Genomic DNA, 72,089 nt, shown 5'->3' with positions numbered 1-72,089 from the left:
TTAATTAAAATAACTTAGATCTATGAAAGATTTCAGGTAACTGAAATACGAAATTCATTACATAGTAAGATTAAAAAAAAAAAAAAAAAAAAAAAAAACTGTGTAGTGCCACATGAAATTGTACATATCATGAGTGGTAGAGGATAATGGCTGGTCATTGAACAAGTAAACCTTGTAAGTGCTTTTAAAGGCGATTGCTAGTCTTTGTTTTAGGCAATGCATTTCATGTCCTTGGCCCTGACACAGAGAAATGTCCCTTTACTTGTTTTAGTCTGTCTTCGTATGTCGAATTTTTTACTGTTTCTAGTCATATAAGAATGAATATCTGACTGACGTGTGCAAGCATTGGTAAGATTTCATTTTCAAGATTTTATTAATAGAACAGTAATAATGCAGGTACCTTCGCTTTGACACTGTCCGATTATTGGTGTTCAGCTTGGATAAAATGTGTTCGTTTCTTATTAGATACAGCAAACCGAATACACGAGTTATGATCTTTTATATATCTACGAATATAAGATTTGCCAAAAGTGGTTGTCCAGTAGTCAAACAAAAGTGGAATAAGTATATTCGTTACTCACAGTTTTACACAAGAGGCTAAGTAACTTTCACTTTGTAAAGACGGTGTAACAGTTAACTGCTTTATTACACTGATAAGAAATATGGTTATTCCAATTCAGTTTCTCATCTAATAGCAATCCCAAAGTTTTACATTTGGTACACTGATTTTGTTCAATTGTTGTAGAGTTCGTAAGACTTCGTATATGAACATTTGAGAGGGTTAATGGCATCGTTATCATTACACTACTGAGATACAGATACTAGCTCCTTTTAGAAGCTCAACAACTTGTGTAATATGTGGCGATAAAGTAATAAACAACTGTGTGTCTTGCGTAACAATGGGCAAAGGAGTACTTAATAGCAGTTATGAGGTCAGCAGTATAAGGTAAAATAACAATGGACCTAAAATAGATCCCTGAGGAATTCCCTTGTCAACACTAAGGGGCTCAGATATTGAACACTGCGATGTTCTTAGATACACCTGACGCTGTCTATACGATAAGTAAGATTAGAACCACTCAATAATAGTATCAGATAGGTTATAGTATGAGTTAAGCGACAAATAGTTATGATTTACAACACCAAAAGCCTTAGTTTGGTCTAACAAGACCAAAGTTGTCACTTGTGAGCTATCAAAAGCATATTTTAACGAAAGCTTCAACCATTGCACTAATAGTACCATGATGTAGACAAAACCCAGACTGAACAGGAATTATTAACATCTTCCCGCAACTACTGAAAACACTACTTTTTCCGAGACTTTTAACATTACTCATAAAGTATTTATTGGACGACGATCATTTGCAGATTTTACTTGAGACTTCTTAGGCAGTGGTAATACTTTTAACGTTTTCCAAGCACTGGGAAAGCAGCACTTTAGTAAGGAAAAATTTACAAAATGAGTTGAGAGATGTAATAAAAATGTCAGTGCTAACTTGAGCATTTTTGCAGTTATTTCACTAAAAGCGGCCGTATTTAGGCTATGCTGTATAGTGCTTTCTTTACGTTTGCTTCACACACTGGAGGTAACTAGAAAGGTTCATTTGCATTTAGATGTTTTTCAGATGTAAATTGACTAGCTTGGTGGTAAACTTCTTTTTCTTTTTTAATTTGTTGAAAGTAATTCTCGAGACATTGATAGAATTATTATTTATACAATTTGGGACATTCAATTCATTATGAAGTATTAGGGATGATTTTCTGTTAATAAGGCCAAGCTCCCGTACTAATTTTCACAGTTTCCTTGACTTGTAGTTTTTAGCACGATGATATATAGACAAATTATTGTTGTTGTGAAGTTTCAAAACCTTATCAACAACGGGTACGTTTACGTTCCCTGTGTGTTCGATCACGTGTTTTTATTAGTAACTTCGTATTGCTTGAAATAAAAAAAGATACTTTAGATACTGTAATCCTAACCTTCGTAGTAGAGGCATAAATATCAAATATAGTTGTTAGTGAGTTATTAATGAAAGAAACTTTTGTTATCTATCGTTTCAGACGATTCGGTCTCTTCTCAATTAAGGAATTTGGTATAGCGATAAAAGAGGTCTTCATTGAATGAACTGTAGTTGCGTTAAATAATGATTTCGGGTGGAGTAAGGGGGAGGGGAGCATTGGCATTAGAAGTACGATATACGTGACATTATAGTCAGAAGTTTCAATGAGATCACTGTCAGTAATCATGAGATCCAATTATGATTTGCCTAACTCACACGAACCCTTCCTATTAAAAGTTTTGGAACTGGATCCAATATGACATTATACTGTATGAGCTCCCCCGTGGCTATGCAGATAGCGTACGTGTCTTTGGCGCGGGATATCTGGGTTCAATTCCAGGAGGAAGTGCACGTGGTTCGGATCCCACTTAAGCTGTAGGTCCACGTCTCATATAGACTTGTTGCTGAATGGACGCTAAACTCGAATCCATTCCATTCCATTACCCTATCCAAAATATGTCTCATTATCTCCAGCGGTTCCCAATTTGCAAAAGTATATTACAGATCTTTACCTCATATCTATATATATAAAAGAGAACGTACAATTTTTTGTCCGCTCATCACGCTAATACGGCTGAACCAATTTCTTTCATTTTTGGGGGGTTATTAGGATTTGGACCCTAGATGGTTTTTATCATATCACTTTAATTTTTAATTACCAGTGTCTTGAGATAATTGACCATTCAGGTGTCCATAACGTACAAATCCTTTGTTATTAGTTCATCATAGGTAAAAATAAACGTATTTATATGCAACCCGCATGACCGTGTCACTCGGCGGGTTAACATAAATGACAGGCGATATACAGCGGAAAATAGCTTGAATCTTCTGTTTAAAATTTTTTAATTGATTTGCTTATTTTTACAGACACTTTTACAATATGCCAGCACCGGGATGACCGCAGCGAAGCGGGGCGGGTTAACATAAATGACAGGCGATATAATGTTAAGATTTACTGCAATCTTCTATGGTTTTTATCATATCACTTGAAAGCGAAAAAGTAAAAATTATCTAAGTAACAAAGTTTATTGCGTTCCGGGGTGACCGCAGCGAAGCGGGGTGAACGCTGCTAGTTGTATACTGAAAGTGTATTCAAGACTTAAGTTGCTTGCGACACCATTGAATATTATTCAATTGAGCTGATTTTCCTTATAGGTTACTTCGGTCTATGGAACAATTTTAAAGGGTGACACAAACAACTTGGAAGTCGAATAAATACATATACATAAATCAATACGGAATTTGATTTGCTATCAGGTCATGAAGACGGAATCATTTTATAAACACGTTTTGCACTTTTGGTGCAAAGGTTCTAAAACTGAAGTAAGATCTCTTGATAAAATGACTGTTTATGCAGAAAAGATAGTTTATGGCGATTTCTTATGAAAGAACTGAAGAGTTAACAATTCTGTATTTACTAGCAATGTGAGAGACCTGTAAATACTACTACTGTAATGGTCTCTATCAGGTGCTGTTTCTTTTATTGATGTAAACTTACACAAAACTTCTGTGCAAGAACTAAATTATAATTATTGAAGTATGTAATCATAACAATATACTAAACCTCACATTCCTTTGACATTTAACGTTAACATGTATATGGCCTCTGGACAACTATGAACATTCTTATCTCATGAAATTTATACGAATATTTTCACTAATTTGCTGACCACATACAAGATGTTAACGTTAAATGTAAAAGAATTTAAGTTTTAGTATATTGTTATGGTTACATACTTAAATAATTCAATTCTTGCAAAGAAGTTTAAAATGTGTAAGTTACATCAAAGAAGAAGCAGATCCTAACAAAGATTCTCAGTGTTATTGTTTACAGGTCTCTCACATTGTTAGTAAATACAGAATTATTAACTCCTCAGTTCTTTCATAAAGAAATCGCAGTAAGCAATATTTTCTACATAAAAAAAGGCCTCAATTAAATTTTGGTAACTTTGCTCCATGCAAAACATGTCTCATGTGAGTGGCTTAACCTGGTGAACAAGGAACAGAATAAGTAGTCGAAACAATTCAGAAAAACTCTTGCAGACGGGATCACTTCTCTCTCTTTAATGATTAGATTATTGTGTGTTCAATTTCCATTCACTTATCCTGATGAAAACAGGAGGATACTAACTCTTGACATACACGCAAGAATTGTCGGAAGTCAAACCTTCAAAACTAGTTCTTGATTTCACAACACACCATTTGAATGTTTGTAAGACATTACTCTACCTGGTATGCTGGTCTATGTATCAAAATAAATCACTCGATGTAACGATTGTATTGCACGCTTTACGAAGAAAGAAAGGAAGAAAAAACTTTGGCTTACATTGTTATTAGTTGTTCTCGGGATAACCAGATGAATGTTTTGAGAACTGTACACATTGTTTTCATAATCAGGGTACAATACCAGTTTACTTTACGTCTTATGACTATGCCCTCCCCGCTAATCTAATGACTAGCGCGTGTTCGGTCTCATGTTCGACTCACGGTGGAGAACCTTGAACTTTGAAGGCATTACGTTGGTTAGTATTCCACCTAAGTCCACATCTCATATAGCGTCGGTGTTGAAAACTCCATACTAATTAACAAGTTATGCCCTTTAGGCTAAAGACAACAGAAGATTAATCAAAGAATTAGTGGAATGGGAATGTATAAAAAAACGGGAGAGCCCTGAGAAAACCGACGGACATGTTGTCCACCGCGTACTTGTATGGCCTAAGATCGCATGAGGGTGGGCGCTATACCAATGAACCACCATGTATCCTCTCAACCCCGAGCACTGAAAGTACACTACAAATATTTAACCTACCCTCATATTAGCCTATACATAGCTTCGGTGTTGAAAACTCGGAACTCCAACCAATGGCAATAATTATGCCCTTTAGTCTAAATAAGACTCCTAGAAAGTGATACGTACATAATGATACAAATTTATTGTTGAATTACGTAAAACTAAAATCATTATTTATTTACATTTATGTACGGATGCAAACTTAGTTTAACTGAACCGCAGACGGGACCACTTGTATAAAAAATCATTACGCAGCAATCAGAAATATGCCTCCGTTACTCGTCCAGTGAAAGATCAGCATCCAGGTAAACCAAAACACGTAGCTTGTGACTTAATCTTTTTCATTTTTTTAAAACTATTGGTTCCTTGATGCGTTACATCATACGACTCCTGTTATGTCAGTTAAAACTAATCCTGACAAAAGATAACGCTAGCAAACGCAATAAGCTCCTTCATCTAAATATATAATCATCTACTTTTGAAAATAGTTCCTCTATGCTGCATGCCCTGAAAAATCATATGTCAGAGTTGTTAATATATATCTAGCTAGATTTGGATCATACCTGAGATGAAAAATATATAAATGACTTGAAATACAGTTAATATGAAACATTGTATCATGCGAATATCCCCGGTACAATTTGCAGTTAGGTACAAGCAGCTCTCATGATTCATTCTTCTGCTTACATGTTACATCATTTCATCTATCATTTCCTAAACGGACTAAAAGTGAAAATCCGCAATTAATTTACCAGGAACATAAACTGTTTGCCCCTCTTTATCACTACTACCTCCCAAATTACCGTTATGATTGTTGACTCTGTACCTCTGAGTATTTATAATTTGTCAGCGAGAAAGGGGAGGGAACGTGTTCATTCCATTGTTTGCATTTAGCCTCGAAGTTAAATGAAAAAGTAAACATCAAGACAATCTGCAGGTTTTTTCCTTTGTTCAGTTTCTACGATTTCAAACCAGCTGTTTTTTTTTCAAAAAAACCAACTGGTTTAACCCCCCCCCCCCAAAAAAAAAAACGAAAAATGCTTTAAATCGTGTGAACTTAATGGTGACGTTTCCATATATCAAACTGTCCGCATTACGTTTATCTACTTTTTACCTTTTAATCAAGGGGTCCCGTGTTCAATTCTCGGTCGAACCACAACCCATCTTTCAAGTGTAAACCAAGTAGCGATTCGAGGTGTGCCTTTAAGCGAAAGTCTTCTCCGTGATAACCTTGGTATTTCATAAGGATGTTAAGCCTAAACATACGAAATGAAATCAAATTATTTATTTCTACTTGAATGAATGTCTATTGTTTTATAAAGAAGCCAAGCTTGCCTACGTAGCTTCCAACATCAACTTGGATTTGACTTTGTTTTAATTTTATTGAATGATATCTACATACCAAATTTGTAATTTAATACCTCAGCTTTAGCATAGTGATTATGATACGTTGACCTTAAAATTTTATATACAAATACACTTAAAGTAATAACAGGATGTTCCCAATGGCTAAGGCGGGAGTTTCCCGATTTATATATAATTGTATAATGCCTTTACTTGTGTAACTATTTATCTGTTTGTCCTTCTGAAATAACTCTTGACAATTATATTAACAACTATAAAGATCAGTACAACGTATTTTTATCAGGAGTTCTTCGTGAGTGAGTCGGCAATCGCATTTGTGACCAATTAGTCCCGGTTTCGTGTCGAAATGGACAATTTTTCTTGGATGAAACCGAGAAGCGGTTTGTATTCCGCTATAAGCTTATGTGACCCCTTCCAGCATAACCTTGTTGTTGCATAATAACACCAAGGCGAAACAAGCTAATTTCTGTCCATATCTAATATAAATACATAGAATAAATTATTTAAACCAAAAAAACCCTGTTTTTTTTGTTTTTTTCAATAAAAACCATGGTTTTTGCCAACCCTGATGGTAACTAATTACATTTATAGGTTAATTAATTTAATTGCAAAGGAAAATAAACCTGAATACAATAAATAAGCAGCGGAATAAATTGAAAACAAATTTGGACAAACAAAATACTACTATTTCCTTTTACTGGAGAAAGTAATGTAACCCCCTCCTATGTGCTGAAACTTCCGGTGCAGGAAATTTTGCAGCACAGAAATAACGGTAAACGAAATTTTGGTGAAACGGTATCTCCTTTTATTTTATTTTCACTATGGCTGAAAGTATCTGATATATATATATATATATATATATATATATATATATATATATATATATATATATATATATATATATATATATATATATATATATATATATATAATTTTGTTTTAGATAAACGTATGATGAGGTATTAAAATCTAGACTGACTAGTAGTAGGCCTAATTCAGTAGAAAATAGAGCTACTAATGCTATATATCAGTTGTCAGATATCAGAATAAAATAATAAGGATATTGCATGGTTTAATGTGTTAAATGCGTGCGGGCTTTCAGAAATTTGTAATAAATTGCTCCGGATACTTAAATCTGGGCTTTGTCTACTAGTAGGCCTAGTTCCTCAATAGAAAATAGGCTATATGACTAATGTCATATAGGAGTTATCAGAAATCAGAATAAACTATTAAGAATATTGCAGAGTTCAAGTCTTAAGGCTGTCGTCATACTTGCAGACCAATACTCATCAAAAGAAAAAAAGAAGCCTTGTGTTAGGAAATAAGAAAGATGTTTGTTTCAGTGTTGGTCTGCAAGCACGGCAGCAGCACTAAGAAGCAGGGCCAAAATGCATCTGAGTATGATGAATTAAAAAAAAAGCCACAAACCAGAATCTCCAATCCTGTTGGCAAGCAAATTCTAATATGTAAGTATTCATGTTTAATCATGTAATTATTTTAATGCAGTGATGAATTGTCCCGTCTATAGAAAAAATTTGGTTCCAAAATCTCCAGGGCCAATTAGGCCTACTGCCGCCTATGCTTAACACATTAAACTTGCAACATCCCTATTTTATTTTGATATTTGGTAACTGCTATACTACATTAATAGCTCTACTTTCTACTGAGTTATTAGGCCTATTTGTAATTGTAGTAAAAGGCTAGATTTTAATATCCAGGGCATCTTATTACAAGTTCCTGAAGGTCTGCCCACGTTTAATACAACACAACTCCGCAACGTCCTTATTATTTTTTTATACCTGATAAGTGATATAAGATAATAGCTCCATTTTCTGCTTAGGAAGTAGCCAAAGCCTAAATTTGAATATTCGGTGAATTTTATTACAAGTCCCTTAAGGGAACTTCTGTTTGCTATCAGTGAGCTTTTTGCCGGCGAGCTTATGTCCGACACCCGGTTTTAAAGCATGGACAAAGCGGGTTGTTCCTTATATGAGATTTCTTCAATCGTTTAGAAAATGGAATCAAGCTGTTACTTTCGCAGTGTTGTTATACTATTTGTATGACGCCGCCTTTAGCTGTCTAAAGGGATAAATATCTTAAATTCATGCAATTTGGACTTAACGCGTTTTTCCCTTGTACCCTTCAAATGTTACACAAATTTGTTAAACTCTTCCATAATCTAGATAAAACAGTGTACTTCTCTATATGGAAAACATAAGTACGGTAATAACATCGATAGAGGAAAACAGGGGAAAGAATATAGCAGGTTGCAAAATCATTACAGTCAAAGTGCGGGATGGGAAGAGACAGGAGTCTTTAATAAACAAACAGGTAGGACGTGCCACGACCGAAGGAACGAATCGTGTATCAAAGAATCGTAGATAATTCTCGTTATCATAATAATAATAATACAAACAATACTTTAAAGGGCGCAATAGCGGAAAGTGCAAGAAATTCATTGGTATAATAATGCACATAATAATAGAATAATTTGCATTCTCAAAGCTAATCTGCGGCGAACTCACATTTCAGCCAATCTGAATTTCGTATTAAGACATGAAAGATGATCACTAAGAGCTCATTATTGGAATTCACTCCTTAAAAAACCTTCGCACTGGAATGCTTCGACAGAGTTCACATATATGAATATCATAATGATTGAACTATGTCCAATTAAAGATAACGCTAACATGTTACAAAGTAATGGCTTCCAACCATGTTTGCATAGCACTCCCTTAGCAAACCCTGCATACTTTACGCCTAACTTCTTCCTGCTCATTGGTCATATGTATTCTTTGTCCGACCCCATCTGCAATTTCAGTTGCAGCATTCAATTTTCACATTTTTAATATCACTAGTTTATATATGTTAATTTTTAATTACGTAAAGTTCCTGAATATGAATAGGAAATAAAATGAACACACAGAGTCTGTGAAGTTGGATAAAGCTCAACTGTTCATAATAACAAGTAGTGCTTTACTTATAATTTCAGTTCTGTCAGTAACTTTTGCTTCCTTCGCTCACTTTTCACGCTCCCCAGGTTGGGAACCAGTTATACAGAGTGGCGCATAATATAGAAAAATGTTAAAAATGTATTTCATCAACACACATGAATTACTGCAATTAATTTGCAAATAGCTGACAACAGTGTCACTACGCACGCTCAGTAACTTATTAGTAGGCAAATTTTACTAAAAAACTTACGTGAAATGGGTTTCTTCACCTAAAATTCCGCATTCTGGAGTGTGTGGTGATTTAATTATTAGTTATATATATATATATATATATATATATATATATATATATATATATATATATATATATATATATAAAAGAAGTTCAAACTTCCAAATATGCGGAACTCCACGTTAAGTTTTGAAACCTTGATAGAGCATTCTATTCACGGCGTAGTCTCCACCATGTCTTGTTAAACCTAAGAGCCTTTAACAATCGGACAAAAAAGTCTACATTATCACAGAAGTATAGCTAACTGGTAATTGTTGATACTGTGAAATTTACATGTTAATAACCTAGATTTACTCTATGCAGTTATTTTTAATGCCTGTTTTGTACGTATTTGTAGTTTTTGCCTTCCGGCTGTTAAAGTTGTCTAGCTCCTGTCAGAATCTATGGATATTGTGTTCGATGAGCAAGTTTGTTTATATCAACCCTAAGTTTTCCTTGGAAACCGTGTAGGAACAATTATTAAGGGTGATAACAGTACAAACACACTGACTAATCAGAGTAAAGGATACTTACCTCATTATCTCCTGCAGGAATGAATGGCGATTACAATACATGCTCTATTTCATTTCTTCCCTAAACCTGTCTAAACGTACTTTTAGTTTCTCCTCCAAATTGGTAGTGACTTTGGTTCGTAACCTATAACTGTGATATAGTCATGAGTATAAAAATACTGTGTGGACGTATGGGATGAAAACTACAATGTATAAAATACGAACCAACTTGTGCTAGGAGGCCACTAAAAAAACACAAATGCTATCTAACCGAGTCAGGGCAGGGACATAATATGTGCGTCCGTAGGGAGCAGGCGCGTTAGCGACGGTAAGTATACGCATAAACGAGATAGTTTACAACGGCGCATTATAAGTCACAGAACCGGCTCCGGAGCCATCGGTGGATTTGGAGGAGATACTAAATGCCATCATTTACAGTACTATGTCTTATCATACTGCTTCTATTATAGCCCTATCACTTCAATGTATGCTTCTACCATCTTTATCCGGGCCGCAGTACCTTGAAGTTTCCAAGTTGCCTGATTTTTACATGTTTAATCTCCTAGCTCCTTCGACAAAACCAAGGAACTTAGGATCTTCACGGTACTGCAGACTGGATGAAGATGTCAGAAGATAGGCGGACATCGAAATCATAGTCCTATATATATATATATATATATATATATATATATATATATATATATATATAACAATACCATATGATGTAGTACGTAATTTTCTTATTGTGCTTAATTTTTTTTTTTATACCATTTCACAAAGCAAGCACAGCCGCATCTTTTGTTAAATTCTTATAAAACTCTTCTTAAATCTAAGACACTATGCACTTAAATATATGCCAATATACCTAAATAAAAAAAAAAAAAAAAATCTTCTCTGACGGCATGCCTTTTCCATATAATTACAATAAACCAAGGTAACCATTTAAATGAAATTTTTAAAACAAGCAGTATTTGTCTGCGCAAACACCTATGTCGATGACTGTGTTGGTAAACTGGAGATATATGTGACGGTTTCTGTCTTCCAGTGAAAAATTCCGGCGAGAAAAATTGAACAACCTCACTTCTCAAAACTGTAACGAATAGTCATATAAACTAAGACTGTTCATGTCAAACTAAGACTCAGTTATTCATTACGTATTCTATACCATCTATTAGCAATTATGGGTCCCAATTCAGGCGTATAGCAATAAAATAAAACTAATTGTGTGAAAGTTTCATGTAGGCCTTGTTTACTATTACCTTTCTTACATTCTTTAAAGACAAGACTTTGAAGCGAAACATGGGCATAATATAATACTCTTGACAATTCGAAGAAACAAAGAAACTACATGCTATACAATCAATGTTAAGACACAACTGCAAACAATTTCTGAAACTTATACAGAATTCTCATTTCGGATCACAATGGTACTTCGAAAGTGACACCTGAATAGGATACAATGCAAAAGCGGTATCTTCGCCTTTAAACACGAGGCCTCAATTCAAAAAGCAACTAACTTCTACTAGCACAGAAATCATATTTCTTTATACATAAAAAATTATGGTGGAAGGAAAAAGATACATATTTGTATAGAAGCTGTTAATTCATATGATACTTTACATACATATTTACGGTAAAAATCCTTAATCAATATTAATAATTAATACTTTCGTACCTTTCCAAACTCTGTGCAGACTGAAAATAGCTTAGCATACACATACATACAAGGACAGTTTATTTTATAAAATTCACTTCTCAATCCATAAAACTTCATATATTAAATTGAGACTTCGCACTTCATATAACACATGCGCGTATCTCCTATGACCTACCAAGGAATATTGAAGGCGACGCAAGGAGAGGTAGGCGTCTAACAGAGTTGAGGTGCCATACAGATTGGGCGCTAATTGCATCGTCACTTACAGCATATAGTTAATTTACAGTAGGTGTTGTATGCTCAGATTACAGATTTCTCCTTACATTACGACAATATTATGTTCATGCTTGCGTGTTTCAGCCAAATTGCAAGTAAAAACTGTCTTAAAATAATTTTAATGCTCACTCCTTTCATCTAAAGGAAACTAGGCCTATATCCCTGAATATTCAATAAGCTCCTCTTATTTTCTTTCGCTCGCTCAAAAGATATTAACTAATCAGTTTTATTTTGAACAGTACTAATTTGTTTCACTAGTAAATATTTACCATAAATTTTCAAGAAGCAGACGTGAGCTTTACAAACTTTTTTAGGAAGTCTTTCTCCTTTTATATCTATCGTCTGTGTGTGAATCTTGGCTATTCACAGTCGGCCCTACTCGTAAGCAGAAGTAAATCAATGATATGTTATCTTATCACACTCCTCAAAAATTTTTCAAGCGCGACCCAAACTGTTCCAGCACAGCTGTGAGATTAGAGGTAAAATTAAGTAAAGGTTCAGGTATTTCAGAAATTACACAATGTGCTTTACACGCAAAAGTAGTTCCATAAATTTACTACCGAACAGATTGAGAATACTCTAGAATATATATTATGGCTCCGTTTAAGCGAAATTTTGACCCCCCCCCCCCCAAAAAAAAAAAAAAACATTCAAGATTTCGAACTTACTAGGGGTTAAGTTTAGAGTTACCCCTCCGCTTTTTATAAAAATCAGGAAAATTTACAGGAGAAATGAGGTAAGAAATGATAATTTGAAGTTTTTATTTGATGTTTAGGAATTAAGTTCGGCATGAGAGTTATGTTTAATACGAGAAAAGATATGTGGAAGTTAGTACTATTTGCCGAATGCGGAAGCATTCACGGAAGGTTTCAGCAGCATGGTAGTTGTAAAATATGGCGAACAGGTGTAATGGATGCTAAAAAATAATGAAGAAAACCTTTTAAATTTTTGTAAAGCCAACGGAGTACTAAAGTTAAGTGAAATGTAATAATTTTTAATACTTTAAGCACTGTTTTTTGTATGTTGCAAAGTCCAAGGGCACCTAGAGACTGGAGGGGCAACTTTAAACTTAAGCCCTTACTAGATACGCTGATAAAAGAAGTGGTGTTAATTTTACAATGCCCGCTCAAGCTGGTATAGCTACTCACTCAGAAACGAGAAATTACACTCTATTAATTTCATGAAAATGGGACGTAACTTCTCTAACCTACAGCTAACCCGTTCCTACTTCTACCCTATTTATCCCTATCTTACTCTAAGTGGTCCTACTTATCGATGCGCAGCTGGAGCGTGTATTGTAAAGTTTACCCAAAAAGTGTAGAAATCTAAGCGAATGTATATAAGCGCAGGCAAATTAGTAACACAAAAGGATATGGTTCATGAAATATTTGAAGTTGCCCGGACTTTTAAAAGTTGGGAAAGCGCATCAATATTATCTTTCATATGGTGGCAGTTACCTTTATATTAATATTTCTACTTATCACTTAGTTAAAGTGTGACTGTTGTGTAAATAAGTAACTTTGTAATTCATACGCAATACCTTTCTCTTCCTATATTCTGGAATATTCTCAATCTGCATCTTTATCTTTCATACCTTGCGTTCCCTTAAATTACTACATTATAATTTCTGTACGCTATTCTCATACTGCACACAAAATTCTTGTAGAAACTTATTGTAGCAGCAGTTTCGTGTATCCTACAATTTCTTACTAATTAACAACGTCGTAATAGTTCAGAGATTTTTCTTGGTTCCCCATAGTTATGTTTTCAGTCTTGTTTCAATTGGTAATTTATCATGTAAACAGTATAAAAAATAACATTTATAATATTGTATTTTCCCAAAATATACTGCAAATTCTTTCAATGACGAAATTTTTACTTAAATTGACTATTGTACGCACCATTTTTTGTTGTGCTAATATTTAAGCTAGGCCTGCAGAAAGATGATTTAGAAAGAATATAGCAAACGGTCTGCATTATCAATTACTTCCGGTAGAACAATGATAACATCTCCAGAAACAATTGTTGCACAGTCAGCAAAACTATCACACTCAATAAAAGCCTCTTGTAATATATAAAACTAGCACTTCTTGATCTTGAACTAAGCTTCAAACATCAAGCAAATAACATGAAAGATACTTCCACACAAACACACATGTAGATGTCCTGGCACGCAGGTGTGTGAACACTTCACATACAAGCCATCAGAAACATTCGCTACAGCAATGTGCAGCTACTCTTTTCTCTAAACGGGTTGGCTTTTTGCGAGCTGAAGCCAACAAGTAAACAATCCTCCTGCTCATGCTCCGCAATAAACTTAGTAATGTCCGCTACTGCCTGGGACACAGTAATACGCTTTATTGCAGCCTCCCTTCTTAGCTGCTCTACTACTTGCCTTTGCTGTTGTAACGTGGAGATCATCATATCCATAACAGCTGTATCCGAGAGGCCTATTTTAATGGGTGTGGTTTTACAAGGATGTCGAAAAAGACCACCGTCTCCTCACTCAGCTCGCACTAACCGGATTATCTGAAGCGATACCAGCTCCAAATGCAGTGAATTTCTTAATCTGTTTTACTTATAGCGTACTCTAAATAAGGCTTATGAGGCTTACGATAACAAACTAGTACCAACTTGATAATTAACACAAATGTAGCAAATTAGCAACACAGCCTCACAGAAACGACGGTAACACTCTAGAAAATGACAGCCAATTACCCAATCAGCAACAGTTGTGCTTGATGCGTAAAATACAAAGAGGTTATAAAATAACTAGTACGTGAATCCAGTGTTGCCAGTTTCGAACACCATATTGAACTACAACATGCCTGCTCAACAGCTTTCTTGATTATCTATTTCCAGCATAAATTTAAATTTGATAACCTCACAAGGTTAAATGCACAATGTTGTATATTATTATGAAATTCTTCGGAATTATTCTAACATTTCCTAATGTGTGCGAGACATTATTACCTGTTCGGAGAGATCAAAATGAATACATTACCATATTTATGAAGTTTTATTTTATTATTATTATTATTATTATTATTTTGACAGAACCTTGATTAATATTTTAACTGACTCAAAAGTAAAAAAGGCAGATCTCTGTATGTATGTATATAAGGATATTCGTGATTATCTCAAGAACTTTTTGTCATATTCAATTTTCGTTTTCACTAATCGAATAAGCTATCCCCAAGGAAGGTTTCTACGTACAAACTATTTAAAATAATTGGATAATTAATTACTTATAAAACGAAAATGTTTAAATATTTCCTGTAGGACGTAATGAAAACTTATCCCAAAATATACAGCAACCAAATTTAAAATAAAGTGGGTTGCATATAACCAAAGGGTTAAGAACAATTTGAATTGAAATGAAGTTTAACGTTCCACAATTATGCCTTTTAGGCTAAGGGAGACTATGATTAAAGCAAGTGAATGATAATGGAATAACTGGTGGAATTGAAAAGTGGGTGGAAACGGGAGTACTCCGAAAAGAGATTGACACAAAGTTGTCCACTACAAATTTAGTTGGACGGGAAACGAACCAGAGACCCCACGCAACAGAGGTAAGCACTCTACCATTGAGCCACCGTGGCCCCTTAAGAAAATTTTATTATCGGGAAATTGTTTTCCAATATATATATATATATATATATATATATATATATATATATATATATCAGTGCGTTTTAAAGTGGTATCCCATTGCACTTTGCAGTCATAAAAATTCGATGCAAACAAAATATAGCATCACGAAACGCGTTACAATTTTTATCATAATTTATTACCAAATTCAGCTACTTTTGCAACAAAAAACAATATTTAATTATCCTTCCTTTAAGATATTACGATTCTTTCGATGTCACGTAACAAGTAAACATTCAGTAATAAATATCATTACGCTTGAAAACCCAATCTTTGCCTATTACGTTTATTTCTCAATAATTCAAACGAATCAACTACGGATTACACACCTATTACTGGAAATTGAAGACTTTGGGGCAAAAACCCATCAAGTCCAAAAAGTGAAAGTGGAAAGGAGATAGCTTTACAAGTGTTTCTCTTCATCGGATTTTCTTCAAACTTGGCACATATATGCTAGACGGTAAATAAATCAACAAGTATTTTTTCTTTCTTTCGAAAAATAGGTTAAGTGGGACAAAGGGTCCCTTTGACTAAAAGGACCACATTAAAGAAACGAAACTGCCGATGCAAAGATGACTTCAAAATAGGAAATACGTGTTTTGTCGTTTTTGCGAGAAAAGGGTTGCAGGGGCAATGCCCAATTCGAAACGACAAATGACACAATCCTTGCTTGCGGAAATTGGATTTCGGTGGAATTGGTTGAAACCGTGATATGTTGTAGATATTGTGTTCCTAAGAAAAAGTCTCAATAGGCACAACCACAAATCACTGACCGTTTGGCCACTACAATGCCACTTTTTTTTTAACAGTCGAAGATAACGACTCTGGATATCAGTAAAAATGACTAAAACAGTGATATGTTGTAGATATTGTGATCCTGAAAAAAAGTCTTAGGCTAGTTTTAGACGGAAGCATTTATCGTGGCAAAAATCGTATCATCGATATCCTACCGTGTAAAGTTACGAATGTTATAGCATTTCCCATGCCATGGCATATACTATGACACTTTTTGTCGATAGAACCTACTCTATTTCGTAGCATTTTCGCCAGCATTTCTGGTCCGATTGAAGCGCCGTGGTGTGTTAAAAGAAAGCGAAAGATTTTGTGTAAAATATCCATGCTCTTCGTTTTGTGTGGGAAATTGAATTGTAGTAGAGAAGAATGAGTTGGAGTCGGAATTCTATTATAAAGTATTATGCTGATTTAAAAATATGAGGAACATCCTTGTTTGTACAAAGTTAAAAGCGTGCAGTTTCACTATAGGAATCCACACAGAAATTCATTAAAAAAAAAACACTTTCTCGTTTCATTTATTGTATCTTCAGCAATCATTTTCGAAGTCTCTTGCATTCTCTGGTGCAGGTTCACTTTAACAGATCTTCTGCAAGACAGCTGGCAACGTGCAGTTTTGCTATATGGATTCATAGTAGTAGTAGTAGTAGTAGGAGGAGGAGGAGTAATAGTAGTAGAGTAGCAGTAGGAGTAAGAGTAGTAATAGTAGGAGGAGGAGTAAGTAGTAGTAGGAGTAGAAGTAGGAGTACTTAGTAGTAGTAAGAGTAGGAGTAGAAGTAATAGTAGTAGAGTAGCAGTAGGAGTAAGAGTAGTAGTAGTAGGAAGAGGAGTAAGTAGTAGTAGGAGTAGAAGTAGGAGTACTTAGTAAATAGTAAGAGTATTAGTAGTAATAGAAATAGGAGTAGAAGTAGGAACGGGTAGTAGTAGTTGGAATAGGAGTAGACGTAGTAGTAGTAGTAGTAGTAGTAGTAGCAGCAGCAGCAATAGTGGGAACGGGTTAGAAGCCCCGAAGGGGTTGGTTGGGTTCTGTTCTCGATTCAAAATGGGGAAATTACAGACTTGCCAAAATTTTATGGCAGCTTATTGAAGATTACGTGCATTTCAGGTTAGACTTTCATTTCTATACTTCCACGTAAATATGCATCTCAGATGTATGCATCTCACACCATATTTCCATTACGTATACGCTACTCTATTAAAATATTAGACATTTCTTCTGTAAATTTTATAAATCTATGGATCTGTATAGTAAAACTGCACCGTTAAAAGTCCTTTGTATCATAATAAGCACATGCGACAGGGCTTTAGAAGAAACAGCGACTGAAATCTCTGTTTTTAGTTTTGGAGCCATAATTGCGCTCTTCTCCAGTGATTTGTGTGCTACGTCACGACTAAATGCTTATCAAAAAGCACAATATTCTTTCGATGTCATAGAATATTATACGAGATTTTTGGCAGCACATCTGCTACGAGAAATGCTTCCGTCTAAAACTAGCCTTAATAGACATAACATCCAATCACTGATCGTTTGGCCACTTTTTTAAAAGCAGCCGAAGGTAGTGATATTCTGGATTTCGATGAAAATGACTGAAACTGTGATGTGTTGTAGATTTTGTGATTCTGAAAAAAGTGTCACTAACCACAACCACCAATAACTGACCGTTTGGCTACTACATGATTTTTTTTTTTTTTTTTTTTTTTTTTTGAAACAGAAGATAACGGTATTCTGAATTTCAGTTGAATTGTTGGAAACCGTGATATGTTATTGTAGATATTATGATCCTGAGAAAAGGTTTTAATGGACACAACTACTAATCACTGACTGTTTTGCTACTACGAGGCCACATTTTTTAAAACAGCAGAGCCGAAAATAGTGATATCCTGGATTTCAGTCAAAATGACAGAAACCGTAATATGTTATAGATATTGTCATCCTGAGATAAAGTCTCACTGGACACAACCACAAATCACTAATCGTTTGGTCACTACAGGGCTACTTTCTTGAAAACAGCCAAGATTGAGTAAGATTAAGATATGTTGAAGATCTTCTTATCATGACAAAAAGTCTTAATGGACACAACTATGAAATTATGAGCATTTGGCCACTACAGGTTCAGATTTTTTAAAACAGCTGGGTATAATGACATTTTTTTTTTGTTTCTGTATAAACGAATAAAACTGTAATACGTTGTAGATGTCGTGATCCTAGGAAAAATTGCATAGGACTTTGCAGCGTTTCCCTTTGTCCCGCAAGATGAGCATCTGAATGTTATCTATGCTTAAATGGTGTTGGCCGCTACTCTCCATATCCCTTTTCTGGGTTGTGAGATAGGACTTTTCAGGGTTTCATCCAATTTTACCGAAATTCCAGAGTATCTTTACCGTCTGCTGTTTTAAAAAATGTGAACACGTAGTTACCAAATAGTCACTGATTGGTGTTTGTGTCCATTGAGACTTTTTCTCAGGATCACAATATCTCCTACATATCATAGTTTCAAGCAATTCCACCGAAATTCAGAATACCGTTACATTCTTTTTTTTAAAAAAAAAAAAAAAAAAAAAAGAGGTGGCCCTGTAGTGGCCAAACGGTCAGTGATTGTGGTTGTGCTTATATAGACATTTTCTCAGGATCAACATATACAACATATCACAGTTTCAGTCATTTTCATCGAAATCCAGAATATCACTATCTTTGGCTGCTTTAAAAAAAAAAAGTGGCCAAAAGATCAGTGATTGTTGGTTATGCCCATTAAGACTTTTCTCAGGATCACAATATTTACAACATATCACGGTTTTAGTCATTTTTACCGAAATCCAGAATGTTATCTTCGACTGTTTTCAAAAAAGTAGCACTGTAGTGGCCAAATGGTCAGTGATTTGTGGTTGTGTCCACTGAGACTTTTTCTCAGGAGCATCATATCTACAAGATATCAATGTTTCAAGCAATTCCACCGAAATCCAATTTCCGTAAGGATTGTGTCCTATGTCATTTCGAATTGGGTATTGCCTCTGCAACCCTTTTCTCGAAAAAGCGAAAAAAACCATTTTTCCTACTTTGAAGTCATCTTTGCATCGGCAGAGTTTCGTTTCTTTAAAGTGGCCCTTTTAATCAAGGGGACCCTTTTTTGAAAAAGGGACCTTTGCCCCCTTAACCTTTCCAAAAGAAACAAAAAATACGTGTCGATTTATATTCGGTCTAGTATATATGTGCCAAGTTTGAAGAAAATCCGATGAAGAAAACTCTTGTGAAGCTATCTCCTTTACACTTTCAATTTTTGGATTTAACGGGTTTTTGCGCCAGTCTACAATTGGTTATAACACTGATGAAAGAGTTACTTAGTATACTTCGAAATTTTATTGAATATGAAAATAAAGCACCTTAATGAGATTTCGAGATGCTAAAGCCAATTTTACCTTTCGGAAACAAAACCGTGTCTTTAGCTGCACCCTCTTTCCTGCCCTTTTATCTTCTCTTAGTTTTTCAAACTCTGATGAAGGGTTCATAAATGACGCATCTAGCTGTTATATAGCATCAATCAACAAATATTCCTTTGCTAAGCCCTTTTACTTTGCAGTGGACACGAAAAAGAAAATTAATGTTTGATTTAGAAGTTTTAGAAAAGTGCAAAAATGAGCTGGATTTAAGCACAGCGCTTGGCTACAACGTCAGTAATAATATGAATATTTGAGTGAAATTAAGTTATTCCATCTCTCTATTGTAAAAATGTAGGCTGATTAGATTAAGTAATTCCAAATTGTTACACTGTTCAGATTCAGCACCCAATGGAATATTCCATATGGACGCATCCAAAACCAGGTATTATCTTAGACAAGCTATACGACACAAAAATACAACTAACACTAATTTTCGTTTGTGTTGCTTTTTATTCTTATTATTGTTTATAATATTTTATGTTTTTTATTATTTTCCATCCATCGGTAAATTCCGACTCTTTTATCTCTCTCTCTCTCTCTCTCTCTCTCTATATATATATATATATATATATATATATATATATATATATATATATATATATATATATATATATATATATATATATATATATGTAAAGGGCCGGATTTAGGGGGTGCAAAGGTGCATGTGCTGCCCCCTTTCTTGTAAAAATACACTACTTAACTTGAGAAGCTATCAGTGAAAATAGCAATACTTTCCGAAACATTCTGCCATCATGTTTCCGTTTGGTGCTTAAAAGAAAGCAGAGCTTTGCAAAAGCAATAGTTTCACCAAGTAAAACAATATAACATTTGTCAAGAAGGGAAGAAAACAGAAGCTAGGAGGAGAGAAGAACAGCTATGCACCAGTGTTGTCAGGGGTAAAGAATATTATCACATGTCACTTTGAAGAGTTTCAGTGTGATTGGTTATTTTAGTAAATATTGCTGCACCCCCTCAGACAATCCTGGATCCGGCCCTGTATATATACACACAACTCTATGGAACCCGGAGGTTAAATGCCGCGCGTTCACAAAAGCTCTCCACTGACTTCTTATATTCCTATTTCTATGATATCCATCTTAATATTGTCCTCCCATCTGCGCCTAGGTCTTCCTAATGGTCGTTTTCTGGTTGGATTTCCAATTAAAACTTTGAAAGTATATGTATGTTTTAGAATGTTTCTTATTTTTCGAATCTGTTGAGTCTCACCCCTAAAATGGTTCCTTAAGAAAAATTAGCTCAATTGAACAATGTTAAATGGTGCCCTAAGCGAACTCAAACTTCGAATGCATTTGCAGCATATAATATGAAGCACAGGTACTCTGTAAGTTTGGAATGGCTAGAGTGATTTTTATTGTTTAAAGCCTCCATATATTCCTTTGCCTTGGCCAATCACTTTTGGATATATTATAGTGCATTTGGAACTTTGCCTCTGCCTTTCTAATCTCTCTCTATTTCCGTTTCTCTCTCGCTCTCTTTTATTCGGCTGTTCATTCCTCAATAGCTTGAGGTGAGACAGCTTATATAATGTGGTAGCTTAATAACTTAATCCACACTTTTTATGGTTTATTTATTTATGTATTTATTACCAATCATGTAAAGGATGGCATTTCTTTTTACCCACAGAAGTGAATAAGCATTACCAGCCAAATCTATGATTTGCCCTGCTATATTATATGCGATAAAATGTAGGAAATCTCTTACGATTTTTCCTAGAGTCAAAATAACAATGTGTATGGCATTAGATGATAGCATATCATTTTCTATCTTCTAAACGCTCTTATGAGATTTATTTATAGCAGGTTCTATTTCGGAAAGAAAATTCATAGGCTTTCGATTTAAGTGATATCAGTTTATAGAAAGTGAAAACATGTTTTCTCCTCGCATGAGTTGGAGCAAAGATGCTATTTGATCACTTGTGAAACAGAAGTTTAATCATCAACAGCGATTGTATGTGGGTGAAAGAGCAAAAATACTCCACAAAATGAAGAGTGGTGCAGGGGTTGATGAGATATATTTTGTATTTTGGCATAATTAATAGTGTTGTTAACACCATACCCACACTACCAATTGCTTGTTCAACTGCTGGCGCAATTTTTTTTTTTACCACAATGCACTATGGATCAACATCTTGCAACGTCATTCAGTCAGACAAAAAAACTCTTCACATGTATGGCAAAAAGAATAGGATTTCCTACAAAATATGTCGTAACATTTTTCCTAAGATATTTCCTATGATTTCTCTCATAGTGTATAGTAGCGTAATATGTTTAAGTCCTTGAGAACATTTACCAAATTTTATTTTTGAATATTCCGAAATTCAAAGGGCGGTTCAATCTACCCTTCCCAAATTTTGAGAAGGGAGCATCAATGTACCCATGTCCAATGAAAGAGAATGAACCCTTATAACGGTATCAATGTTATATAACCTGTAGAACATTTTATCATTTGTATATATAGTTAAAATTCTTAGACTGATTGCTGCTAGACGAAATTCTTGAACGCAGGGGTGCCCACAAGGGAGGGCTATGACGCAAACTGCGTCATTGAAATATTTGGGGGGTTAAAAATCTATATAAATATTTTGATGGGGGGGGTAAAAATTAATCGAAAAGAAGATTTTTTTCATGGAAGAACACCTACGGATAGACAATTGGGGGGGTGCGTCATGAACATAAGGAAGGGGGGCACCACTGTTGAACGTGCAATTAGAAGCTTGAAACTAGTATGCATATAATGAAAAAACAGCTAGGGGTCTCAACTAAACATACATATATTTGTTTAGAGACTTCCATATAAGGAAAGAAAGAAAACGAAGTCTTAATTATTGAACTTCTTTTTGTTTATATCATCGCTCATTAGAACTATTGAATCAGTAGCTCTTTATCAAAGCTTGTAAAAGATAGAAAACAGTATTTCCCGAAGTCAATTTTGTTAATTTCGAAATATAATTGAATAGAAATTATATTATGATCCACACTGATAACTGCTGAATCTCAAATAGTATGGTATTTTTTCTCTGTTTGAAGAAAGCAGAGACCGATGCCTTGTCCTCTTCGTTTTTGTCCCTCACTTCCTCGTAGATGGAAAGTCAGTCGATGGTCAAGGCAAGAAGCAGCTGGGTGTGGCAATGAGACCGTTTTGAGGAAGTGATGCGCCGCAACTAGTCACCTAACCTTTACATTTTCACCGCTTAAAAATAGTTTTAATGTTCTTCTACTATTATGATGCTTAAACGTAACAATGAAGAAATACGCATAAATTTTGAAATTTTTGTCCTATAAATCTAGTGCTTACAATCGGGCAGTACAATGATTCATCCATGTACGCAGTTTACTGAGAAATGTGCGACTGAGGTATTATTCTTTCTTTCTTTCTTTCTTCTTCACTATTAATAGTGTTACAGTAAATGCCTTCAACTAATTTATAGTTTTTAATAGGCTATAAGTGCTGAGTTTGTTTCAGGCAATCTCAGTTGTTTCCAGTTAGTTTTCTATCTTCTTCGGGTGAAGGAATATTTCGGGTAATACTTTTATGCGCTTTCTTCATAGTTTGTTCTTCAGTACCAGGATGTCGTCTTTATTAATATTAATATATGTAGTATAACAAGATTTTATATATATATATATATATATATATATATATATATATATATATATATATATATATATATATATATATATATATATATTCCTTCTTACAATTTAAAGCTATAAAGGTTGTTTTCCAAGTAATTCGATTTTTAATAAATTAATACCATTAAAGAGAATCGGTATTCTTCAGGATTTGTGGAAGCATTCATGAAGCAATTTTTATTAATCATTCGCGATACGCATTAAGTTGCATGACAGGACAGAAATAGAAATAAAATAAAAATAATAATAGTAATGAGGAACCAATAATTAGATTGTGATTTTATGTGCTACTGGTTTGTATGTTTGCACTTATCGTACAGGCAAAAAAAAAATTAAAATAATTTATTTTAATGTATCATTTGTCTTAATAATACTCCCAACTTAAAATACCATATTTTAAGTATATAATTCTGTTCGCGTGCTAATATTTGATAACAATTTTTACTACAGTGCAATAATTTTTCTTTCCTTATTACAATTTTTAAAATGAAGGTAGAGTAACAATATTTCATTGTTACTTTACATGTTGCTAACTAGCAAAAGATTACATTGAGGAAAGCTGAAACATCCAAGCTGGAAACATTTGCAATGAGGTATTGGCGCAGAGTGCTATGCATATCATGAACCGAAAGGAAAAGGAATGAAGACGTACTAAAGGAAATTAATGAAGGACGACAACAGATCATGAAGATAATAGGAAAAAGAAGAAACAAGGCAGTCCGATTGGATCACCGTGCCAATAGAAGGAAAGGTAGAAGGAAATCCAAGAAAAGGAAGACCAATGATAGAATATCTGGACGCAGTTACAAAGAAGATGCCTTACCAAAGTATAAAGCAGCTCTCCCAAGCGCGAGAGAACTTTTTAAATTTCCATGTTGCCCACCACCCTATGTTTGAGTTGAACAAGAAGAACTAGCGAAATTCAATGTGGTTTATCTGACAATTTGGTTCGTCTAGGCAAATCTCTGGATTGGCCACGTCTCCTCCTTAGTTTTTCTTCCACCAGCACTTTTTGTGCCACACGTGGCCACTATACAGATGGTCAATACCAAGAATTGAACACTCGATTTCTTATGTAATTGTCTATCCCTATAAGAGACATCTGGAATTCATGTCAATTCTTATAAGTTGCTTCCTTCCCGAACAGGAACGTCCGGAATCGAACTCTCAACCCTTAAATCCTGCACTCAACCATATAATCACATAACGTGTTAAAGGCTCATCAAAGAAGATAAATTAGGCCAATAACCGATCCACCAAAGATGAAAAGCAGCCAAAAAGAACTTTCCTGGGTGTATATTTGGGTACTAGAGAACACTTACTATTTTATATATATATATAGATATATATATATATAATTTCCAAATTTAGTGCTGTGTCCATTCCCCAAAATTTAGAGGAGTGCATCAATTTATCCTTTTTGTAAAAGCAAATGAACTCTTACAGTCAACTACATAACCATATAAGGTGATAAATTAGGTCAATAACTTCAGAATTTCAAATTTTTGGCAATATTAAAGTATTAAAGGGAACAAGATGAACCGTCCAAATTTACAATAGTATATATTTGGCTCCTAAAGAACATTTGCCAAATTTTCATTTTTAACAATTTTCAAATTTAAAGAATTGTTCTATGTACCCCTCCCAAATTTTAGGATGAGTACGTTAATGTACCCATGTTTTATGGAATAAATGAGGCTCTATGCTCACCCAAATGAGCATATAAGGTAATAAACTCTCATCAAAAAAGATAAAATAGTTCAAAAACCTCCATGAAAATTAACAAATGGATTACCCAAACTTACAGAGGTACATTCTTCGGTTCTATACTGCCATATCAAATTTTTAAATTTGCCAATTTTCCAAATTTAAATATAGTAGTCCTGTATACAATCTCATAATTTGGGGTAGGTTTAGGATCCATTGCCAGAAACTTATAGGGGTTGTCCTATGTACACCTTCATCATTAACTCCATGTCATGGACCATGGTTCCTGAGGCAGGCGCCCCTAAAAACTTGTGCTGACTCAGCAGTAGGCGGGTCAGTATATCTGTAACACAAAAGCTGGAACAAGCAGTGCTAATACTATATTGCTTATCAGAAACTAAAACGCACATTTTGTGTTATGTTGACGAAAATATGCATTTTAAATTGCAATAGTCTATATTGCAAATATAATTATAAATTATTTTATTTACGTTGCGTTGCAATTCGCAAAATGGTTAGAATGTTATGGAATGAGACCCTTTCATTACATTTCGTAATATGAGTCAAGGCAACATTATTTTGCTTTTTGTTTGCATTGGGTTTCTGTATCTAGAATTTTTCGAAGATTGTCGCAGAATCATCCTTTTTGTCTTAACATTAGGGAAATCTTTCAGAACAATCTTCGCAAAATTCCATGTAAAGAAATGCGACGCAAAAAAAAAAAAAATCCAAATAGTATTTAGAACGGTTATGCTAATTATTGCCAATATTGCGTTGTGTTGACGCAAACCGTAACATAAGGAGCCAGTTGATATGAATAATGATTCAATGAAGAAGAGTAGAAGAAAAAGAGGACTGTTGTTTTGGTTGTATCGTATTGGTTCAGCTTAAGTGCAAGGATGATTGAGCAGTGGAGCGACTTCGAATAACTTCTTTTAGGTTGTAAAGTAAAATCCTGAGTTGTGTGAGGAAGTATGGATGTTGTTTGCAGTTCACTAAGATAAAGGTAAAATTTAATGTGAAAATCACTTTAATTCATCTATTAGAATATATGAGGTGGGTTTTCCTTACGACCAAAGAAAAAAATGGATATAAAATGTGTATATTCGAAAGAGCCGAATTTGTTTTTAGTGTTTAACATCTGTATGCAACCTCGCAAGTATAAGGGGCAGAATCTACTATTAACATGTACTCTGAAGCACGACAGATACGCAGACTACTATACAGGATCAACTCATAGGAGACTCCGTTTTTCACTACACTATCTAGGCTCCAAGATAGCTAGATTGGACTATTGCCAATAGTCTATTGGTTCACCTATGTTTCCTCAATGAAACTAAAGTGCTAGTACAGTTTATGGGGCATTGACATTACTCTGTATCGCCGGACCAGGCGGAAAAAAAAAATTACGGTAGTTTCTTCCCAAAATACTAAGTTGTGACCCTGGCTCACTTGGTAGTGATTATTATTCGAAATACAGAGTGGACGTATGATATAAAAACTAGTATATAAAACACGAACCAACGTGTGCCAGGTGGACACGAAAAAGTACGAATGCTATCTAACCGAGTCAGCGCAGGGGAACAGATGGGGGGCCCGTGTGGTTGCGAGGGGTGCTTCCGTAGGGAGCAGGTGCGTCAGCGGCGGTGGTTATACGCATAAACGAGAATAGATGAAAAACACCTTATATGTAATAAAATACTTAGCTTATGTGTTGCAGAGCTTTGAGGGTGGTGCTAAATGCCCTTCAAAAAGTCCAAAAATGTACTAAAGTAGGTTAGGTCAGATTAGATTTGGTTAAATGTTTCTCTTCTTTTCTGTAGTTTCAGTTCGTTTCTACATTTACGACTAACTTGTTTAGTAGACCATGCCTTTTACATAATTTCAACAATTGACGCTTCTTATTTTTGTACAAGTCCATAAAACTCAGACACGATACATAATAAAGTTGCCCTTTATGCACCGTTTTCACACTGCTTTTCCCATAAATCATAACAATTGTACCTCTCCGCCAAATAGTCCATTGCGCCGCTTACAACATCAAAACGAACTAACAACAACAAGTATTTTCTTAACTTCAGCTATTCCCTTCACCAGACTTTCACTCACTCTTTCTCTCACAAACCAAAATAAATTCTCCAATTCATCTGATAAATTTTCTAAAATTGTTCCAGCGATTCAGCAGTTAACCCGTTTATGGAACTATATATAAATTAATTATATATTTACATATTTCTTCCCGAAATATATTTTTAGTAGCTTTACACGTTGTTTCTTATGTAAAAAATTGCATTCCTCAACGGAGATATACTTTAGGAGGGCTTTTTTTTTTTTTTTTTTTTTTTTTTTTTGTATAATTCGATGCAAATACCTTAGAAATGTACTTATGCAATTTGATATATATGTCACACACCAATTGCATACAAGTTTATATAATATGCCGTAAAAATGACAATGGAAAAAAACCTAAACCAACCTTTGTTAAGTAATTATTAACTAACTTTGAGGACTGTATATCTAGCCCACGTAAAGGTAATGCAAACCTGGTGGCCTGCAGAGAGGTGAGAAGCGATGGTGGATAAGTTTATAAACAAACATAGTGAAAATAAAATTTGTAATGGTTTTATACTTCTACCTCACATTTGCAAATAAAAGTAACGGCTGGTATTTAGTTTCTCCCCCAGTTTTGCACGTATAAGATCTCCAGTGTTACTTACTTCACAAAAATAAAGCTGAGTAGCAACAGCGACCGAAGGGGGTTAAAAGCCCCACAGAGCTCGTTGTTTTCTACCTTTATCACAATTTAGACAAAAACAAGTGTACTCGGTTCTGGAGCCATAAAACGAGTTGGGGAGATACTAAGTGCCATCTAAAATAACTTTCATACATTGTCTTAAAATAGTCTGACGATGGTGATTAATCTATATATATAAAACTAGCATCAATTATCCACTTCTCTGTGTTAATTTAAGAAACAATAGTAATATGTTCTGTTAATCAGTCATTTTTTTACTATTGCTAAAGCAATCTTTGATATCGTTCATTTTCGATGATTTTTTATATATACCCTCTCCTCCCCATGTTGCAGGCCATGGCATCGGACGTGTCATTGTTCATTCCAGCCACCCCGAAAACTATGAGTTCGACACTGATTTTTTATTTCGATCATTTTTATATATTTCCCTCCTCCAAGGTGCGGGTCTGAATTTGGATTTAAACGGCATCGTCTTAGCGACCCCGGAAACTGGATTCGACACTAATATTAGTCATGTTCGATCATTTTTAAATGTCTCTCTCCTTCCCCACCTTTAAGTTACACCGTCAAAGTGATATGACAAAAACCATCTCAAGTTTAAACTTTATCTAGGTTGTAAATTTAATCGAGATCGGTCCGGTGGTTCAAGAGTTGTTGAAGTTTTATTTATTTTATATATATATCCCCCTCCTATTCTCCTCTCCTTACTTCTACCGACAAAATGAAATAATAGAAAACATCTCAGGCACGAACCTCGTCTATGTTAAAAATTTGATCGAGATTGATCGTTTCGTTCGAGAGTTATTAAGTTTCATTTTTAACTCCTCCCCCTAAGTCATATCGTCAAAGTAAATAGATAAATACCATCCCAGGCCCGAACCTCATCTATGCTAAAAACTTGATCGAGATCGGTTGAGTAGTTCAAGGGCGATGAAGTCAAAAAGACTTCACTTTCATTTTTATTTTTTGCATGTCTCTCCCTCCCCCTCCCCTACGTTGCACTGTCAAATTAGTCTAAATGACTAAAAATATTCAGGCCCAGACGTCATCTGTGTTGAAAATTTGATCAAATGGTTGGGTGGTTCAAGAGTTAAGTTTTATTTATTTCTATATATAAATCTCCTACCCCCCAGGTTCTACCATCGAAGAGAAAATTAAAAAAGAAAAAAAAATTTAGTCTCCAACCTCATCTATGTTGAAAATTTGATCGAGATCGGTCGGGAGGTTCAAGATTTATTAATTTTTATTCATCTCTCCCCTTCTCCTCCCCCTCCCCTAAGTTCTACCGTAAAAGTTATATAATAAAAACCACCCCAGATCCGAACCTCACCTGTGTTGAAAATTTGGTTAAGATCGGTCGTGTGGTTTAAACGTAATGAAGTCACAAAGACAGTCACTTTTAATTTTTAACACACACATATATATATATATATGTATGTATGTATCCCCCTCCCCTCCCCTAAGTTGCACAGTAAAAGTGAAATGACGAAAATATCCCATGCCCAAACCTTATCTATGTTGAAAGTTTGGTCGAGATCGGTCGGGTGGTTCAAGAGTTATTTAGTTTTATTTATTTTTTTTTTTTTTATAATTCCTCCTCCTCCCCTAAATTCTACTGTCAAAGTGAATAACTAAAAGCACTCCTAGGCCAGAATTGCATTTACGTCAGAAATTTGAACGAGATCGGCCGGCGGTTCCAGAGATTAAGAGTCACAAACATAGTCACTTTCAACCTATATATATAAAATTGAAAATCACTATGTTTTTGACTCTAAATCTCCTGAACCGCCCGACCGATCTCGATCAAATTTGTAACATGAATGAGGTTTGAGGCTGAACTGGTTTTAAGCTATTCATTTTCATCGTAGAACTTAGGGGTTGGAGGAGGGGGAGAGGGTATAAAATAAATAAAACTTAATAACTCCTGAACCACTCGACCGATCTTGATCAAATTTTCAACATAGATGAGGTTCAGACCTGGGATTGCTTTTATGATTTAAATTTGACGGAGCAACGTAGGGGAGGAGAACGAGGGGAAGATGTATAAAAATCAATTTATATAAGGCTGAAAGTTACTATTTTTGTAATTTCACTTTAACGGTTGATCCTAAGTGTGGGGGAGGGGAGGGGGACGTATAAGTGAAAACTAAAAAACCTAATAACTTTTGAACCACCCAACCAATCTCGATCAAATTTTCAACATATAAGATGGTCTGGACTTGGGTGTTTTTTATCGTTTCACTTTGACGAGCCAACCTAGGGATGGGGAGGGGGAGATATATGTAAAAAAAATAAAATAAAAATGACTGCCCTTGTGACTTAATCACTCTTGAACCACCCGACCGATCTTAATCAAATTTTCAACATAAGTGAGTTTAGGAACAGGGATTACTTTAGGCTATTTATTTTGACGATGCAACGTAGGGGAGAGAAATTTAAAAATGATCAAAAATGACCGATATTAGTGTTGAATCCATAGTTTTCGGGGACGATGAGAGAAACAGTGACACTTCTGATGCTGTTGCACTCCAAGTTCAGTCCTGATAGTTGGGGAGGGGATAAACATTTAAAAATGATCGAAATGACTAATATTAGTGTCGAATGCATACTTTTAGGAGTATCTGAGATTAAGGCTAGTTTTAGACGGAAGCATTTATCGTAGCATTTTTCATAGCAAAAATCGTATCATCGATATCCTACCGTGTAAAGTAGCAAATGCTATAGCATTTCCCATGCCATGGCATATCCTATGGCATTTCTTGTCGATAGAACCTGCTCTATTTCGTAGCATTTTCCCCAGTATTTCTGGTCCGATTGCAGTGTGGTGGTGTGTTAAAAAGAAGCGAAAGATTTTGTGCCAAATATCCATGCTCTTTCTTTTGTGTGGGAAATTGATTGTAGTAAAGAAAAATGAATTGTAGTAGGGATGCTTTTTGTCCACATACTTCTTTGTGATTTTCGTTTTTTAATATGACCGTCGAGAACTGTTGTTACAATTACTATAGCTTTAGCTACAACACGCTTAATTTCAGAGCCATAATTGCGCTCTTCTCAAGTGATTTGTTTGCTACGTCACGACAGATGCTTATCAAAATGCTACCGTTTCAAAGCACCATATACTTTTGATGCCATAGAATATTATATGAAATTTTTGGCAGCACATCTGCTATGAGAAATGCTACGATAAGTGCTTCCGTCTAAAACTAGCCTAACAGTGACAATTCTGATGGCGTGTGCCGCAGCCCGGAGGAGGCGAAGGGGAGCTATATATAGTATAATAATAATAACGGAAAATGACTAATATTAGTGTCTAATCCATATTTTTTGGGATCATGCAGATGAACAGTGATATTTCCGATCCGGTTTAAATCCAAAATCAGCCCGCTACTCGGGAGAAGGGGAGAAAGAGATATATATAAAATTGAACGAAAATGACTATTATCAGTGTCGAATTTATAGTTTTTTGGGTCGCTTAGATGAACAGTGATACTTTCGATCCAGTTTAAATTCAAATTCAACCCAGCAACGTGGGGGAGAGGGAGAATGATATTAAAATGATCGGAAATGACCGATATTAGTGCTGAATCCACATTTTTGGGGGTCGCTGAGATGAACGGTGACACTTCCTATGACATGGCCCGCAACATGGGGGAGGGGGAAAGGGAAATACATAAAACTGATCAAAAATAGCCCATATCAGTGTTAAATCCATAGTTTCCGAGGTCGCTGAGATGACCGGTGACACTTCCAATCCCGTTTAAAACCGAATTCAGCCCCACAACTTGGGAGAGGGGGAGATAAGAAAATGATCGAAAATGACCAATATTAGTATCGAATCCATGGGTTTCGGGGTCGTCGAGTTGATCAATGATCTTTGCGATGCCGTTTAAATCGATGCCATTAAAAACGAAAACAGCATATTTCACGGGTACTAAACACATGAGGTACGGAGTTTTGCATTTAAATTTTCATTTCAACCCAACGAAGCGGGTAATATATCAGGGTGTCAAGCAGTTGGGAAAGTCGGGAATTTGTCTTAAATTTAAAAAATGGTCGGGAATTCGGGGATTTGTCTGCAATTTGCGAAAAAAAGTCGGGAAAAATGGAATTAAATTCCTTATGTTGGAAATGATGCTGACGCTTGTCGGAGCGACTCCGATAAACCTCGCGTTCCTAAATGCATCGCGATGTAGTACGTTTACATCGTATTTTTTTAAAGTGTTCCTAAATACATCGCGATCCATCTCAACCGTTTTTCTATTTTCTACGTAGAAGCGGTCACGTGGTACGCGTTGCATCTCGTACACCGTGGATTTTCTGCGATTTATGTGAGGCGCGCGGTTTGTCTCCTGCTGTGGTGCTGGGGGAAGAAGAGTGGTGAGTGAGTGTTTGGCAACAGTGTTTGCTGACAGCAGAAAAGTTTTTGCGTTTCAAGAGTAACGGGTGGTTAATTGGGCATTGCATCGTACTATGCGTATATAATATTTAGTATAAATTAAATGTTGGATTGTTTTTCACGTACAGGTAAGCTTACCTGGGCAATGATTTCGTAAATAATTCAATACTTTAAAGGCTAGTTGTTTTAGTGTCACGGCAAACCACATGCCATTTCTTATTTTGACATGAATTACAGGCATGTCAATTTAGAGTATTCAACATTCCTGCCGTCATAAATAAGTTTATTTTACCAACTATTACAACAACAACAACAATAACAAAGACCTAAGCAAAGTTTTCCTAACCTAAAGACAGTAATATGTTTGAAATGTTATGCTCAAAATAAATGTTTACCTTATTGTGTACCTCATTTTTTAAAATTTAAAAACAAGTTATTAGAATGTAGTAACTTGAACTAATACACAAAGTTGGACAATATTTTACTTTGTACAGAATAGTAAGTGTAGCGTTAAGAATTCTAGTATATTTTAAACCTGACTTAATTAACTTTAAATAATCTAACGTAGGCCAACCACGTGGAAATTTGGAGCCCCCCCCCCCAAAAAAAAAATAGCAAGATATGGTTGAAGCGTTTGGTAAACAGTTTGAAGTAAGTTTAATTTACGTTAGGTTAGCGTTTATTTACGTAATCGTCGATTAGGCCACGAACTAGCTCAGCACCGAACATACTCGTGTAGTCTTGCCATAATTTATCAAGATTTGCCAAAGAACTCAAATGGATGTAAGTGTACGCTTCTGGAATGATAACACGAACAGAGTCAGAACACGGTATTTGAATTCTGTCTTTATGAATCATAGTACAGCTACAGGCCTACTACAAGGTTTGCAGAATGTATTGCAATCGCTTGATCCATTTAAGCTTTTGCAAGTTTCAATGGATGGGCCAAATGTAAATTGGGCGCTTTTACGGCTGATGAAAGAGGAACGTTGTGCCTCCCTTGGTACAGACGCTCTACAGCTCCTTAAACTTGGCTCGTGTGGTCTTCACGTTGTTTACGGTGGTTTTAAGACTGGCATACAAAAAACTGGATGGGATTTGATTTCTTTTCTTAGAACCTTGTATAACTTGTACGAAATGGTACCAGCAAGGCGTGCCCAGCATTCTGAAATAACAGGTTCGTCATTGTTTCCACTTCCACTTTGCCATATTCGTTGGGTAGAAAGTGCGAATGTAGCCAAGCGAAGCCAAGAAATATTACCGCATGTGAGAAAGTATGTTGAAACGGTTAAGGGAACAGACAAAAAACCCAACTGTAAGTTTCAGAATAGTAGCTAGAAATTTGAACGACAAGTTGCTCTATGCAAAATTAGCATTTTTTTCAATCTCTTGCTGAGGACTGTGAGCCTTTCCTGACTAAATATCAGTCAGACACTCCTGTGACTCCATTTTTGCATGGTAGCCTTACTCAGTTATTGAAAGTATTGATGTCTCGCTTCGTTAAAAAAGAAATAATGGACAGGAAGAGTATCAATGCTATTGATGTTATGGAGAAAAGTGAAAACTTATATTAATTTAATTCGTATCAAGGAAATGAATCTTGGGTATACAACTAGGTCAGCACTGAGGAGATGTACAGAAGTTAGTGAAAAGGAAATGTTGTGTTTCCGAAAGCAAGTACCTGAATGTTATCAACATTTCGTATCCAAGCTGCAGGAGAGGTCCCCGCTAAAATATTCCCTTACAAAAGCGCTGACGTTTCTTAATCCCTTAACCGTTGGTCACTCACAGAAAGAAGCTGTTAAACAAATGAGAGCAACGTTCGAAATTTTAGTGCAGAGTAATATTGTCTCAGCGTCTGATGCAGAAAAGGCAGACAGAGAATACAATGCTCTAGTAGATCAGACACATGTGCGGGAGAAAATGGAGTCGTACAAAAGAAATGAACACAGACTTGATGACTTCTGGATGAGTGTATTTCCACCAAATGATGTATATCTGTGCAAAATAGTAAATATATCCCTAATTCTTTCCCACTGTAATGCAGCATTAGAAAGGGTTTTTTCGGTAAACAGGAAAATAGTAGTTGAAAATTTGTCAGAGGATTCTTTAGTGGCGCAGCGTGTAGTGTATGATGCTGTCAATGAGGTTGGTGGCATACAAGCCCTTCCTATCCCAAAGCAGATGATTCTATCAATGAGAAACGCATACGCGAGATTCAAGGAAGCCGAAGAACACCGCAGAAAAGTGATTTCAGAAAAAGATCGCAGGGGCGCTGAAAAAAGAAGAGTAGAACAGAGACGAAAGAAACTTGAAGCAAAGAAACAGAAAATCGTAAATCAGTTGTCAGAACAGGTTGCTACCATAGAGGAGGAGATCAAAAAATTGCATGATTAGATTGTTTCATTGCATATATGAAGAAGGAGACATTCTATGATCAGGTAAGAACTTGTACACTTTTTCATTACATTCAACCTTTCCTAATTTTACGAAAACATTTTTATTTAGAATGAGTCGGGAAAAATTTGGAAATGGTCGGGAAAAGTCTGGAAAAAGTCGGGAAATTGCTGAGAGAAATTTGCTAGACACCATGCTAGTAACTAATATGGCTTAGTTCTCTTTCGTATATACTCAGTCATTTTAAGCGCCTTATAGCATTTGTCATCGATTTTGACTAGTAATCCCCACATATTTTGATTATTCACATAATATTCTTTTAAAATACCGCTACATATGTAAATTTTAAAAATCTATGGTTTTATAGACGATACTAGCACCGAAACCAATGCTAATTTCCTTTCGGTGTAGTGCAGTAGAAATTCTCTTTCAACAATTTAGATTATTTGAGCAGATTAAAGCTAGCGAATATATTGAAGCTCTCCGACTGCTTTAGTAGCAAGACATTTTTTTATCCCCTGCTAAAAATAGTTGAACATTTTGATTTCTCGAACCGAATTTCTCGATTGAAGCATCTATGGCTTTGTTTCCCTATCGTACGATCTTTAAATACTGTGATCCGTATAAACTTTGCCCTTCAGAAGAAGGCGTCAATTAACTTATAATATAATTTTGTCAGGCACATAGCCAGAATTTCATTTCGGAGAGGAACAAGGACATGAACATTTTTCGACGAGGTTTCTCCTTCTGGAACTTTCTTTGTAGTCGATAAGTGTGCACGTTGCGACTGAGAAGCATACACCTACATTCATTAAATTTCAATTTATTAACTATCCTCCCATTCGTAGTAAATGCATCAAGAAACACAACTGTGTTGTACTCCCGATTAAGTACCTATTTTCTCAACAATAACACCTTAAACTAGTTTGAGGAAACTCGTCCTATGTGTGTAAAATTCCACTCTACTATCGTAATACTAAATCTGGGGACAGATTTGATTAGGATTATTATTTTGTACTCTGTATTTCCCTTTTTCAGTTTTGTCAAACGGTTTAGTATTTACACAAAGTACTAAATTAGAATATTGTTGAAATTCCCCTCTTCTCCCTTTAGAATCGAAAATTTCGTAAACTCTGAGACAGTATCATTTACTTATGCCGAATTTCATCTTCCTAAATTTTATCTCTTGTGAGATACTGCCTTTGGCAAATAATTGATCTCCTTTACGATATTTACTTCAACCAAAGTGAAATGATAAAATCCCAGCCCGATATGTGTACTAAAATTCATTTTAAGTGATTCAGTCATTTCTTCGTTTTATGATTGGGCGTGGGACATCTGTGTGGTTCGGATCCCACGTTAAGCTGTAGGTCCACGTCTCATATAGAACGGAACGATAAACTTGAATCCTATTGTAAATGCAAAATAGAATAAATATTTCCTTAGAAAAATGAACTGAGATACAGTATGATTAAACATTAACTTACCATATAATAATATGTCTTGGTATTATTTTTCCAGAAGTTTCGAAAGTAACTTCTGTCTTCTTCGGCGATATTAATTACATCAGCCAACCTCTTTGTTGTAGTAATAACTCCACTAGTTTTACTGGTGCGTATATGTACTATTCAGTTACCTCCTTAATATATGAAAACAGAAAGAATCCGTTAACAAGATATACAGTCACGAACTTTTAGAATTATCTGAATGTGAAATATATCTTACTAAGCTCCACCTTGAAATTCTTGTGATAGTAATCAAGCTACCACACCTCAAATTTAATGCCATTACATTCAGTAGCTTGAAATGTTAGCGAGTACGCCAGAATTAAAATAGCGTCAATACAAGCGCTTTGATTTTCTTCGTCACTTATATCAAAGTCGTGCAAATAGTAATTAAGAGACCGAATTTCGTGCCGTTCATGTTTCTTTCGGGAGGGCAAAAGAAGCCTCCTGCAAGTTTCCGTTCTGTGTGTCATCTAATCTGCTTTCTTCTAATGTATAATTCCGACAATAATATTTACATTATTTTTGCTTTCAGTGTGTTGCACTCTTTTGAATGAACATCATTAAGTATTTTTCAGGTTTATGCATTTTATTGTTATCTGCTAATGGTCTAGAGTGCTTTTTCAAGTTACTACATTCTAATAACTTGTTTTTAAATTTTAAAAAATGAGGTACACAATAAGGTAAACATTTATTTTGAGCATAACACTTCAAACATATTACTGTCTTTAGGTTAGGAAAACTTTGCTTAGGTCTTTGTTATTGTTGTTGTTGTTGTAATAGTTGGTAAAATAAACTTATTTATGACGGCAGGAATGTTGAATACTCTAAATTGACATGCCTGTAATTCATGTCAAAATAAGAAATGGCATGTGGTTTGCCGTGACACTAAAACAACTAGCCTTTAAAGTATTGAATTATTTACGAAATCATTGCCCAGGTAAGCTTACCTGTACGTGAAAAACAATCCAACATTTAATTTATACTAAATATTATATACGCATAGTACGATGCAATGCCCAATTAACCACCCGTTACTCTTGAAACGCAAAAACTTTTCTGCTGTCAGCAAACACTGTTGCCAAACACTTACTCACCACTCTTCTTCCCCCAGCACCACAGCAGGAGACAAACCGCGCGCCTCACATAAATCGCAGAAAATCCACGGTGTACGAGATGCAACGCGTACCACGTGACCGCTTCTACGTAGAAAATAGAAAAACGGTTGAGATGGATCGCGATGTATTTAGGAACACTTTAAAAAAATACGATGTAAACGTTACTACATCGCGATGCATTTAGGAACGCGAGGTTTATCGGAGTCGCTCCGACAAGCGTCAGCATCATTTCCAACATGTGGAATTTAATTCCATTTTTCCCGACTTTTTTTCGCAAATTGCAGACAAATCCCCGAATTCCCGACCATTTTTTAAATTTAAGACAAATTCCCGACTTTCCCAACTGCTTGACACCCTGATATATTACCCGCTTCGTTGGGTTGAAATGAAAATTTAAATGCAAAACTCCGTACCTCATGTGTTTAGTACCCGTGAAATATGCTGTTTTCGTTTTTAATGGCATCGATTTAAACGGCATCGTAAAGATCATTGATCAACTCGACGACCCCGAAACCCATGGATTCGATACTAATATTGGTCATTTTCGATCATTTTCTTATCTCCCCCTCTCCCAAGTTGTGGGGCTGAATTCGGTTTTAAACGGGATTGGAAGTGTCACCGGTCATCTCAGCGACCTCGGAAACTATGGATTTAACACTGATATGGGCTATTTTTGATCAGTTTTATGTATTTCCCTTTCCCCCTCCCCCATGTTGCGGGCCATGTCATAGGAAGTGTCACCGTTCATCTCAGCGACCCCCAAAAATGTGGATTCAGCACTAATATCGGTCATTTCCGATCATTTTAATATCATTCTCCCTCTCCCCCACGTTGCTGGGTTGAATTTGAATTTAAACTGGATCGAAAGTATCACTGTTCATCTAAGCGACCCAAAAAACTATAAATTCGACACTGATAATAGTCATTTTCGTTCAATTTTATATATATCTCTTTCTCCCCTTCTCCCGAGTAGCGGGCTGATTTTGGATTTAAACCGGATCGGAAATATCACTGTTCATCTGCATGATCCCAAAAAATATGGATTAGACACTAATATTAGTCATTTTCCGTTATTATTATTATACTATATATAGCTCCCCTTCGCCTCCTCCGGGCTGCGGCACACGCCATCAGAATTGTCACTGTTAGGCTAGTTTTAGACGGAAGCACTTATCGTAGCATTTCTCATAGCAGATGTGCTGCCAAAAATTTCATATAATATTCTATGGCATCAAAAGTATATGGTGCTTTGAAACGGTAGCATTTTGATAAGCATCTGTCGTGACGTAGCAAACAAATCACTTGAGAAGAGCGCAATTATGGCTCTGAAATTAAGCGTGTTGTAGCTAAAGCTATAGTAATTGTAACAACAGTTCTCGACGGTCATATTAAAAAACGAAAATCACAAAGAAGTATGTGGACAAAAAGCATCCCTACTACAATTCATTTTTCTTTACTACAATCAATTTCCCACACAAAAGAAAGAGCATGGATATTTGGCACAAAATCTTTCGCTTCTTTTTAACACACCACCACACTGCAATCGGACCAGAAATACTGGGGAAAATGCTACGAAATAGAGCAGGTTCTATCGACAAGAAATGTCATAGGATATGCCATGGCATGGGAAATGCTATAGCATTTGCTACTTTACACGGTAGGATATCGATGATACGATTTTTGCTATGAAAAATGCTACGATAAATGCTTCCGTCTAAAACTAGCCTTAATCTCAGATACTCCTAAAAGTATGCATTCGACACTAATATTAGTCATTTCGATCATTTTTAAATGTTTATCCCCTCCCCAACTATCAGGACTGAACTTGGAGTGCAACAGCATCAGAAGTGTCACTGTTTCTCTCATCGTCCCCGAAAACTATGGATTCAACACTAATATCGGTCATTTTTGATCATTTTTAAATTTCTCTCCCCTACGTTGCATCGTCAAAATAAATAGCCTAAAGTAATCCCTGTTCCTAAACTCACTTATGTTGAAAATTTGATTAAGATCGGTCGGGTGGTTCAAGAGTGATTAAGTCACAAGGGCAGTCATTTTTATTTTATTTTTTTACATATATCTCCCCCTCCCCATCCCTAGGTTGGCTCGTCAAAGTGAAACGATAAAAAACACCCAAGTCCAGACCATCTTATATGTTGAAAATTTGATCGAGATTGGTTGGGTGGTTCAAAAGTTATTAGGTTTTTTAGTTTTCACTTATACGTCCCCCTCCCCTCCCCCACACTTAGGATCAACCGTTAAAGTGAAATTACAAAAATAGTAACTTTCAGCCTTATATAAATTGATTTTTATACATCTTCCCCTCGTTCTCCTCCCCTACGTTGCTCCGTCAAATTTAAATCATAAAAGCAATCCCAGGTCTGAACCTCATCTATGTTGAAAATTTGATCAAGATCGGTCGAGTGGTTCAGGAGTTATTAAGTTTTATTTATTTTATACCCTCTCCCCCTCCTCCAACCCCTAAGTTCTACGATGAAAATGAATAGCTTAAAACCAGTTCAGCCTCAAACCTCATTCATGTTACAAATTTGATCGAGATCGGTCGGGCGGTTCAGGAGATTTAGAGTCAAAAACATAGTGATTTTCAATTTTATATATATAGGTTGAAAGTGACTATGTTTGTGACTCTTAATCTCTGGAACCGCCGGCCGATCTCGTTCAAATTTCTGACGTAAATGCAATTCTGGCCTAGGAGTGCTTTTAGCTATTCACTTTGACAGTAGAATTTAGGGGAGGAGGAGGAATTATAAAAAAAAATAAATAAATAAAACTAAATAACTCTTGAACCACCCGACCGATCTCGACCAAACTTTCAACATAGATAAGGTTTGGGCATTGGATATTTTCGTCATTTCACTTTTACTGTGCAACTTAGGGGAGGGGAGGGGGATACATACATATATCAAAATGCTACCGTTTCAAAGCACCATATACTTTTGATGCCATAGAATATTATATGAAATTTTTGGCAGCACATCTGCTATGAGAAATGCTACGATAAGTGCTTCCGTCTAAAACTAGCCTAACAGTGACAATTCTGATGGCGTGTGCCGCAGCCCGGAGGAGGCGAAGGGGAGCTATATATAGTATAATAATAATAACGGAAAATGACTAATATTAGTGTCTAATCCATATTTTTTGGGATCATGCAGATGAACAGATATTTCCGATCCGGTTTAAATCCAAAATCAGCCCGCTACTCGGGAGAAGGGGAGAAAGAGATATATATAAAATTGAACGAAAATGACTATTATCAGTGTCGAATTTATAGTTTTTTGGGTCGCTTAGATGAACAGTGATACTTTCGATCCAGTTTAAATTCAAATTCAACCCAGCAACGTGGGGGAGAGGGAGAATGATATTTTAAAATGATCGGAAATGACCGATATTAGTGCTGAATCCACATTTTTGGGGTTCGCTGAGATGAACGGTGACACTTCCTATGACATGGCCCGCAACATGGGGGAGGGGGAAAGGGAAATACATAAAACTGATCAAAAATAGCCCATATCAGTGTTAAATCCATAGTTTCCGGGGTCGCTGAGATGACCGGTGACACTTCCAATCCCGTTTAAAACCGAATTCAGCCCCACAACTTGGGAGAGGGGGAGATAAGAAAATGATCGAAAATGACCAATATTAGTATCGAATCCATGGGTTTCGGGGTCGTCGAGTTGATCAATGATCTTTGCGATGCCGTTTAAATCGATGCCATTAAAAACGAAAACAGCATATTTCACGGGTACTAAACACATGAGGTACGGAGTTTTGCATTTAAATTTTCATTTCAACCCAACGAAGCGGGTAATATATCAGGGTGTCAAGCAGTTGGGAAAGTCGGGAATTTGTCTTAAATTTAAAAAATGGTCGGGAATTCGGGGATTTGTCTGCAATTTGCGAAAAAAAGTCGGGAAAAATGGAATTAAATTCCACATGTTGGAAATGATGCTGACGCTTGTCGGAGCGACTCCGATAAACCTCGCGTTCCTAAATGCATCGCGATGTAGTAACGTTTACATCGTATTTTTTTAAAGTGTTCCTAAATACATCGCGATCCATCTCAACCGTTTTTCTATTTTCTACGTAGAAGCGGTCACGTGGTACGCGTTGCATCTCGTACACCGTGGATTTTCTGCGATTTATGTGAGGCGCGCGGTTTGTCTCCTGCTGTGGTGCTGGGGGAAGAAGAGTGGTGAGTAAGTGTTTGGCAACAGTGTTTGCTGACAGCAGAAAAGTTTTTGCGTTTCAAGAGTAACGGGTGGTTAATTGGGCATTGCATCGTACTATGCGTATATAATATTTAGTATAAATTAAATGTTGGATTGTTTTTCACGTACAGGTAAGCTTACCTGGGCAATGATTTCGTAAATAATTCAATACTTTAAAGGCTAGTTGTTTTAGTGTCACGGCAAACCACATGCCATTTCTTATTTTGACATGAATTACAGGCATGTCAATTTAGAGTATTCAACATTCCTGCCGTCATAAATAAGTTTATTTTACCAACTATTACAACAACAACAAAATAACAAAGACCTAAGCAAAGTTTTCCTAACCTAAAGACAGTAATATGTTTGAAATGTTATGCTCAAAATAAATGTTTACCTTATTGTGTACCTCATTTTTTAAAATTTAAAAACAAGTTATTAGAATGTAGTAACTTGAACTAATACACAAAGTTGGACAATATTTTACTTTGTACAGAATAGTAAGTGTAGCGTTAAGAATTCTAGTATATTTTAAACCTGACTTAATTAACTTTAAATAATCTAACGTAGGCCAACCACGTGGAAATTTGGAGCCCCCCCCCCCCCAAAAAAAAAAATAGCAAGATTTGGTTGAAGCGTTTGGTAAACAGTTTGAAGTAAGTTTAATTTACGTTAGGTTAGCGTTTATTTACGTAATCGTCGATTAGGCCACGAACTAGCTCAGCACCGAACATACTCGTGTAGTCTTGCCATAATTTATCAAGATTTGCCAAAGAACTCAAATGGATGTAAGTGTACGCTTCTGGAATGATAACACGAACAGAGTCAGAACACGGTATTTGAATTCTGTCTTTATGAATCATAGTACAGCTACAGGCCTACTACAAGGTTTGCAGAATGTATTGCAATCGCTTGATCCATTTAAGCTTTTGCAAGTTTCAATGGATGGGCCAAATGTAAATTGGGCGCTTTTACGGCTGATGAAAGAGGAACGTTGTGCCTCCCTTGGTACAGACGCTCTACAGCTCCTTAAACTTGGCTCGTGTGGTCTTCACGTTGTTTACGGTGGTTTTAAGACTGGCATACAAAAAACTGGATGGGATTTGATTTCTTTTCTTAGAACCTTGTATAACTTGTACGAAATGGTACCAGCAAGGCGTGCCCAGCATTCTGAAATAACAGGTTCGTCATTGTTTCCACTTCCACTTTGCCATATTCGTTGGGTAGAAAGTGCGAATGTAGCCAAGCGAAGCCAAGAAATATTACCGCATGTGAGAAAGTATGTTGAAACGGTTAAGGGAACAGACAAAGAACCCAACTGTAAGTTTCAGAATAGTAGCTAGAAATTTGAACGACAAGTTGCTCTATGCAAAATTAGCATTTTTTTCAATCTCTTGCTGAGGACTGTGAGCCTTTCCTGACTAAATATCAGTCAGACACTCCTGTGACTCCATTTTTGCATGGTAGCCGTACTCAGTTATTGAAAGTATTGATGTCTCGCTTCGTTAAAAAAGAAATAATGGACAGGAAGAGTATCAATGCTATTGATGTTATGGAGAAAAGTGAAAACTTATATTAATTTAATTCGTATCAAGGAAATTGACCTTGGGTATGCAACTAGGTCAGCACTGAGGAGATGTACAGAAGTTAGTGAAAAGAAAATGTGTTTCCGAAAGCAAGTACGTGAATGCTATAAACATTTGTCCAAGCTGCAGGAGAGGTCCCCGCTAAAATATTCCCTTACAAAAGCGCTAACGTTTCTTAATCCCTTAACCGTTGGTCATTCACAGGAAGAAGCTGTTAAACAAATGAGAGCAACGTTCGAAATTTTAGTGCAGAGTAATATTGTCTCAGCGTCTGATGCAGAAAAGGCAGACAGAGAATACAATGCTCTAGTAGATCAGACACATGTGCGGGAGAAAATGGAGTCGTACAAAAGAAATGAACACAGACTTGATGACTTCTGGATGAGTGTATTTCCACCAAATGATGTATATCTGTGCAAAATAGTAAATATATCCCTAATTCTTTCCCACTGTAATGCAGCATTAGAAAGGGTTTTTTTCGGTAAACAGGAAAATAGTAGTTGAAAATTTGTCAGAGGAATCTTTAGTGGCGCAGCGTGTAGTGTATGATGCTGTCAATGAGGTTGGTGGCATACAAGCCCTTCCTATCCCAAAGCAGATGATTCTATCAATGAGAAACGCATACGCGAGATTCAAGGAAGCCGAAGAACACCGCAGAAAAGTGATTTCAGAAAAAGATCGCAGGGGCGCTGAAAAAAGAAGAGTAGAACAGAGACGAAAGAAACTTGAAGCAAAGAAACAGAAAATCGTAAATCAGTTGTCAGAACAGGTTGCTACCATAGAGGAGGAGATCAAAAAATTGCATGATTAGATTGTTTCATTGCATATATGAAGAAGGAGACATTCTATGATCAGGTAAGAACTTGTACACTTTTTCATTACATTCAACCTTTCCTAATTTTACGAAAACATTTTTATTTAGAATGAGTCGGGAAAAATTTGGAAATGGTCGGGAAAAGTCTGGAAAAAGTCGGGAAATTGCTGAGAGAAATTTGCTAGACACCATGCTAGTAACTAATATGGCTTAGTTCTCTTTCGTATATACTCAGTCATTTTAAGCGCCTTATAGCATTTGTCATCGATTTTGACTAGTAATCCCCACATATTTTGATTATTCACATAATATTCTTTTAAAATACCGCTACATATGTAAATTTTAAAAATCTATGGTTTTATAGACGATACTAGCACCGAAACCAATGCTAATTTCCTTTCGGTGTAGTGCAGTAGAAATTCTCTTTCAACAATTTAGATTATTTGAGCAGATTAAAGCTAGCGAATATATTGAAGCTCTCCGACTGCTTTAGTAGCAAGACATTTTTTTATCCCCTGCTAAAAATAGTTGAACATTTTGATTTCTCGAACCGAATTTCTCGATTGAAGCATCTATGGCTTTGTTTCCCTATCGTACGATCTTTAAATACTGTGATCCGTATAAACTTTGCCCTTCAGAAGAAGGCGTCAATTAACTTATAATATAATTTTGTCAGGCACATAGCCAGAATTTCATTTCGGAGAGGAACAAGGACATGAACATTTTTCGACGAGGTTTCTCCTTCTGGAACTTTCTTTGTAGTCGATAAGTGTGCACGTTGCGACTGAGAAGCATACACCTACATTCATTAAATTTCAATTTATTAACTATCCTCCCATTCGTAGTAAATGCATCAAGAAACACAACTGTGTTGTACTCCCGATTAAGTACCTATTTTCTCAACAATAACACCTTAAACTAGTTTGAGGAAACTCGTCCTATGTGTGTAAAATTCCACTCTACTATCGTAATACTAAATCTGGGGACAGATTTGATTAGGATTATTATTTTGTACTCTGTATTTCCCTTTTTCAGTTTTGTCAAACGGTTTAGTATTTACACAAAGTACTAAATTAGAATATTGTTGAAATTCCCCTCTTCTCCCTTTAGAATCGAAAATTTCGTAAACTCTGAGACAGTATCATTTACTTATGCCGAATTTCATCTTCCTAAATTTTATCTCTTGTGAGATACTGCCTTTGGCAAATAATTGATCTCCTTTACGATATTTACTTCAACCAAAGTGAAATGATAAAATCCCAGCCCGATATGTGTACTAAAATTCATTTTAAGTGATTCAGTCATTTCTTCGTTTTATGATTGGGCGTGGGACATCTGTGTGGTTCGGATCCCACGTTAAGCTGTAGGTCCACGTCTCATATAGAACGGAACGATAAACTTGAATCCTATTGTAAATGCAAAATAGAATAAATATTTCCTTAGAAAAATGAACTGAGATACAGTATGATTAAACATTAACTTACCATATAATAATATGTCTTGGTATTATTTTTCCAGAAGTTACGGAGGGCAAAAGAAGCCTCCTGCAAGTTTCCGTTCTGTGTGTCATCTAATCTGCTTTCTTCTAATGTATAATTCCGACAATAATATTTACATTATTTTTGCTTTCAGTGTGTTGCACTCTTTTGAATGAACATCATTAAGTATTTTTCAGGTTTATGCATTTTATTGTTCTCTGCTAATGGTCTAGAGTGCTTTTTGCTACAAAATGTTGAAAAAAAAAAAGGTTATGACCTTGCGCAAACCTTTAGGCCTAATGAAGGAAACGTCTAATTCTTGAAATATTGCTTCATCTTTGGGAGTACATTAGTTGTCGACTTACGACCGACTTCAGTTGCGATTACCCGCTCACAAGTCAATTTGATCATACCAGTCAAGTTGTAGCCTCTTATACAGCACAGTATATAAAATCATTTTAATTGTCATTTGACAATTTAGGCTTCGCTTACACTAAATCAGAATTCCTACAAACTTTGGTCGTACTAACTCTCACAAGTTACACATATTAATTGGTGTTCATAGATTCGGTTAATTACTTCCGTTCTATTCGTATATATTGTTATTATAGATTGTTGATAATAATAGGCACCTAACGTAATCTGTTTAGAACTGGTGGTAAGTCGACGACTAACTATGTATTCGAATATGTAAGTAAATTCTAAATTAGTTCTGTAATAGTATTTTAAATTGGTAAACATGATTATGAAGTGCTGAACGAAATTTTAAGATTTCGATAGTTAAATAGTAAAAATTTGTAAGCTTTAGCTTAATAATAGGTTATTGATGAACGTCATTATTTAGTATGTTTTGGTTAACGTCTTAATTTCTTTATTATTAATGTTTATTGTATATGTTAATGTTACTACTAATTTTCAAAATACTGTGATTTGCGTTTTAGTGAAATCTAAACTATGGATCTGGACAACGATGATGATGATATGATATTTAATGAGATAGATGATTGTCCAGAATTACAACCAAAAGTTCCAAAAATTGATATAGATCTCCTGAGGCAGAAAGCAAAGTCATTTTCAGGTATTTGTTTTCACTACTAGTTATATTTTTTAATCACATAGCCTAGCTATCCGTCTAGATTATTGAACATGGAGAGGAAGCAAATTCATCTTAAAATATGACCATTTGTCTTAATTAGTTCGATATTGCTGTATATTTTTCAATGCCACTTACAACCATTTTACTGGCCTGAAAAACAGAATTGACCTGGAATTTACTTTAGGGTCCGGAAAACTTGTGAAAAGTCTGAAATTTGTCGGTATCTCAAAAGCTAATATTTGTCAAGTAAATTTTCTAAAGATATTAATAATGAATTAAGTTTTTCTCTCTTTTTTCTTCTTATGAGTATATCTTATAATTAAAATTAAGTACTAACCATGTATCTCAATGGTACAAGGTAAAATAACTAGCTGGATTTTCGTCAGAATGTGATGCAGGTAGAGAGGAAAAAGAGCTGACTAATGCAACCAGTGGTAAGATAAGGTGTAAAGATATATACAATAACAATTGGTGTAACATTAGCATGTTAAGATCCACCAATTTAATGGACCTTCAGGTAACTGTAACATTCCCTGCTAAGCGGTTAGCGTGCGCGCCTTTGGCGTGGAAGACCCGGGTTCGATTCCCGGCGGGAGCTCATGTGGTTCGGATTCCACGTTAAACAGTAGGTCTACGTCTCATATAGACTCGCTGCTGAACGGGACGTTAAACTCAAAATCAACTCATGTAACATTCCCTGATGAAACTAAACAAAAATAATTTGTCAAGTACATTTAGAGAGAGAGCCTTATAGAAAAAGCAGCAAGTTAGTTCGAAGTCAGAATATTTGGACAAATAAATATGTCCCGCGACCTGCCAATAAATTTAAAATGAGTAAGTATATAAACTTAACCTTCTAAATATTACTTGTTAGCTATTGTCTTCAATTGTTAGCTCTGGTCCATGTTGTAGTTGTTTAAAACTTCTTTTGTTTATGTAATGAACTTCAAAGATATTACTCTAATTGTTTTTGGTATGTTAGTCTAATGGCTCTTGTGAATTTCAGCTGCATTCGGGAAGTTGAAGAAATCAGAGTTTTATAAAGCATCGTTGTATGTAAGCAATGAAAAGGGAGAAGCATCTGGAAGCTCAACAGCGCCTTCGACAAGTGCAGATGGAGCTGCAGCATCTGTCGCAAAAACTAGGAACACAAATGCAGTTCTTGTTAATCAGCGGCAGGTAATAATAATAATAATAATAATAATAATAATAATAATAATAATAATAATAATAATAATAATAATAATAATAATAATAATAATAATAATAAATATCGGAGCGAATCAAATTTAGCTCCGTACTGATCTGTTATTGCGAGAATATTCTGTACCTCTAATATAATACGTCCAACGGTTATGCCGGTCAGGCTAAAGGAGACGGTGATGATGAGAGATGAATGAAATGGTGGAATGAAGAAAGTGGGAGGAAACGGAAAAACCCCGAGAAAACCCACGAGCACGGTTTTTGGCCACCACAAAGTCCACACGGCGCGAGCTGGGATTGAACCAGGGACCCCAAGCACCGGAGGTGAACGCTCTACCACTGAGCCACCGCGCCCCCTGCCATTTGTCAAATTTCTATTGAGCAGTTAAATATTACTTGTGTTCTAGTGTCGGTGTTCGTTTCCTATTATGTGAGGATAAGAAGTTTATGTGAATTACTATCATACAGTTTGTTTGTAATACATAGGAAAAAATAACTATTAGATTGAATTGAAAATACAGTAAAACCTGCCTTCAACGGACCCTTTATTAAACGGAAAAATGTCTTAAAGGGAAATATTTCATGGTCCCATGGATTTTGGAGTAAAAGACATATAAAAGTCCCTTCATTAAGCGGAAACTGTGTTATGCGGACAACGGAAAGCAAAATAAACCTTTAACGGAAAATTCTGAGTTTCAGACTACATCGTTTACAAAATTTTTAAACATCCTGTGAGAGGGTAAACATATACTGTCTGCGATAAATACTTCGTTCTTTTGTTAAATCTTTATGGGCAGTGTTGACCTTCGTCAATCACTACTCATATTCAGCTCCCACAATTTTTCACTAGTCCTACGTAGCATGTCAGCTGTCAGTCTTCTTTGTAGGCGTACTTCTGTTTCGCTTGTGTAGCAACTAGCGACAGCCAACAAAAATGAGAAGAAAACTGACAAAACAAAGTTCTGGAAAAAAGGAATTGAGGTAAAGCAGAAGTTATATATCTCCATCACGTGTCGTGAAAACAAGGAGAAAAGAGTTCAGAGGACTTTCAAAATTTCAGAGAAAGCTTTTCTGTGTCCTGAAGTATACCGCAGCCAAGTAGTAGCAATGTATGCAAAAAATCCTGCTTGACTATTGGGAAAAATAAAGGAAAGTGTGCACAGCATATTTTGTGTTTATTTTAAGGTTTTTTTTTTTTTTTTTTTCGTATTAATCCATAGAAGGAAAAAGTACTGTAATTGAACAAGTTGCGTACATCAATATATTTTCTCATTATGTCCGTTATAAGCAAATATATTTTTTTAACGGAAAGGTCTATCTCCATTAAGCGGAAACCTGTCTTTAACGGAAATTTTTGCGAGTCCCGCTCGATTCCGCTGAAGACAGGTTTCACTGTATTACTCAAATTACGCTTTACATCTATATTTATGTATATCCGTTTTTTAGATTTTGCTTTTGCATAATAATTTGCGAAACTAATTTTGCATCGTAATTTTTAATAGCATTTTCGGCAGTAATAGAAATGGAATTTCTGTATTTATTTTACTGTTTTACATAGACATCAAATAAGAAAAAATAGACAATCTTTAAATCCACACTAATTATTTGCGGAGCAAAACTATATATATTTTTTTCATTAAAAATTCAACACGTATTACAGTTTCACCAACTAACTCTTTGGCTTCATCAGACACTATGCAATACAGGATAACTGTACAATCTTATATACATACAACAGCTGAGAGATCTTTCTTCTGATTGGTTTCTGGCAGCAGCAAATCCCTTTCAAGTATACTTATTTGACCTTTCAAGTATATCAAGAATATATATATTGATTGATGTACATGTAATATATGTGTATATGTCTGCATATTTAGGTGTAATAGTGTTTTTATGTTTATTTATTTAATTATGTTTATTTATATGTAATTATTTACTTAATTGTTTAACTTAATTATTTGTTAGTTTAAATTAGTTAAAATCGTCATTTTGTGTAATTAGCAACGATAGAAAGCAACTATATAGGAATGTACTTACGTTAATTGTGTGATTAGGGATACTCCCAGTGAAGAATTACTGTCATTTTCGGAGCTGGAATTAACAGAGATTATCACTTCCTCCACACACTGTTCAAGAATTCCTTCTTTATCCCATTGCTCGTCTAGGAGCTTCTTCGAATATTGAACAACATCAGGCCGGTTTTCCGCAGTGACACTATCAATTGCTTCTTTTTTAAGTCTTTTCACTTCTGCCACTGTAATTTTGTTTATTTTCCCTCGCGACGTATCCTTTCACTTGCGCCCAAATATTTTCTATAGGGTTGAAGTGGGCATGGTGGGGGGGAAGACTTATGACCCTTTTCCCTTGCTAATTCGTCGATTCTGTACAAAGGGATTTTCGGCTTGTATAAGGTCACCAGTTCTAGAAGCTCTGCCTTCTTCATGTCAGGTTCTAACTGCACACTAGTGTTGCGCTTTAACCAGTCCAAGATCTCAGACTTCCGGGACTGAGTTGTTGGAAGCTTGTCGAGCATAACGGAATGATATGTAGCATTGTCATAACAATGATGGATTTAGGGGATATGTTTTCCAAAAGAGATTCTTAGAACCACTTCGTAAATGTATAGGAATTCATTTTCTAATGATAATCAGGTTTTTTTTTTTTTTCTTTTTTTTTTAAATCATCTGAAAATGAGGTGGCAGTTTGGGGAAAAACCACGAGATGTGCTAGCATGAAAAACAATTATTCTTCCTCCCTTTCCCTATTGGTGCGTTCATTGTACTATGCACAGTATGATCGGTCCAGCCTTTTTCTAATGTGTGGCCTGCATTGACCCATGTCTTATCTACATTATTATAATCACATTTCTTCATAGCTCTGAGGTACCGACAAAGCCAAGCCGCGATGTCACTTCTTTCCGTCAGCACTGTGCGTTTGGAGAACAGGGTTTGCCCAAGTGGACTCAGCCCGGAAAAACCCACCGAGTTTTTTCGAGCTGGACCCACCTTAAAACCCATCTGAGTTTTTGAGCTTTTCGTTACTATTTTATTGGTACAACTAAGTGATTTTTATTAGATTTTGGACTTTCCTTGGGCGAATTAGATGCTTTCACGTTAAGTATACAACAACATTCAACGAAGGCTTTATAAAATTCTAATGCACTGAATGAATAAAAAAAAAAAAAAAAAAAAAAAAAAAAAAAAAAAAAAAAAAAACCTTGCCTTAGCTTGAGATAATTAGAGAACAAATTAATGTATGGATTGTGCTTATAGCCTATTTGAAGTAAAATATGCAATTCTATATTTTAGGAAATACTTTCCATGAATAGTGTACTTGCCGACACGGCGACACCGAGGGACGTTATCCCTCATACGTTTGACTGGTTTAAAGTCATAGGTGCCGGTCCTACCAGTAAATATTTAAATACATTAGTAAAACTGTTAGTATTATTTCTTACCTTTGATGGTAACACAAGTATTCTTCAGTAAAATTGGTTTTCCAGCAATTGTCATTTGTTGCTACTCTTCAAATAAGCATTCTGTAGAATCAACGTCAGCAATAGCGTAAAAATTCTTGTTAAATTTAAGAAGCTTAATGCTCGGAGTTCCGAAGACTACGTAACGCTTACTATTTCAAGTGCTGAATTCAAACTTCGTACTAGTGAAAGTTTCGATGTACAGTAAAGAAAGCTACATTTTCGGGAAAAGCCCGTCGTGAAAGAAATGCTCGGGTAATTCCCGCAATTGAATGCACAAAGCATCGGAAATGAATACTTCAACAATAAAACTATTTATTTTACGCTGGAAGATATTTAATTTCATTTAAGACATTTTGAAATATTTACTTTATAGAACACTAACTAAAATACTCATTCTTCGTGCACATCTTTCCTTTCCCATTATGACACTCTTGTGAAGGAGAAAATGTTAGTATCAAAGAGAATGAAACATTTCATAAGGGGAAAAAGACTAATGATAGACGCGGAGAATCCGATTTGAATGATTTGAACTGTTAGAGGATTTTCGACAACAAAAATATTTTAGTCAAAAAATTAATATCGTCTGTTATAAGTATACTGAAAGTGAATTGTTCCAAGGAATATCATATAAAATTTAAGTATAAAGTAAAATTTCAGATAATCACATGTTTCAGTATGACTTTTTTGCTTTTATGTATATTTCTGTGTTCAGAATAGTATTGTTTTCTTACCTGCAAGTTTGAATTCAGGCACCCAAATAGCTCTACGAGTGAGGTGGTTTGTATATGTGAGTTCAGTTTCTTACCTTAATAGAAATTGAATTCATGTATTCAATATATATCCTATAGCAGACATAAGCAGACACTTGCCTGCACTTGTTGCACAACTTAAACTTGGAGGTAAATAAGTCAGTGTTATTTGAAAATACGCTGGCTTTTTATTTTATTTTATTTTCTTAAATCCCAAGAAAGATTCTATTTTTGGTTCTATTTCATTGTCATACGGATATGATTGTAGGAATAGCTATTTGAAACTAATAAGCAACTCGAACTATTAGGGTTGCCAGACGTCCCGGTTTTAAAAAAAATCAACCTGACTGCAAGAACGATTATGTCTCAGCAAAAAACGAAAGGTTTTTGAGATTTGTGTAGCCAATTAATTTTACTAAACAAAGAACAAGGAATGTGAAAATCGCATCCATTCTTTCGTCCTATGGGTTGTTTAGCTTCCAGAGGGTAAAAAAATAGATTTTAAAAAAATATTCAAGAGGGGGCATATATTTTAGCAATAATTTCTTGAATATAACTTTCAATAGAGAAGAAAGTATTTTTCCCGGTGACAGGCTTTAACTACTAGTGGTTTTGTACTTTAATTGGCAGCACAGAACTGCATCATTGTTGAATCTTTAATCAACAATGGCGATACTACTCTCAGTCGCCGCATGTTAACAGCATTTAAACTGTCTATTTCATCCTGTATGCCGTCTTCTGACGAACAACTTTACAACCAAGCTTTTATCCAGTGTATACACACCTTTGCAAGTAAAGTGAAGTGAATTGAATTTCTTTCTCGGTGTAGGGTGAAGTCAAATTTTCAGTAATTTTCTGGTTAAAATTTCGTAACAACTTACACTAGCACAAGAAGTGGCCGGTAACCACATAAAGATAAGTGTCTTGTTTTAATTTTAATACTGGACCTTTTTCTTCCAAACTTTCGGAGAGTCTGCGTAAATCTTTAAAGAGATTTACTATTTTATTTTTTGTTTATCGTTCTGAATTTAGCGTAAACGTATTTTTTCTTGTTAAATTGTAAAGTTTTATTATTTTTAGGATAGTGTTTCTGTTTCAAGTGATGACGCAACAAAGGAAAAATTATCTCTTCAATCATTAATGGGAGTGTGTGTCGTGATTGGCGCGATATTTAGGACCTGTTAAACCCCACAAATCGGAATTCGAAATAAGGGACGCCAGGCGTTCCCTTTACATTACCTCTTCACATTCTTTATACATCTCTTGTGGAACTTCATTTGTGTTAACCGTGTATAGAATGAAGTGGAAAATTATGTCCAGTAACCTGGAAAAGACAGATGAGTAGGAACCCATGATCTTATATATAACCTGAGATTGGTGTCCCTGTTTTTCGTTTACAAAATCTGGCAACCTTAGGAACTAGTGAAGATCGAAGTTGTAACTCAGGAGAATTTGCTTTGACCTTTGTGTTTCAGTAGTGATATACATAAATCACATCATTATACATGCCCGGATTCCTCAATTTTTGCATCTTTCGTTCTAAACGTAACTGATGTCATACTTATTTTCACAGGCGGTATATGCATAGTTTTGAGGTGCTTAATTTTCAATCGGCATAAATATAGAAAATATACTCGACATATGAAGTGCAACTATTTTTTTCTGCTTTATTTCCTTATAATTGATATACTGTAGGTCCTTTTGTTCAACTTTACAGAAGTATTATGTTTACAGAAGGTTGCATACGATGAAAAAAAAAAAAAAAAAATGATATTTTGAAGCACTTACCAGGCTAGTAAATCTCATTCTGAGCCATCAATTAAATATGACGGCCACGGGCCCACTTCTGCCAACGATCGCTGGCAGCGTAGTTTCCACTGTAGCAAACTCTACATATAATAGGAAGGAGAAGCTCACCATACCGTTTTGGCAACTTTCCAAAGATCATACAAAATAGGGGGACGGAGACGCAAATATCTGTTTGAGGAGTCCAAGCCCACAGTAGTCCATTTGTGAGGGCCCGGGGATTTCACAAGAATGGACAAAAATGGAATCTCACGAATTTCCGTCTCTTTTGCCTTCCTTGCGTAGAGCACTTGGAATGATTGAACGGTATGGTTGTAGGTCTTGTGCATGTGGATCCATACAGTTGTGATATTGTCTCCGTACAAGTGGGGGATGTATGTGTGTCATGTAGAGAGTTCGTGACGTTCTTCTGGAAGTAACCAGCGTTGACGGCTTTACGACGTGTTGGAAGGCATTACGACGAGTGGCAGCACTCCCTTACTGTAATATCCTGCCACAACCAGAAATCACCTGGCCAGAACGGCTTATGTGGCTTGTTTGATGGTAGGAAATTGATCGAATTCTGTTGCTTTCATCTAAGTAGAGGCATCCCTCTTCCAGGGTACACACCCATTTCCACTTGTTACTTGCGAGTTTCATACAGTTTCATAGCGGTTCACAAACCTAGTTTGTGAACGTCTTCTGGATGTGGCGCTCTGTGAGGTCGTGTCCGTGCGGTTTGTGATGCGCGAGATTTTTCGGGATCATGTTGGAAACTGTGCCTTTTGAGATACCGTATCGAATTGCCAAACTTCCGTGCGTTGGGGGTTGTGCTGTGTCACTGGTCTTCTAATGGCACAGACTGTATGGGAGGTTCAAGCTGACTATAGCTGTGTTCTCATACTTTCCGGCTAACCACGTACCGCAGGGGTCTGTTATGCACATCGTTGGATAATGATTCCCACACCATTAAACTCTCTTTGTACTGTTTCCCTATTGCTGAGTGGGTATAATTTACGGCGGAAAGTCCACAAATGAACCCCTTCCCAGGAAGCTCACTTTTTCTTTCATCGTTCACGGATCGTGCTCAAGTGATACGGTTAAAAGTGTCGTTTAGGAGTGCCAGTGAAAGTTGACTATTTTTACGTTCTGTATCATTCAATTACTGTATCTGTTTATTTTAAATACTATATAGGTATATTTGTACTGGAAACTAATTCTATAGCTTTCTTTTAATGCCTTTGTTATACATGATAGATGTTTAGAATCAGCTGTTTGATACCATGATGCACTAGCGGATCCAGAAGGATCGTTTGGGAGGGGCGGTTCGCTTTGTCGAAGATGAGCATAGCTTCAAGGTGACCAGTATTTAATTTGCAAGAATGGGACTCATATGAATCCGGGGCTGGAAGGGGTTGGGGGGGAAAATCCCAGATTCCACTTTGGGACCAGATTTTATTTATTTATTTATTTATTTATTTTGTAATGGGAGTATTTTTTGTGTAGATTTAAATTAAATACGTACTTCCGTTTCGAAGACGGGACGGTGTCATGATTCACTTCACACACAGTCACCGCAACATATGAGATGCACTGTCTGGCACAGTACTTGCACAAAAGAAAATACTGTATTGACGATATCATTCATTTTATCGAAAGAGTGTACAATTTGCTCTAATATTTATATTTTGAGTAACTTGCGGGACAGCAGTTAGAAAAATTAATACAAAATTAATATATCTCTATATTTGTGTGGGGTCCACGAAACATAGTATAATTATAGTTATGCTTACAACAACAATAAAATTACCTAGGTATATTATACTAGCCTTCGTCTAGGTGGGGCTCGACCCAGATCCCCAATCTGCTCGACATACGGCCGTAGCAAATGTTCCTACGTGGTACTGTGGCACAATATTTCGCGTTCTTCCTTCTGCCTTTCATATAGAATTGGATTGAGCTAGGACTGTGTCACGAAATTCAAACACCTCCTAAGGCATTTTAATGAACCAGCCCCACCTTTTTTCCTTCTCTTCTACGTTAAGTGAAAAAAAAAAAAAACGTTCAAATAAATGTTGAATTATTTTAAATGAAAAATCAAACTACCAACTTTCATGTTTCTAACTGCAAGGGATCCCGAGATATGGCATCTTATAATATTAATAATAATAATAATAATAATAATCCCATCCCTTTTCTTCCCTTCTAGGTAAAATATAAAAAATGCTGCTATACGTATTGAATTATTTTAAGTGGAAAGTCCATATACGAAATTTCATATTTGTAACCTTCAAAGATTCTTAGATATTGATATCTTATTATAATATTTGCAATCGCCGCCACTTTTTCTTTTCATCTCTTTTTTCTCAATTTTACTATAATATCAAAAAAAAAAAAAAAAAAAAAGTTGAAACGCGTGTCAAATTATTTTAAATGAGAATTCCAAATGCCAAATTTCAAGGCTCTAATCTTAGCGGATTCGAAGAGATGGCCATCTTATTAAAGTAATTTCCACCCCCATTCTCCCTTCCTTTCTTCGAATTAAAAAAAAAAATCCTTCCTTAGTAATACCTTACGTAACAAATCTTATCTACTGTCCTAATTTCAATTAAGTGGTTAAGTGGTTTGCCCTGTACGAAGTTACTCATTCAGGATTTCGTCTTTTATGTGTGAATTACAATAACAAGCTTGTGTTATTTCTCAAGAAAAGATGAAATGCCATTTGAAGTCATAATAAATCCCTGGTCCCTTCCTAATGTTTCCGTGTTGAACCCCAAAAGTCACGACTCTCTTTGTTGATCTAGTAGCTAGCGAACGTACCTTTGATCTTTGATGCAAGGGGTTCTGTGGTTTGATTCCCGGTGAGTGAGCATCGAACGCACTACAGTGGTTCAGATCCAACTTTAAACTCTAGTCCTCGTTCTGTAAAACTTCGCTTTTGGCAAACGACGTAAATACATATTAATCAATCAACCAACTGAAAAGTCTCAGTTAGCGAGCTTTCCGGTAAGGAGCGCTGAGGATTCTATATTTCTCTTTATTCAAGGTAAAGGTACTTGAAGTTTCAGGACCCGAATTCCATTCCCATATCCTTTTTCTAGGACACAATTTTAAAATATACGTTTTTAGCTCAAAGAGTGAGCCGTCTTACCCTCCTTCTTACAGCTGTTCGTCCAACGAATGAATCATATTCTAGCTCCTTTGGGGCTTATGGTGACCGCCCCAAGGAACTAGGGAGAAAAGTATTCACAATTCAAATATGTCTGTATTAAGTACTATTAAGTACCACACATTCTGATTAGACTCTGCTATCCTTGTCACACATATTGGATCGGTCGGGAAAAAGGCCATGTTAGTATTTCCCAATGATAAATGCTGAAAGTTCAAAAAAACCTTTGGAGGGGGCGGTCGCCCCCTCCGCCCTCCCCGTGGATTCGCCAGTGCCATGATGTAGTACATTCTAATCCAGATGAAGGTATACATCAGTTCGTAAGTAGTGGTTCGTATACTTCCTGTATATGCTGTAATCGAAATGACCGTCATATTTACTGCTGTTAAGTATATTTAATAATGACAACTTGGGAGTATTCATCGTAATACATGGTTGATCATGGAATTAAAACAGATGCAAAGTAAAATTGTTCTGAGGTATTGCTGAAAATTTGTACTTGCAACAATAATTTGGAGTTCTCTCTCAGTGTGCATGTCTGTGTCTAGATAACCTCTATACAAACCATTCAGTCCTTAAGTAAAGATGGATAATTATTGAAAATTATATGTATTTTCTAATAGATACTTTTTGTTCGTCTAATGAATATTGCAGCGTGGGAATCCAGTGCTGAAGTTCATTAGAAATGTTCCCTGGGAGTATGCTGAAATTATTCCAGATTATGTTATGGGACAGACAACTTGTTGTTTGTTCCTGAGTCTGAGATATCATGGCTTGAATCCAGATTACATACATGAAAGGTTAAAGCAATTGGGCCGCCAATATGAACTTCGTGTCTTACTCGTACAGGTACGCCTCTCTTTAGCATATCTGTCCTTGGTAAATAAATAAATAGATTGCATTTAGTGTAGTTACATTTTAAATTTGAAGTAGAATTAAAACAATCTCTGAGCAAAAGTACATCGCTTTACTAAAATAATTCATGTGTAACTGTTTCGGCAATTATGTATACCTCTTGGCTCCATCAGACACAGTAATACTAGTATCAATAAATCTGTGTTATGGAACTTGACCATTTGCCAAAATATTTCCACGTAAATGGGATGGTTTGGCTCCTTTATTGTTAATGAATTGATTCTTATGATGAATTTATTAGAAAATCGCTAAACTGCAAATCAACTAATTCATCCCACGCAATGTTGGTGATATCATATCGAGGATATATATTTGTTTGGAATCATTTACATGTTAGTATTGTTTGCACATCCAATGTAGTTGTCTTTTGGAGCTTTTTTATGGATATATGGTTAGCAAACACTTCTTCCACATGGAATACCAGGATTCGATTCCCAGTAGGGAGCACGTGTGATTCAAATTCAACGTTAAATAATAGTTCTTCGTCTTGGTGCTAGAAATGAATGGTCGAATGAATTCTCATTTGTTTTACAAATGACCGAAATCGAATACATATTTGAATTTCAAGGCATCATAAAAATTTTATCGTGTTCCTAGTTCACAAGTTAATAAATATAAATGTACGAGAAAGGAGTTTGTTAACTTTTCATGATTACTTTGTTCGTTTTATATCCGTTTCAAATTCCAACCAAATTATTTTTACAGAATTAATTAAAAAATTCATTTGGAAGAAATAGTTGAGCAGTGTTGGCAACATGGTTAATTTCTACTTCTTGAATAACTTGAATTCTTTGTGCTGAGTCAAGTATTTGAAATTAAACTAAATAATTCTGTAGAACACATACTAAATACATGATTATGTAATGCCAAATTCGTTGTTACTTTTTATATAACAATTATACTTCAGATCAGAATTCCTCCAGAAGAATTTCTTCAAAATGAAAAATCACTGGAGACCCCGAAAGCGGAAATTGGTTTTGCACGGGGGAGGGGGTAAAAGCCGATTTTGCTACAATTGTCGTTGTGACCTCCATCTTGCAGAGCTCTGGAGCCGCCACTGTAACTGAGTATCTTTTTGAGAAACAAGAGATAAGAGATTGATAAAGGAATGAACCAAGAAAGAGGAATGAAAATGTTCATAGCTTTGTATATTGTAATAAATGTAAGATATTAATTTGGAAGACAAACATATGCATCTTCATTTACTCCGTACACCAAATATGTATAATGTATGTATACCAACAAAGAAATAAAAAAAAAAAAAAAAACAAGCAGAAGAGCAAAGCAGAGAAAGAGAAATACATGATAAATTTGTTGTGAATTAGTATATACTATAGTGAACATTCATATCGATATAGATAATAGAAAAAGGGAAGAAAGAGAGAGAGAGAGGTAAACAGAAAGAATAGGAGGAGGGGAAGCACAGGAATGGGGATTAAGAAACAGAGAATTAACGAATGAAATTAAGCACTTCTTTTACATTTGCTAGATTTATCTTTCTAGGCATCACTAAATGTATTTCATGTGCAGTTTTTGTGATTCTGTGCGAGAATCCTACTCTCCAGGTGGAAAGTTCGTGGTTTCTGCAAAGTAGAATTGATTACTACCTGTAATATAATTTAAAAATGACATCGAGGTTTGAATTCAGCGAACAAATCCACTACATGTCATTTCAACATAGAGCTCAATTGAACACTTCTCATCTTTTTGTCCTTTATTTTTTATTTTATTTTATTTTATTTTTTTTCCTGTTTCTTTCCCTTTCTATCTGAAGAATTCTTTTAGCGAAAGTGCTTATACTCTACGTTTTTTAGTGGTGTTATGAGTATGCGTTTACTTTTTCTAGTAAATATTACACCGAACTTTCTAAATATAATATACTTCCATTTTTGGAAGTTATTCAGATTTGTCTCGTTCAAAATTAGGGATGGGCAAAACCGGTTTTTATAAAAACCGAAAACCGGTTTCTATAAAAACCGAAATCCGAAAAACCGACATTTCGGTTTTCTCCAAAACCGGTTCGGTTTTTCACCGAAACCAGTTTCGGTTCTCTTCAAAACCGGTTCGGTTTTCTCCAAAACCGGTTCGGTTTTTCACCGAAACCGGTTTCGGTTTTCACCGAAACTGGTTTCGGTGAAAACTTTTCGAAAACACATAAGACTATTTCTGTGGAAATGGATTCGGTTTCCGGAGAATAACGAAACACCATTCTGGTCAGAAATAGAACAAATTAAAAAAAAAGCGGAATCGGTTTTGAAGAAAATCGAAACCGGATCTGGTGAAAAACCGAAACCGGTTTTGGAGAAAACCGAAACCGGTTTTGGAGAAAACCGAAACCGGTTTCGGTGAAAAACCGAAACCGGTTTTTTGAAAATTTTCAAAAACCGGTTTCGGTTTTTCTAAAAACCGAAAAACCGGTTTTTGTGCCCACCACTATTCAAAATAGCTCCCTCCACTATAAATACACAGGGTGCCTATCGGTCACGAATGTCACGAAATCAGAAAACGGTCATGAAAGTCAAGAAAAAGTCACGAAATTTAGTTTCTGGGTCACGATTTTTTGTTATCTGTACTAATATAAGTACAGACGTAAAGTTTTGTTCTATAAAACATCAAAATTCATCACCAAAAATGTCTTTGGTCGTCTTCAGACGCTACCGAATCGCTAACAAAGCATGCTTCTATCGCATCCATGAAAATGCGGCCTAATTCGCACCCAAATTTCCTCTTGAGAATGTTACGAAATTGTATGGTTTGGTAAAGAAAAGGTCACGAAAAGTTATGAAATTTCATTTTAGAATTTTAGTAGACACTTTGATACATCGCTCGTAGGGCGTCTTCCGCTGCTGTAACACACTTTTTGGATAGCCTGGAGGTCTCGTACCAAATTTGTTGTCTTTCTTGTAGATTAAAAACAGTGAATTTGAATTTGCAGGGTGAATTTGAACTTGCAGAATAGAAACAAGTCAGCAGGTGGCAAATCAGGTGAATAGGATGCATCGCCACTGGTTTGTCAAACTGTTATGAAGAAGGAAGCTCTTATTACTGAAATAAATGAATGAATGACACTCACTTCCTATTATAAAAACAAAAATTGTCTTCGTATAGCAGTTTTTAAGCAAATATATTCCTCATGCAAATGAAATATAACATGAAGAACGTTAGAAAACATTTCAGTCTCTTTATGTCTTTTTTTGTCTGCTCTTTTTTTTTTTTTTTTTTTTTTTTGATAACATTTTTATTTAAAAATTTGTATTTGCTTTAAGAGGCCAACCTAATAGTTTTATACAGGAAAATAGTTTTATTTATTTATTTTGTTCTTGCTACAATAAATTATATTTTAAGTAACAAGAAAAACATAGCATGTAATTAAGATATAAAGTGACACACCCAACAAAAACTTACGAATATGATTTCAATATAAAGCAAAAGTTGCTCTATGCACTGGTTTATTTTTTATGAACTCATTAACGAACAGTCTCACATCGAAATTACCAAGCAGAGTTTGATGTATGTGAACTACCGCTAAGCTGCTTAGTTTCTTCTGCCCGTTGTAAATCTCAAATATGAATTCACTTGGCGAAGAACACTGAATGACTTTTCGACCGTGACTGTCGTCACTGGCACAGTGGAGAGGAGTATAATGAATGTGGCAACTTCAAGCAGAAGCTCTTTGAAGGTGCTGTCTTCTAAAAGAAACTTCCTTTGTCATGCATGGTAGGTGGTAGTTAGAACTTTTTTTTATTTGTTTGACGATATCACCAAGTATGAACAGGTGTAAGGAGAGCCTATCGGCATCCAGATCTTGGAGAAAGAATTCACGTGTTTGCTCAAAATTTGTTGTGCGACTGTTCACAACTGAGATGCATTCTATTTCTACGACTATTACTTTCTGTAGTCTTGTAAATTCACATCTTTGTTCAACACATGATTTTATTGTGTCACACACGTCAATGTATATTGATTTATAATACTCTTTTGGGATGTAGAACAAGTAAGGTTTGGCAGCATCAGGATTTTCAAGTCTCTTAGGGATGTGACATTGCCGGGGCAATTCTGGCTTATCAACAAGACTGAGTTTTTCCTTTGTACATTTCTATCAGAACTTCTGTTTCTTATAAGATGTCAGTCAAGTATTTTAGTTTGATTCTACTTCCGTAGCAGCAATGAATGCAGACTAAATCTTCCAGTTTACTTCTTCTAATGGACCCATCACATAGCAACAGAGGGAAAGAAAGAAAATTGAAGCGAAGCATTGTCTCCGATAGCACATTTTGATCCTACATCAGTAGTCTTCTTCAGGGGAAAAAAAAATCTTTAACATCTGTCGGTTACTGGAGGCTCTAAAACATCCACCGATAAGGATAAACTGGTCGCAGTCCAGTATAGCCAGTATTCTCGTTCACATCAATAATATTCCTAAATATTTGCATCTTTTAGGAGATTCCCTAGCAATCTTTAACAAGTCGTTGGCTAAATTCATTATGTCTCATACAAGATAGGTGATGCAAGTCACCGTCAATTGCGAAGTTCAAGCTATGAGCTACACAATATACACAGCTACACAATATACAATAGCCTCTGGCTGCAGATCTGTAACTACCTTTTGCACCCTTTTAAATCTGCCCCTCATCTTAATACTGTCTTCTCAGATTCTATATGAGCAAGTTCAAATGCACTAGAATGTCATTTTACACTCAAAACGAGTTTTGGTTTCAGTGTTCGGAATCTCGTAAAAGCTCATGAATTCCTCAAAAATATGAATATTATCATTCACACCTCGAATGCAGAATGTCAGTTGTTCACAGATGCATATTGTGAACTTTCGTCAATTATAAAAGCAAAGTATTCTCGACTATCACGTGGCTTAAAACACACATCCTTAACATATCAATGATCTCATTCTGAATTTCATGTAAGAGCTATTTGCTTTGTAACTCGAACGTTCCATCCACTTCCATAGTTCATGCATATAATCTCGTCGTAAACGCAGCAGCTGTTGAAAATTTGAAGTTAGGTCTTCATGTTGACAAATCTCGTATATAGGAGATAATCTGGTCCCTGGTCCAGAACTAATCGTAGTTGTTCAATAGTGTTAAACTTTGACGATTGGGTGTAACAGGAGAGGTGCCGTAGTTCATTCCGGTGAACAAGAAGCCACGCGTAAACATCTTCAGCAGTGAGAATTGGAGAATTTTACTAGTGTCTTGGTAAATTGCATCATTGGCCGGGAACATTTTTATCGTGGAATTCACTTGGTTATGTAAAATGTACACATAATCACTGACAGTAATGTTTCCTCTGAACATAATTACTGGACCCTCGGAATTAAGAAATGTGGGTCTTTATCACCAGAGCCGCCGTTATATTTCACGGTAGGGAGAAGACAATTCCAGGTATAAACTTATTTAAACGTCCACCATACTTAAACACGATCTGTTATTGAAAATTAGGTGAAAGAGGACTTATCGGACCATATTATTTGTTTCCAATCATCTAATAAGAAACAACAAATGCTATGTGATCAGGAAAGTGATGGCAATAAAAGTGGATGGAAGAAAGGTACAGGGAGATAAAGAAAGAATTGGATGGATATCGTACAGTTCACTTTGCAATTGTCTCTTCACCATTTTCTTCGCGCTTAAGAGTTGTTGCAGTGATCACCGTTTGGAAGTTGCTACTCGACTTAGAATGTTTAGGTTATGAGCCCAGGTCGGATTGTCGCAATAGACTATTCCAGACGCTGGTTGAGTTTCTGTATTCGCTCTAAGGCCGTTAGTGAAAATCCTCGTCAATGTTCGGCGATGCCTGTTACTCGTACTGAGGCTTCTCTTCCGTTCTTTTGCTGTGTGTTATGTAAGCCACCGTCACCACTTTATTCACTCTTTTTGCGGCACATCGAACATACGGGGCACCTTAGGTACACTTGTGCTAATTAAGCGCGCACCCATAATTTGGCCTTTTTGAAACACAGAGGAATCTCCCATTTTCCATCACCGCTCATTTCACACTCGTCTGTTCTACCCCGCTTAACTCATTACATACAATCATCTAATACACCACTAACATCAGTCAGGCATACGGAGCTGATTGTTGCCATCTCTTGACACTAATAGATATCATTTGGGAAAAACTGATTTTTTTTTCTCTCCTTCTCTTCCTACTTGTGTGTAGTAGACGTTTCTGATGAGTCTTCTCCAGTCCTAGAATTCTTTCTCCTGAAGTCATTCTTAACGATATCCATCCAATTCTTTCTTTATCTCCCTGTACCTTTCTTCCATCCACTTTTATTGCCATCACTTTCCTGATCACATAGCATTTGTTGTTTCTTATTAGATGTTCGTACCATTGCAGTCTTTTTTTTCTTGGATCTTCTTAGATATCTGTACAACTTTGGTTGTTCCTTTTATCCTCTTATTCCTCACTCTCTCTCTTGTTATAACATGTCCAACACAGCATTCTCATTTCGGTAACATTTTGGAAAAAAATTGAAATGGTTCCTAAATATTATCTTGTAGAATACTGTCCAGCCTCGTGCAGATATCCCAACTGCCCTTGTAAATTTCGTTTCGAAAATGCTGCATTCTTTGGTTAAAATTTGCCGTGGTGCCTCTAGAATTGTTTGATACGCTTTTCCGATATATCTGTATACAAGCTGGACTATTTGTGTTGAAACGCCCTTATAACTTTTAAATTAATGGATAGAAAACCCTGGAATTTAGTATGACACAACTAACGAGGGGGGACATTGGCACACTTGGCATTACCCCCAGATTAACTGTGTTATCAATGCAGCATAAAATTGCATATTTTTCATTTATTTTGTTAAGGACGCTACATTAGATTATTATATATTTCGTGCCTACATATCAAATGAAAGTGTACAACACCACATTTATTATTTAGTGTTACAAACTAAAGATGTTACAGTAGTGGCACAGAATCAGTAACATCTTTTCACAAGCAAATGTTGGAGACCTCTACTACACTAACGAAAGATAGGCGGACGGAAGTAGTACACATCCGAAGTACCTTAGTGCCGAATACTATGATCATATTAAAGTTTGCTAAACTTTGTTAAACACTCAATATGTCAACACTTATACAGAATATAATATCCTTATATTAGACTGTATTTAGTCATGATATTTGTAACATATACGTTTATTTTTATATTCTGCAGGTGGATACCAAGGATCCTCATCATGCATTGAAACATTTAACGAGAATCTGTATCTTAGCAGACCTAACTCTCATGCTGGCATGGAGTGTGGAGGAAGCAGGGCGTATTATCGAAACGTACAAAATATACGAGCAAAAACCTCCTGATCTGATCATGGAGAAGAAAGAAAGTGATCCACATTCTATGGTAATAATCTTCATAAACAGTTGGTTATTTTACTCTATTAATAAGATTAAGCTAATTGCTGCCGTGCCTGAAGGACGAATGGAATTCTTTTTCTGTATTCGCAGCTTTATAACTTGTAACTTTGTCTGATGAACATTGGAAACAAGTTGCTTACGTAATAGTCACAGTCTCTTGTAAATATTCTGATATAGGGAAGTACCTTTGGCGCTGAGGAAGGGAAGAAACTCATTCCATTAGATTCAAAACGATCCATAACAAACTTTCTATCTTTGCTTTAGAAATTGATTACAGTGGTCAACAAAATGACTTAACGGTTGGCATACGAGTTCCTTTTCAATCCAGCCACATAGAATGGCAGTCTCTTGACCGTTGTCCTACGAAGGTGTTACTTTGGACGTCTTACATATAGTAAAGAAAACTAATGTTATGACTCAGTTTGGGACTAAAGGAATAAAGGCATTGCTGTCGCCAAATGTCATTACCATAGTATTTCATGGAACTTCCATTATTTTTAACCAACCATCGTATTTATAACACGTTAAGCAAGTAATATTAACTAGTACAAATAAGAGCATTGCTGTAGAATTATGTCGTTAAATACAATTTTGAAATATTGTTTACTTCAATTAAAAAATAAAATTTTTAGTTTTACGTCCCACATTATGTCTTTTAGGCTAAAGGAGACAATGATTAATAAAAATCATGATTATGAAATTAAAGTTTTATGCTCTCTCATCAAGAATCGAACTCTGGACCACATGTACCAAAGGCATTTATTTTAAGAGTTGTAGTAAAGTCTTAAGCTACGAAGACTGATAAGGAAGAGCAATCACAAATGAAATTGTGGGTATTTGTTCGTGCATTTATGTGTATATAAGTATAAAAGTTCATTATTTATTTATTTTCAGATTGTTAGTGCTTTAACAACCGTAAGGTCCATTAACAAAACAGATGCAGTTACATTGTTGTCAACATTTGGCACTTTGGAAGCTATTATAAAAGCATCCCAAGAAGAGCTAAGTTTATGTCCAGGCATTGGACCACTAAAAGCTGCAAAGTTGCACAGAGTATTACACGAAAAGTTTCATAAGACTTCAACAGACAAACCAAGATAATTATTTATTTTATGTTATTTATGTTATATTTTAAAGGCCTACATAAAATTTGTAATGATTGAAAATTAAATTTGTATGTGAAAGTGTGATTGTGTAATGAAATTAATTATTGTGTATGTATGTGCTACCACAGTGAGTAATTTAAATGAAAAAAAAAGTATTGAAATTTAATATTTTTTTTTAAAAAAAGAAATCATTCATAATAAACAAGTTTAAAATCTTGAAATGTAAATATTTTTTATTCGAAATAATTGAACCTGACAACATTTAAATGACTATTTGTTGTAGATTTGTATTCGCCCGAATCATAACACAAGAAAATGTATCTATGCAAGCCAAATAATCAGGTGCTAACTGAAATAGCCACAGTATACATATACACTAAGCAAAACGTTGCGTGTACATCTATGATCAAGTTCCTTTCCAGTCCTAGAAAATCGTAGCAGTTGACGATTAGAAATTTTTTTAAACGTTCCATAAGCAATTAATATCTACAAAAACAAAACTAGTTTTTTAAATTTGGCTTTCTGTTAGAAATTTACATAAAAATGTTGAATGAGAAGGAATACTTGTCCACAAACGAAGGATTTGTTCAAGAGTTTCTATATTTTTAAATCTTTCTTTCACGCTTCATTTGAGACTATTAAGCCATTATTATTATTTTGACAAGGCAAGTATATACACTAAGAAAAGCGTTGCTTGTACACCTATGAACAAACCCGTTCGTTCCCAATCCTAGAAAATCGAAGCAGCTGACAATGAGAAAATTTTTGTTAACGTTCCACAAACAGATAAGTGTCAGTATTTATGAAAACAAAACTGCCAAACCTACATTAATCATTAAGCCATTTACACGATTACATGTCTAAAAAGTAAGAAATAGTAACTCAAGATGAAACAAAATTGCAGCAGGATTATACAATTATAGTTTAATTTCGATCGAGCAACACTTGCTGCATTGTTTCGGAAATGCCTTGAGAGCTGCTCCTAACTATATGCCTACACAAACTTAATTTGGTTATCCTATTAAAAGTGCTGCATTGCCCGAACTAAATATGTATTTAATTGAAAAGTACGTAAAACAAGTTTTTACACGATTTTTTCATAGGCATGTGTAGTTTTATAATGAATAGTTTTGATTTCAATTAACGGTCACTTTTAGCGCCGAGGCTGCACAAAACTTGAAACTACAAGCTTAACGTAGGATTCGAATCTTATAAGCCCGCATCGAAAACTGATCCCGGTACTCTACTCCGAAGATGCGTATGTTAAGTACGCAGCGAGGTAGCCCTTTTATCGTGGTACACAATATCATTGTAATATTTAAGCAACATGAACTTACCTTGATAAATTTCAGTAAATAACAAGTAGAATGACATTTTTAAACACAAGATAATATGTCCTTAGAAAAGGAAAATGTCCATATCGGCGGCTTTGCTTTTGTAGGCTTCAATTTTGTGATGATGTGTTGGTCATGTATAATTTTTCACAAATTACAGCCAATAATATGTAAATATTTTAGGTGACAAGGTGTGCTGAAAAAAATCGGTTATCCGGGCAGCGATATATTTCGAAAATATGCGGAATACGGATGTTTGTTACGTACTACCCTTTTCCCGCTTAGATGTTACATAATGCAGTATATATCTGACATCTAACTGTCTTTCACATTTTACATATGTCAGATGTATGTTACGTACGTCAATCTGTATGTGATACCCTGGGCGCCTATATAAAGGACGGTATCTAGTCTTTTTCGTCATGTGTAACATCATCTAAATAAGTGACATCCATTGTGAGCTCGAGAATCAAAATTATTAATTTAGCTTATTTCTCACTAAAATTTTCTTATTTGGGTGTGTAGTAGGTGGCAGAACATTAATATTGCCTGTAACTTCACATTTTGCTTATCACAACGAACTACACACTTTTTCCCGCTGCCTGTTGCAGTTATTACCTGTGTCATATTGTTCGAGCATAAATAGTTAATTGCCATATTTTCATCTGTTGTATTACAATTCACACTACTGTATATTCCTAGCACAAATAATAAAAGCAGATGGCAGTATTTCTACTCAGGAATGTCAGAAAATTTATACCCTTACAACACAACTTTCGGAAAATATAATAAGTTGTTCGTTTCTTTGTATAAATGCGAAATATTCCGCGTAAAATTTTGCTCATAGCAAAAAAATAAAAACTAATACAAATTCGTACTGTCAGTTAGATATTTATGCTATAATTCGAGAGATGTCTGTGGTGTGGAAATAATACACTAAAATGATAGTGAAAGTACATTGTTTCAACTCGTGCTTTAACATCCCATTTTTTGCTGTGTAAATTTACATACGAATAGTTTGTATTTTGTATACCGACAATTTGTATGCGACATTCGGAAAATCCGTATAATGCATACGTATAGTATGCACGCTGTATCTAATCCTACTTAAGCAACATACAGTAGTGGTGCTTAATGAATGAACGTAACAAACATACGTACAAACTTATGTTACATATCTCTTGCAATTATGCTGTGTATTGATAGATGTGTCTTCATTATTAATCATTACATACTGTCACGAGACTAGGTGATGTATTCGTATGTACTCTTATTGTAGATAATGTCACATAAATGACGTCATTACATTTATACAGAAAGTATGATACATATGTTTGGACATAAACGTTCACTTCAGGAAGTGGCATACGGATGGCGTTAAGGGTCTTCACTACTGCGAAATTAAACTACCGCTAATTTTAGAGATTTTCTGTAATAATTTCAAAACAAATAAAAATATTCGAAAAGCAGAAACGTAGTGAACTAGACAATATGATTTTGCATGTGATACTGTTATCACAAGTCATCTATCTACTTCCGAGTTGCAACAGTAGATAGATTTAGTATTTTTTGCGGATTCTGTAAATAGCGGCATACCAAAACCAGATAGGTGAACTGTGGTAAAGGTATCACATGCAAAATCGTATTGTCTAGTTCACTACGTTTCTGCTTTTCGAATATTTTTATTTGTTTTGCAGATATTACAGAAAAACTCTAAAATTAGCGGTAGTTTAATTTCGCTGTATTGAAGACCCTTAAGTCCGGTAAGTACAGGATTTACCCATATAACACACATTTTTCTGTATGTCACGTACGTTTTTTCTCTCAGTATGCATCGTATGGAACCCATATTGTTCCCTAACATCAACGCAGTTGTCCAAGATAACAATACGCAAGCTAGAAATGTTCATGTGTGGGTTTCAGGATCATTGAAATGGACAACACTTGGTCTGCAGAATACCCCGACTTCAACATTATGGAACATCTATATTCTGTTCCATTAGAACAGCGAGTCCGTTGCAGATTTTCTATTGCATCATCACTGGCAGAATTAACTTCTGTGCTACATAAAAAATGGTTAGCTATTCATCTGGAAATCATTTACGAATTATATACCTGAATTTCCCGGTGAATAGAAGCTGTACTAGACGCTGAAGATGGCCCAAGTTAGAGCCGTAACCATCGGCGATGCACGGCACCAGCTATTTAGTCATACAGAATTTCTAGAGACATAGAAAGTCAGGGAATTGACCTTTGGTCAGTGAAGCATGGGAAGTTTCTCAAATATATATATATATGTGCAGTTTTTTCAAGAAAATCAAAAGGATGTGCTAATCGAATTTAAATCGAATTTAATGGAAAGTCGTGTATACTTTAAGTTTTGTGCGCTAAATACATAAAACTATTTTTAACATAAGATCAAAATTGAAGTATATAGGTGGCTGGAAACTTAATTTTCCCATTTGAAAACGTAACTTAAGGAATATCAAGTAGTATGTAATAAGAATGAATATATATATAAGGGGCAGACTACTAAAAATGATACAAAAGCTAACCATTTTTCTTTTGCCCGTTTTTCGTAATTGTAAAGAGATAATGAAATGTAACTTACCATAATAAAGATAATGTTATTCTACACCCGAAAATACGAATCAAAAGAATTTTTAGTGTTGCCATCCATGGATATTACAGTGTGACCAAAATATGAATTATCCAAAAATCTAGGTTAAGGCAGCGATTAGAAAAATGAACTCAACGGGAATTGATGACTTATCATGTTGTCTTGGTTTCTTGTTAACTACTTTTTAAATAATATTTGTATTTATTTTGTAATAAAAATACAAAATAAATAATTTTGTAACAAATATTATTATTTAAAAAGTAGTTAACAAGAAACCGAGACAACATGATAAGTCATCAATTATCGTTAAGTTCATTTTTCTAATCGCTGCCTTAACCTAGATTTTTGGGTAATGATGCCCTTTTTGATGCAGTTACTCGCACCCACAGACGTTAAATGTTGATGTTTATGGTAGCGAAAAAGAACATCACCTCCCTAAAAAGAAAGAAATCAATTACATAACCAATTTGCTAGAAAAGGGTTGAACGGAGCTTTTGGAAAGTAAGTTTTGCTTTAACATGATATATTACCTATATGACGAGTTCCTATGTTCGTTTTTGGAATCCCTGCTGTGTTTATATGCTGTTATTGGTTGAAAGAATAGTCGGGAGGGGAGATGTGAGTCAGGGGCGTCATTTAGGGAGGGCAGGAGGGGGCAATTGCCCCCTCAAGAGTTTGCGGTTTACATATACTTTAATAGATTGTCTACTAATATACTAGTACAAAACGCGAAAGTCTATGTCGGTGGTGCTCTTGCCCCCTTCAAGCGAAGTCTGAAATGACGCCCCTGATGTGAGTGCTTCTCTACAATACTTTACAAAGTGGACAGAACATACGAGCACTAAAAATCAATACATACTGTCCATTTCTTGGTTTGTTGTGTTATAATACTGTTAGGATCTGAAGTGGAAAATGGAAACGAAACACACACACATAAAGTAATGTATTCGGATGTTAGAAGGACTACATATAAAGTTTAAAACTGTTGAAAAGAAAGAAAAAAGTGAACTCGTATTGTATTTAATAAAACAACAGACACCTGCCTGTGCGGTAGACAGAATTATGAGAATTATTAGAATTGGTATATTTTAATCAACCATACTATTCAAAGTATATGTATAATATAAATGCACACTGTAGACCGGTAACGTAGGGAAGGGTCTGACGCGCTTAAGCCTAGTAGTATAATGATATCAAAAATCGATTCTGCTAATATACTGTGTATTCTATGTAGTATATTTCATATTTCTAAATAATAATAAAAAATCCATTTGTTTGGTCCCTGTGTAGTTTGAGTGTTTTTAACTACATGTCCTGCAGAAACAAGAGCGGCGCTAAATAAAATTTGAAAGGAGATAACTGGAGAGAATTGCATATAACTCACTGTTTTATAACTTCCATTTCACAGATTGTATCTACACTCTCTGTATAATTTAATTTGAAGTTGCTTGCTTTATTTTTCGACTCCAAACTATGCTACACATAAGTAAATTAGTATATAAAAGAATAGGATCGGACGTACAATGGATGTGTGATGAGTCAATAATTATGCGTCATGATTTATTGACTCAATGATTATTGCGACAGTAGTTATTGAGTCAACCAGTGTTTCTTCCAGGCGTACTTCCGAGGGTGTATCCGTCCCTGTCCCCCTTCCCCGGCTGAGGCTTAACCGCTGGACCAAAGATAAATTAAATTGCGATTATGTGTCACTTTTGTGATTATCACAGTTCTGTAATAAATAATATTCCAGTACAGCTCCTCACATCACCCCCCCCCCTCAGGCAATATTTTCTGGAAGAAAATGTGGCTGCTTTAGTAAAGTAATAACTGAAGGTTTCAGCAT

At 35.5% G+C, this 72,089-nt stretch overlaps 2 protein-coding genes across 3 annotated transcripts; one reads left to right on the top strand and one right to left on the bottom strand.

Moving 5' to 3' along the window:
* Positions 1-11,174: 11,174 nt before the first annotated feature.
* Positions 11,175-14,613, bottom strand: LOC145693075 (guanine nucleotide-binding protein subunit gamma-1-like). Its single transcript, XM_081768760.1, has one exon. The coding sequence runs from the start codon at positions 14,314-14,316 to the stop codon at positions 14,104-14,106; it is 213 nt and encodes a 70-aa protein (XP_081624886.1). The 5' UTR covers positions 14,317-14,613; the 3' UTR covers positions 11,175-14,103.
* Positions 14,614-25,979: 11,366 nt separating this feature from the next.
* Positions 25,980-66,459, top strand: Ercc1 (DNA excision repair protein Ercc1). 2 transcript variants are annotated; one of them, XM_081768738.1, is made up of 6 exons: positions 25,980-26,133; positions 46,347-46,483; positions 47,508-47,680; positions 57,540-57,734; positions 64,984-65,169; positions 66,078-66,459. In XM_081768738.1, exons 2-6 carry the CDS (start codon positions 46,360-46,362, stop codon positions 66,282-66,284), a joined length of 885 nt encoding a protein of 294 aa, XP_081624864.1. In that variant the 5' UTR covers positions 25,980-26,133; positions 46,347-46,359; the 3' UTR covers positions 66,285-66,459. The 2 variants fall into 2 exon arrangements, with proteins under 2 accessions (XP_081624864.1, XP_081624873.1); XM_081768747.1 differs by lacking the exon at positions 57,540-57,734.
* Positions 66,460-72,089: the final 5,630 nt, after the last annotated feature.

The sequence above is a fragment of the Thermobia domestica genome, chromosome 1, assembly GCF_964235325.1.
Source record: "Thermobia domestica chromosome 1, izTheDome1.hap1.1, whole genome shotgun sequence".
Taxonomy (NCBI): domain Eukaryota; kingdom Metazoa; phylum Arthropoda; class Insecta; order Zygentoma; family Lepismatidae; genus Thermobia; species Thermobia domestica.
This window is presented reverse-complemented; position numbering and strand designations above follow the sequence as displayed.

Bases quoted from the DNA above. Each gene is read 5' to 3' on its own strand.
- LOC145693075 (XM_081768760.1), bottom strand. From the start codon at position 14,316: ATGGATATGATGATCTCCACGTTACAACAGCAAAGGCAAGTAGTAGAG.
- Ercc1 (XM_081768738.1), top strand. From the start codon at position 46,360: ATGGATCTGGACAACGATGATGATGATATGATATTTAATGAGATAGAT. The intron at 47,681-57,539 runs GTAATAATAATA...TGAATATTGCAG, and splicing joins TTCTTGTTAATCAGCGGCAG to CGTGGGAATCCAGTGCTGAA. The intron at 57,735-64,983 runs GTACGCCTCTCT...TATATTCTGCAG, and splicing joins TTCGTGTCTTACTCGTACAG to GTGGATACCAAGGATCCTCA.